This window comes from Suncus etruscus, chromosome 12 (genome assembly GCF_024139225.1).
Source record: "Suncus etruscus isolate mSunEtr1 chromosome 12, mSunEtr1.pri.cur, whole genome shotgun sequence".
NCBI classification, from domain to species: domain Eukaryota; kingdom Metazoa; phylum Chordata; class Mammalia; order Eulipotyphla; family Soricidae; genus Suncus; species Suncus etruscus.
Genome location: NC_064859.1, coordinates 91,204,936 through 91,271,570, shown reverse-complemented (window position 1 = coordinate 91,271,570; position 66,635 = coordinate 91,204,936). Strand labels below are relative to the sequence as shown.

The following is a 66,635-nucleotide window of genomic DNA, read 5'->3' as shown; positions in this document are numbered from 1 at the left end:
TAAGCCACTGTGGTTTGCAATATTGTCACTGAAGGGGCATCATGCATATCACTTTCCCTCTTTTAGCACCCAGTTCTTGTCCAGAGTGATCTTTTCCAACTATCATTGTCAGAGTGGTTCCTTCTCTGAACTCACTGCATTTCCCTCCATCCCAAATTTGTGGAAAGCTTCTTACCATGAAACAGGCCTATCCCTTGGCTCTATTGTTGTTGGGTATTATTCTCATACTATATATATTTTTTAATATCCTGCAGATGAGTTTGATCATTCTGTTTGTCTCTTTCTCTCTGAATCATTTTCTTCCTTCCTTCCTTCTTCCTTTCGTTCTTTCTTCCTTTGTTTTTCCTTTCTTCCTTCTTTACCTCCCTCCCTCCCTCCCTCCTTCCCTCCCTCCCTCCTCCCTCCTCCCTCCTTCCGTCCTTCCTCCTCTCCTTCCCCTCCTTCCCTCCCTCCTCCTTCCCTCCTTCCTTTCCTCCTTCTCTCTTCCTTCCCTTCCCTCCCTCCTTCCCTCCTTCCCTTCTCCTCCCTTCCTCCCTCCTCCCTCCCTCCCTCCCTCCCCTCCTTCCTTCCTTCCTTCCTTCCTTCCTTCCTTCCTTCCTTCCTTCCTTCCTTCCTTCCTTCCTTCCTTCCTTCCTTCCTTCATGCCATACTTAGAGATGCTCCTGGTTCTGCACTCAGAAATCACTCCTGGCAGGCTCAGGGAACCATATGCAATGCCAGGGATCAAACCTGAGTCTCGGATTGGTCATTTGCAAGGCAAACACCCTACTGCTGTGCTGCCGCTCTGGCCCTTTACTCTCCTTGTCTATTCAAGTATAAGCATGACTTCATTTTTCCTAATGGCTGCATAATATTCCATGAAGTAGATGTGCCACGATGTCTTTATTCATTCATCTTGGGCACTTGGGTTATTTCCAGATTCTGGCTACTGTAACTAGCGCTGCAATGAACATAGGAGTGTTTTTGGGTCCCTAGAGTTTATTCCCAGAAACAGTATTTCTGAGTCAAATGGAATTTCAGTTTCTAGTCTTTTTGAGGAATATCCATATTGTTTTCCAAAAAGACTGGACCAATCAACATTCCCATCAGCAGTGAATGAAAGTCCCTTTCTCGCTGCATTCGCACCAGTACTGGCTGTCCTTGGGTATTTTTTTTTAAATCATTGTTATTTTTATGCATTCCTGTCTCTATGGTGTGAAAGATATTGCATTGTTATTTTGATTTGCATCTCCCTGATGATGAACAAAGTGGAGCATTTTTCATGTGCCTTTTGGCTATTTGTATTTTTTCTTTTAGATAGTTTCTGTTCATCACTTCTCCAGTTTTTTGATATCTTTTTCTTGTTAAATTCTACCAGTGCATTGGGTAAATAATCTCTCCTATTCCAAGGGCAATCTTTGTACCCTGGTCATCATTTCCTTTGAGATGCGGAAGCTACTTACTTCGATGCAATGTCAGAATGTTAGCTGTCCCCTTTCTTTCTTTGGGTGAACTTATTTTGGAGAGGGCTCCCATACAGTGCCCAGGAAGTCTCTGCTAAGAAGAATGGCGGGTCCATGCAAGAGCCTGAGTGTGTGGTGACAGTCAGGCCTGTGACGCTGAGGGATGCCTGGTGCCATTCTGGTGGTGTTTGGAGACCACCAGGGCTGAACCTGAGGACCTGTGAAGTGCCAAGAATGGAATTTGGGGAGGGAGGGCGCATGCTCAGCATGTGCTCTAACTACTGAACTGTTTGTGTGACAAGAGATTGGGTAGGGGGCCTGTGTATTGTGCTCCTGAGTGGTCACCTTGAGATCCTGGGTCCAGAAGGATGTTTGCTATTCACATCCTGGGTCCAGAAGGATGTTTGCTATTCACAGGGCCCGCTCAGACCATTTGCATCCCCGGATGGGATGAGTCAGGATGGGGCCCGCCTGCCCGAAAGCAGAGATGTGATTAGCGGGTTCGCCTCCGCGCCAGATGGTGATGTAACCGTCCTCCAGAGGGCAGGGTGGCGGTCACAGTGAGTCCCCAGAGCAAGGATTCCATCAATCGAGCTGACATGATCAAACACAGTGATCAGGGGGATTGTCGGAAGCGCCCAGATCCTGCCCTCCAAACCACAGTTATGTTACAGAAGGGTCAGCCCCAACATCTGTGACCCCTCACACCTGCAGTCCTGGCCTTTCCTCCCAGGGGTCCTCAAACTACGGGCCAGATTATAGTAAAAACAAAAATTATGAACAAATTTCTATGCACACTGCATATATCTTATTTAGAAGTGAAGAAACAAAATGGGAATAAATAAAATATGTGGCCCGCGGGCCATAGTTTGAAGACCCCTGTGTCTACGCCATCACAGACTGGTCCCTATCTCAAATGTGTTCTAAGTCCAGTGACCTCCAGAATTCTGGTAGCATCTAAGTGAATTCTCAAGTCTGTGGGCTTTGTAACCACTTGGGCGCACAAGCCTCGTTGTGTAGCTTACACCCACCCCTCCCCATTCCTCTCAGCACCCAGGGACATTCTAGGCACCCATACCCTCCACCCCTGAGTATGAGTGCTTGGCCACCTGGTCCCTCATACCTTCCTCCTCTCTGTTTTTAAGTCATAAAGGTAGATTGTTTGTTCTTTCCATCCTTTGGCACCTAATGTCCTAGCCCAGGCTCTTAGCGATATCTTCAAGTCCACCTCTGACCTCTGGTCTTGCCTCCCAGAAACTTACTCAGCATCTGGATCTGTAGAGTTGGAAAGTGTCTTGTGCACCCCAGCCCCATCCAGCCCTCCTGTTGGAAGTATCCTCACCCCTCCCCAACTTCCCCACCCCCCAGTCCCTGCTTAGAACTCCCAGGATGTGGGAATCAACCTAGAAGTATTTCTAGTATCACCGACAGGCTAGTCTGCTCATATTTATGGGGTCTCCTAGAGCAGCATTAAGTCACCACATAAATACTCCTGAAAATGACTTTTAATAACCTCCTGATGAAGATACGGTTGACACATCGTACAATTCACTCCTCCAACTGGATCCCCCCCTTTTTTTTTTGCATATTCACAGAATATCGCAACCATCACTACCATCTGATTTATTTTGGAATGCTTCCCTCCAACTATTCTGCAGACCCAGGGATATCTCTTGACACCTAGGAGGTTTTCCAAAAAGAAACTCTGCAGCCATGCATGAATCCATCTCCTTGTGATTCTGTGCAGAGTCCTAGAAACTCTGGATCCCGCTGTGGTCTCCGTGATTTTGCCTGTCCTGGAACTCACTGATGTAGTAACCACACAGAAGCAGACTGGCATCTGCCTTCCTTCTCTCAGCCCTGCGTTTTAGAGACCCATCAGGTCCTCTCTGGTCTCTACTGCCAAAGAACAATAGTTCACATTGTGACGAGACAAGATCTTTTGTTTGTTTGGTTTTGTTGGGCCACATCCTTCAATGCTCAGGGGTTGCTCCTGGCTCTGCACTCAGGAATTATTTCTGGAAGTGCTTGGGGCATCATATGAGATGCCGGGAATCGAACCCAGGTTGGCCATGTGCGAGGCAAATGCTCTACCCATTGTACTGCCACTCTGGCCCCTAGCACCTCTGTAAGTATCTACTTGATGTTCTCTTTAACTGGGCTCCTATTTCTTTCCATTAAACAGCTATATTTATAAAGGAAACTCTAGAACACAGTTATAAATGGCAACTTTAACGGGCAGCTTTAATGGGCAGTGAAGTTCCCTGAGGGTGAGGGAAACCTCGGGAAGAATGTATTCCTTCTTGGCCCGAGGCGGGTACCCACAGCTGGTAGGGCAATGCCTGGCTGGCTGTCATGCTCAGTGGCGCCCATTTTCAAGTCCCCCACTGAAGAGGGATAGCAGAAAAAACAGACAGAACCATGGGTTCTGCTCCTTCCTTTTTTTTTTTTCCTTAAAGGAATCTATGCTTTGATTTCTTTGGCATTAGAAAGAAATATACAAATGAGAGATGATCTTATTAATATTATTTGTTAGAACCAGTAAAAATGAGTTCTTGGATGAAATAACTGAGCCTCAGCATGTGTGTATTTGAATATGTGTGTGAGTGTCCACTAGCATTGTGTGTATGAGTGTCTAGCAGTGTATGTGTGCATCTGTATATACATACATGTATTTGTGAGTGTATATATTTGTATGTGTATATAGAGTATGTATAAGTGAGTATTTATGTGTGGGAAGGAGAAAGGAACAATTTGCAAATCTTTTTTTTTTTTTAGGGGATGCTTTGGGATGGTGGGTAAATTCTTCCACCTTTTGTATAATCAGTTAATATTTTCTTTAAGTGGGCTCCCGTGTCTTTTTATTAACCAGCTACATGCATGAAGGAAACTCTAGATCACAGTTACAAATGGCAAACCTGCAGCATTTCCAGAATGCAAGTTACCCTAGGAACCAACAGATGAAAATCCAAGCATGATTCCATTCCAGTTAATGCTGTTGCTTTAGGGCCAAGAACAGTTCCTTTGTCTCGCTTGGACCAACACACTCCACACCTCATCACTCAGCTTTCTGAGTGTCCCTGTGCCCAGCCCACCCTCCCTGCTGCACCGCTCTTTGATGGGGGCACAGAGCTAAAGGATGCTACTATTCCGGAATGTTTGGCCCTGCTGGGGTCCTTTACCCTGCCTTGCTCCCTGTGGACCATCTGAATCAGGGGTCCTCAAACTTTTTAAACAGGGGGCCAGTTCACTGTCCCTCAGACCATTGGAGGGTCTGACTATAGTAAAAACAAAACTTATGAACTAATTCTTATGCACACTGCATGTATCTTATTTTGCAATGAAGAAACAAAACAGATACAAATACAATATGTGGCCCGCGGGCCATAGTTTGAGGACCACTGACTGAGTGATCAGCTCTGTGCTCTGAGCTTTGAGGAACTGTTCTCTTTTTTCGTCACATGTTAAAGGTGCACACTAGCCACTGCCTGGGACCACTTGAACCCCCAGGAAACTGAAGGGCCCTAAAGATATAACTAGGGAAAGCAGCCCTAGCTTCCTGGGGTGTGGACTCAAAACTCCTCTCCTGCAGTGTGGGAACCTCAAGGCTGCATTGCCCTTACCCATCTGCACTTGCATGAATGAAATAAATCCTTCCAACATCCTCCACCCCACCCCATGTTTCTGAGGACCTGTACCAATAACTAAGCACCAGGCAGATGAAGAAGCACTGGTGAGGTTGTTTCCTGATACTGGATGCGGCCAGCAGAGGGGAAGCAAGTAGCTAAGACCAATCTAAGGCACAGAGGACTCTGGGAGGGGGCACACTGCAAACTTCATATCTGGAGTCTGTCAACTCCTGGGCCAAGTGACATGGTTGACTCAATGAAATGGTTTCTTTCTCGGGGACCACTTCCTTCATGCCTCAGGGCCCTCCCAGGGAGTGAACATTGAGCCACAGACAGACTAGAGGGTGCTAGGGCTTCATACTCCCATACAGACTGGTGACTGTTTTGACCAACTGACATCACCATTCCCTGACCATCACAACTGAGCTACTGGAGAGGGACAGAAAGCTGGTGGCCCAGAGCACAGGAGGAGACGCTGGTGTTGAGAGACTGCCTGTCCTCTAGTGCCTCGCCCCCTCCAAGACTCAGCACCCTCCATGCAGGGCTCGATCACCTTTATGCTTTCAACCTAGGAAGGAGGCCATGATCACATCCATTGTACATATGAGAACATGGTGGGCCACTGTAAGGTGATACTAACTTACAGCCCTAAACAATGGTTTCCTCCTCAACTTCCTTTTCCCCTAAATATCTTCTATTGGTATGTAAAAGCCCACCTGGATTACAAGACCTTCCCCCACCCTGGAGGATTTGGTTCTGTATAATAAAGAGGAAGAAGTTCTGGCAGAGAGAGAACATGGCAAAGAGAGGCCTTGAGGCAAAAATGCCATGAGGAAAAAGCAGACTAACTCTGATTAATCTTTTGACTGGCTTAGTATTATTTCTCTGACACTATCCTTCTCCATCAGACCTGTCTGCCTCAAGGGGTTAGAAGAACTATGCCTGGGGGAGGGGGGTTGTGCCAGTTTGTGGAATTTTATTTTTATTTTACAACTGGCACCTGAACAGGGGCCTGAACCCTGGACCCTCAGATATAGCCCATGGTACCAGTGGCACGCTGGACTACAACATTAAAATGGCCACTCAAATCCCACTGCAAAGGCCAGGTCAGAGCCTTCTCTCTCCCTGACATTTTGAGCACCATATCTCCCCAGATTGTGTGTGATGTGTTGTGGATGGTGTTTGTGTGGTGTGTGTGTAGATCATCTTTTCTCCTGGCTGCATCATATTCTATGGTGGGTACCACACATAGCTTCTTTTTCCATCATCTGTTCTTGGGCACTTGGGGTTGTTTCGATTTTTTTTTTTTTGCTTCTTTGATAGTAATAGGAGGAAACATGGGCTCAGAGTGGGAGACTCAAGCTGAGGGGTTAGTGAGGGTTTCACTATCTGGGCCAGATGTGGGCTTCATGACTGGGCAGGGCCTCTGAGGCAGGAAGGCTCTGCTCTCTGCCTCCTACCATGGCTGCCTTTCAGGGTTCAGGGGCAGGGAATATTCATAGTCCTGGGAATCAAAAGACCTATTATCTTTGCCCACTAGGGCTCAGGGAGAATGTAGAGAAGGTGGAATATAGTCACCATGACAACCTACTGCCCTTGGGGTTGAGGTTCTGAAGTAGTCATGGGGCAGTGTCTGAGACACCCCATGCAATGGGATGACCTGGAAGAGTACCAGGTGGGCAGAGCAGGTGGGCAGGAGGTGTGGGTGAGTGTGGAGTCAGGAGGTGGGGCCTAGTCTGGCCACACTTGTATCCTGTGTCAAGGCTTGGCCTCCATCCTGTTTCCTGTTCAGAGTCAGAGCTCCACTCTGGCATCTCACCCCTTTCCTGGCATGTGCCCACCCTCGCCTTCTCACAGCCACCTCCTGATCTAGGGGAGGAGGGCCAGGGCACCCCAGCCAATAGTTCAGCACTAGGCCAAGGGCTACCATCATTCTCCCTGCCATTGTGTGAGTTTCAGAGTGGGGCTTAGCAGGCCGCTTAACTCTCTGCTTCCTCATAGGCACTGACTTTCCTGACCAAAAAGGAGATCCTGTGGTGAGTGAGGTTGACCCAGGGCAGGCCTCACAATGGCCTGGGGTTGGGAAGTCACAGTTCCTGGGTGGCTAGAGTTGAGTAAACATTGGAGTCAGGTTGCTATGGGGACAGAGTTCAGTCAGCACCTCAGAGGCAGACAGGCCTATTGGGATGGAGAAGAGGAAGACAGGGAAAGGAATGGACGCCATTTTGGCCCTTGGCTGACTAGAGGGAGAATCTTGGCCTTCCTCCTCTCTTGAGCCGCTCTCTTCATGGCCAACACTGGGACACTGGGTCATAGGTTACTGGTGAATGGGACACAGTCCAGTCTGGAGAGGGTCATTTCTAGTCTAGGACTCTCCACAGAAACCCTCAGACATAGCAGAGGGAAGGCTGCTCCCCACAAACCTGAAGATGAACAAGTAAGGGACCTGCTTCAGAACCTCAGACCCAGAGCCATCTCCTCATTGACTCTACTGAAGTCCCCCTCCCTCCATCAGGTACCTAGAAACCACCTCAAGCGCTTGGCCAGGACAGTGATGTTACCAAACACAGGCTACACCCCAACAACCACAGGGACTGAGAAGGTGGGAGCAGGCGACCATGGAGATGGGGAACAGTCGGGGCTGTGAGTTTCCTGTGACTATTACTCTTCACTCGCTGCTTTTCATGTTTTGACAGAAAAACATGACAAACTTCCAAATGACCTCTATCCCATTTCCCGTTTAACCCCTACTGACATTTTCTAAAAAGCAATGCAATTAAAAACTTTTAAATGTCATCTGTGAGAGGGCTGGAAAGTTCCAATAGTCTTAGAAGTTCTAAATAAAAAAATAAATGTCTCCCTCCCCTCTTTGCAGACCCGTGACAGCCACTATTCCAGTATCTTTCTTATTCAGTCTTTGGGCAAAATCTTTATCACTAGACTGACGTGAATCTTTCCCAGTTTGTAGTTCTCAGCATGGCCTTTATAACAGAGCTCACAGACTTTCAAGTCTCCACAAACTTCCTCTTGGGTTGACTTATGCCCAGAGAGATGGGCCTCTCCTCTCCCCTGCATTTTTATCACCAGGGAGTCCCCCCTCTAGAAGAATCCTCAGTTGTTTTTAGCAGACCAAAATGGACATTTAAGTGGCTTATGGCTTTAGTACTGCCATAAACATTTGCCTATAAAATTTATATTTAACAGTTGAGCCATAGAAGAAATATCTAGGTCCAAAGTGAGGGAGCTGCATTCAAACATTCAGTAGTTCCACAGACACTATCAAAATGGGTGGCACCCACTGGCCAGGTCTACATGTACTCTCTTGTCCTCTCCTGGTGATTCGATGATTTCCCCCCTATTTTCTCCAGGTTCCTCAGACACCTCACATATACTCCAAAAGTTGTCAGGGCTGAGGCAGGTGATGGTGGGGAGAGAGGGTTGGAACCCACCCCGCCATCTGCTCAGGCACTGAGGAGGAATTCCTCAGGGGGCAGCCAGGCTGAGGCAGCGCTTCCTTCTGGATGGTCTGCCCATGCCAGGAAGTGAATCCCCCCTGGGTTCTATTTCCCATCTGCTCACCCCACTTCTCCCGGGAAGGCCACGGCTGGTCTGTGCTGTGCTGGGGAGCAGGTGCCAATGAGAAGGGCAGAGGACATCTGCTTGCTTTCTCTCAGGGCCCTCCCAGGCTGTGGTCCCTTCTAATAGCCTCTGCTCCTCAAAAGGGCCGTGCTCATATCTGGGAGGAGGTTTGGGGGCTTGAAAGACCTGGTATGATTTGGGGGTACCCCACTGCACATGGAGGGTAGAGGGGTGAAGGGGTTCTGCTTGTGTCCCCCACATGGGAGGCTCAAAGACAGAGCAAGCAAACAAGAGGAAGCAGAGATGGAATGCTGTTTGCTCAAAGGGGCCAAAGACCACATCTGGGGGTCCCTGAGGGTCCAGAAACGCTAAAGAAAACTAGGATGTGCAGAAATATATTAGGGTTTGAGTTGTCACCCTAGACAGTGCTGAGAGTCAAAGACCACCGATAATACAAGGTGCAAAAGAGACTTTATTCAGTTAGCCAAGGTCCAAGTCTCATCCAACCAGTGGAGTTGACAAGGACCCCAAGTCAAACCTTCAAGTAGTTTTTATAGGAATCACAAGCATTGAACAGCACAATTATTTCATTGTATAGATGTCTTAATCAATCATTGATTTTTCTAGCTCAACTCTGGCTGTCTAGGGAAACTCTGAGATTCAAACTTTTGGTTAAGGATATTCAAACTTTAGTTGTTAAGGAAGCAGCCAGCTCACTCAACTCCTAGTTCCTTGTTCCTGGAGGCTCATTGTTTCTGAGTTAACTCTCTCCATCTTATCTCATAGTAGAAAATACCTAAATTTTCAATCTGGCTGGGGTTAAAGACCACCTTGGTCCAAGGCCCAAGGGGCTTTGGTTCTCATAAGTTTTGTTTTTTTGTTTGTTTTTGGGCCACATCTGACTGTGTTCAGGAGTTACTCCTGGCTCTGTACTCAGAAATTGCTCCTGGCAGGCTTGGGGAACCATATGGGATGCTGGAGATCAAACCTGGGTCCATCCCAGGTTGACAGAATGCAAGGCAAATGCCCTACTGCTGTGCTGTTACTCTGGTACCTTTGTGTTTTGTCTGTGTTTGTGTATGTGTGTGTCTGTGGTTATTACAAGTGAACTTGGGGAAGCAGCTGCAGGCTGGGACAGGCACTTGGCATGGAGGCCAGATGAAGAGGCTGCAGATTTGGATGTCCAGCCTGAGAGAGGTGGACTGAACTCTTTGTGGGATGGTGCCACCCTCAAGGGCCATGGTATAAAGACAGCACCGTGAGGGCAGCACTGCTGCTAGGGAAAGCACAATGCAGATGCCCAACCGCACCTGCAGTGGGTCAGAGAGCAGCAGGCATGGGGTACAGAGAGAGAGAATGTGGCCACCTCAGGCTGCCCGGGCCCAGCAGAGCAATCAAGGTCAGGATTCCATGGGGACAATCCTCCTCTTTCTCAGACATGTGCTGGCTCTTTTAACCAAAGGGACATGCATGGCCTGGGCATGACCAGTGGCACAGCTGGATGGACTCAGTGGGTTGTGAAAGGATCCCGGAGTAGGATGGCCAAGGAGCATGGAGGAGGGAGCTCTTTCTTGGCCCTCACTCACCTGCCCTTCTGTGACCTTCAGGGTCACCCAAGCCTGGCCACCAGCTCTGGAGATGACTCCAGGGGACCCAAGCAGTATGGCACATACTAGACTCCTGCAGTGGAAGCCTGGCCAACACCAGTTGGACCCACTTAAGCTTACACCTGATCTGGGGCAGGGTTCCCACTTGGGAGCTGAAGGCATTGCCTGTGCATGTCTTGGGGGCTACAAGGTCACCCCCTCTCTTAGCCTCTGAGCACTCCTTGATTTTCTGTCTTCCTGCTCTGGTCTGGTTGGCAGCTCTTGGGGCTTCTACACAGTCATAGGTAGTGGTGCCAAGCTTGCCATCCTGACACCACAGGCCCCGGGTTGCTGCTTAGCCCCTGGCTTGGCTGTGTGGGCCTGTAAGTCCCTGTAACTTTCACACAGGTGGACTATGGTCTCCAGCCCTTAACAGTGCTGGGAGCACCCAAAGCAATGGTTGTCAGAAGTCCAAGGGCCATTCTCCTGCTGTTTCCATGTCCTCTGAGCGAAGGAGGAAACATGCCAAGACAGCCCTGGTCATGGCCTTGCAGCTGGCATACAGCGGTCACAGGATGAAAAGGCAGCTTAAAGGCAACCCAATGGGAAAGACCAGTGAGGATGACCCTGGGCAGCCGAGGACAGATGGGACCCTGAGCACTGAAAATCTCACTCACATCGGGGCTCAGGCCTTCCCGGATCATGGGAACAGGGACACAGGTAGAACTCAGCAGGGTCTGGGCCTCTCCGGGCCTTGCTTGAGTATCTTCTAAATGGGGGGGGGGGGGGTATTTGATTCTTTTTTGGAGGGGGTTGGGCCACACTCAGCGCCACTCAGGGATTACTCCTGGCTCTGTGCCCAGAAATCAATCCTGGCAGGCTCGGAAGGCCATGTGGGATGCTGGGGATTGAACCCGGGTAGGCCATGTGCAAGGCAAACAGTCTACCTGCTGTGCTATCACTCCAGGCCCACACTTGATTCTCATACAGGCCATACCCTGGGATTCGAACAGTGGCAAATCATTAGAGGGAAGACTGGGACACAAGAGTGGGTGTGGCAGAGGCAGGATTCCCCCAAAGCCCGAGTATTCGAGTTAACCCCACCCCCCAGCCCCAAAACTCTGCCCCAGGCCTATAAGATCACACACAGCATCCATCCCTTGCCTGCTGGCCATGAAGGTCACCCCCACCCCTCAACCTGGAGCTGTAGGCTTCTGGCAGGCAAACAGGGTGAGCTTTGCAGCTGGCTGGGCCTGATGAGTCCATTAGCAATGAATTCCCAGCTCTGTTTAGAGCCACTGATCCATATTTAGAGGCGGAAACACTTCTTAGCAGCTGAGACGTAGACATGGTTCCCTCATAGGCAGTCAGAGGGCCCCCAGGGGCCAGCTGAGGAACCCTAACCTGTCGAGGTGCTGTCTGGGAGTGGGGTCCTTCATTTTCTCTACTCAGCCACTTGACTCAAGGCATGTCCCCTTGCTTTCCTGAGCCTCAGTTTACCCTTTGATAGACACAATCACATCAGTACATTGCTCACAGAGTGGTCGGAAGTTTGTGGGTTCCTTGTGAGTGGAGCTTGGTGAGAGGCTGAGGAGGGCAGTGATGATCTCTCCCTTTTGTACTCCTTCTCCACACCCTGCCCAGCTGGTCTCTGGGACACCCCCTCAGACCTCTAATCCTGATCTGAGGCCTTCACAGGAAGTCCCACCTACCTCAGGCCAGTGAATTGATTCCCTGAATTCAGTTTCCAGACCTGAGAATGACAAGCCGATGGCCCCTCAGAGCACAGTGCTCTACAGGTGTCCCCAAGAAGAGTCCCAGAGGGGGTGGTGGGGACAATTCCACCCACCCTGGGGCCTAACGTGGGCATCTGACTCAGGGAACTCTTAAAAACACAAGAAACTGAGGGGAAAAAAACAAGATGCCTCCTGCCACCAATTCCTGGAACAGTTTTGTAATTCCTGGAACAACGACTCAATACCCCCGTGTTCAGGCCTGGCCAGACACTTGCCTTCCCAATGCTCCACCCCCTTAGCCCAGTGGCCACTCAGACCTTCTGTGGGGACAAACCCTCCTTTCCACAGTATTTCTCTCCCTGATTTTCAGCATCCTCTCCAGCTTGTCAGATCACCTATTGCATCAGGGCTGACAGGATCTGTGGGCAGCAGAGAAGCCTGATGGGGGTGCTCTCCCCATCTCCCCACTGGACAGTCAAATGCTGGAGCTAGGTGTCCTGGTTTAGAGATGTCACATAATACATAAAATAGGGACCAGACTGAGAATGGGACTGCCCCCACTGACAGGCAGAGTCCTGCACAGACAGGGGAATCGCTCAGGGGGTCTCTATGTCCCCTGAGACTGTCGGAAATTTTCAGGCACAAGTTACATAACCTATGGTTTTCATGTGGATGTTACGGTGGGAAATAATGGGACAGGAGACACAGGACACAGTGGAGCCCCCCTGAGACCCTCACACTAACACCCTCCCATCCCCACTGTCATGTATTTTATGTTTGTTTTGTCTTGGGGTGGCACTTGCTGGCATTCTGGGGATACTTATGGCTCTATTCTTGGGGTTGACTCCCAGGGGTATCCAGAAAATGGCTACTGGCACATCTTGTCTCACACCCCCACAGGCCACGGGCCACTTTGGAGGCTTCAGTGATGTTTCTAGAATGGCCACTGGTTCCTGGTCCTTGTCTATAGGCAGGAGCGTGCATGGGCTCAGCCTGCCCTATTTCTCCCCAGCATCCACGACACCTTCCTGAAGCTCTGTCCCTCCGGCAAGTGCTATAAGGACGTGACATTGACCATGGACCAGGTCAGCTCCCTGCCAGCCCTCAGGGTGAGTCTCAATGAGGGTTTGGGAGTGGGGAGCATGGTGACTCAGAACCAAGAAGCTTCTGACCAGCAGGGGTCCAGAGGGGGACCCTGAGCTGAGAGAATGACAAGTCCTTAGATGCTGGCCCACATCAGTCCTCCAGAGATTTCAGGTCCCATAGAGTCCGCTGAGTCCCCGTATCCTCACACTGACCCTTCCTCTCATCTCTTGGGGCCCAGGCTAGGAAAGTGGGGAGGCGGATGTCCCTCAGGAGCAGGCTGGCCTTGGGGAAGCTGGTCTGACCCAACTGATGGGTCCAGGACTTCCTCTGTCCTTCTCTTCTGCCCTCTGTGAACTTGGGCCTTTCTAGAAGGACAGAATCTTCTCAGTGTTAGCCAAGAAGAAGGAACAAAGCCTGAGTCCAGGTGCTGGTGCCCCAAGGACAGGAAAGGACAGGAAGGGACAACCATCTCCCCTGGAGGTCCCTTCTCCCCCAACCCCAAACTCTCCAACCCTCCCAGACAGAGGCTGTTAGAAAAGAGGAAAAGAGGGATGAATCTGACACTCAGGTTTTGAGTTGAGGAAACCTGGGCGTTTCCTACTTACCTGGACTAGATCTCTGGACCCACATACACTCACAGCATACACACACAGGACATATGCATTTACACACCCAGATCACACACACACACCAAGTCACAAACATATATGCTGGACACACATATACCCTTATACTCATGCTCATCAAGAACACACACACATAACCTTATACATATAGACTCACACATACAAAGAGAACACATGCATATATATCCCAACACACAAAGAAGGCACATAGATATATATACCCCAGTGTGTGTGCATGCTGTTCTCTGTGCTGTGCATTCCTGTTCTCAGTCTCCCACCTGGGTAGAAGGTGACATGTGGGAATGACCAGCTGTTTTCTGTGCTCTCCAAGCCATCTCTGCCCACTCATCCTTCAAGGATGCTCTAAACCCTGCCCTGTGTGGAGAAAGCCAAGTTCTGCTCCTTCAGGGTTTGGTGGAGCCTAGAGATGCAAGTTGAATGAATCTGAGCACCCTGAAATTTTGAATTAAAATGTGCACAGTTTCAGCCTAGTAAATCATGGCTACGTCAGTCTAGGCAGAGGTTCCTCTGGATATAAATAATGGTTTAAATTTGACACTGTGTAATGTGACTCCATTATAGTGTGTCTGGAAGGAAAGGGGGTCAGGAATTGGGGGAAGGGTGCAGGTGCTACACTGTCCTGCAGAGGTACACGGGGGGGGGGGGCATGTTTAGCAAAGATGCCAAAAAAAAATGACAGCCTTGTTACAGACCTCAAAGCTGGGGGTGGTAAAGGGAATTGGGGCAGCAGGATCTAGCTGCAATGAAAGAAGGATGTGGGGGTCTGAGGTCCTAGAGAGAAAAAGCAAGGGGCTCTCAGAGGTCAGTTCAGGTGCTGGGGAGATGGTTCTGAGGACTAGGCACAGGCTTTGCATGTGGGAAGAGGGGTCATTCCACCATCTTCCAATCCCTGAGCCTCTGGAAGCAACCAGAAATTTCCAGACACCTTAGTCTACTTACTTTGAAATGCTCCAGCCTTTATCCTTAGGAAAAGAAAGGTCCAAGGAGGGCAGGGACTGGCTAAGGTTCTGGATAGGAGGCAGGACCTTCTAACCAGGCCTGGCTCATGGCTCACCACCAAGTACCCAGGTCTGCAAGGTGCCCTAGGGGTTGAGATTCTGGCTAAGACACCCCTGAAAGATTGGCAAGAAGGTTTTCAGCATTGGTTGGTTCGACTGTCTATGCTGACCCAGCACATGCTCTCTGTTCTGAGCCCAGAGGAACAAATGTGCCTGGAGAGGAGCAGGCAGAAGGGTCTGGCCCTGCTCCATCACGCCCCAGGATGACACAGCTCCCCTCTGCGCATCACTTTCCTCCCCATGAAACAATCTGTGCCCACTGTGCTGGGAACAGGTGGTGCAGGAGTGAGCCCACGTCCTCCGCATCCTGCTTTGGTTCCCCTTCCACCCGTCCCTTTCTCAGGAGAGCTGAGCCAGGTGTACAAGAGAGAGAGGAAGGCAGAGTTCCAGACAGCACCCTGGCAACAACCCCTGGGACAGGGCGAGCAGGGTTGTGGGCTCGCTCTTGGGAAGTGGACAATGGACGGACAGATGGACGAATGGATGGATGGAAAATGGATGGATGGGTGGGAGATGGATAGATGGATGGATGGATGGATGGATGGATGGATGGAAGATGGATGGATGGATGGATGGAAGATGGATGGATGGATGGAAGATGGATGGATGAATGGATGGATGGATGGATGGACTGAAGGATGCAGCAGGAACTGTCACTGCGGTAGTGAGGATAGAATTGGTCCAGGGTCTGAGGCAGGCCACTCCCACATCCGCAGCAGGCCACGCCCCATGTCAGAGGCAGACCATGCCCAGGGATCAAGCGGTCCACACCTACAAGTATGGTGGGGTTGGGGGGGGTATTTCAGTTTCTCTACGAGCTCCAGAACCCCCAAGACCTTATTCACAGGACAGTACTGGTTGGGAACTGAAATGAGTCTTAAGAGGAGGCAAAAAAAAAAAATCTTACTTCTCTTTTCAATGGTCATCATTTAAAATTAGCATACAAGAAAAAAACCCAAATTATTGTAGAAAAACTAGAAATAAGAAAAGCAAAAAAAAAAAAAAAAAAAAAAAAAAAAGGACAAAAACATCTACTTTAAAGGCTGGCTGCTGTCTTCCATGTTCTCTTCTGGGATTTTGTTCTTTTTCCACCTATGCAGCTAGAGAAATTTGTATAGCGACTACATTGATTGAGGGAGGCATATTGTCATATATTTTCTGTTTCTTCTTGTATTTCCAAATATTTCTGACAGAGTCAGAACTATTTCATAGGTTGAGGGTGCCTAGGTGTGGCTATATCTAAAGGACTAGGTGGCCAGGAGAGGGAGAACCAGGTTTAAATTTATTTTTTAGAGCTAGATTTGAATTTATTTGTTAGCTAAGTGGTTTTAGACCAGTTGCTTGTGAAAGGAATGGCTGGTGTTAGGCAGAACAAATAAAGCCCCATCAAAGAAGACAGGGTAGCCGGGGAGGGTGTGTTTTTTGGGGGGAGCTAAAGGGCTCTGCTTGGTTAATGAGAAACCGGCTAGGAGCCCAGAGGGACTTGCCTTGCACACGGCATACCAGGTTCAATCCCGTTTCCACATACAGTTACCTGACCCCTGTCAGGAGAGATCCCTGAGCACAAAACCAATAGTAAGCTCAGAGCAATACCAGACCCCAAATAAAAAAAATTGAATAAAACCAGGCACCAGATGCCAAGGTGGTGGACATCAGAGTACAAGTAACCAAGTTCAAGTAACTAAAAAATTCTACACCGAAGGATAGAGCTTTTATCAGTGAAAGGAATGGCCTTGTCACATTTAGCTAGAATGTTCTAGAAAACACTTAACCATCAAAGACAGATTGGCATTGGTCCCCACCCTGACCTCTGAGTTCTTCTGTATTATCTACCACACAATGTTCCAGACTTTGGACTTTCCTACTCCAATAAAATTTCCCCAAAACATATTTTTGGAGGAGAGAGTAGAGATGCCAACCTTTTCAATTTTGCCAAGTAAGGACACAAAAACATATGTCATCTGTAATTACCATCATTTTGTTGATGGTTGGTTTTTTTTTTTATTTAACTTTATTTTGGAATACGTATTAGAAAGAGAGAGTCCTAGGGATGAGAATATTTCTTTCCCTATGTACCTCTTTGTGATCCAATTTTCCTGCCTTGTTCCTGTGGTCAGAAACTTGATCACTGACTGCCACTGATCTTCAGATTGGTATTGGGGGAATTTGTGCTCAAGCGTGTCTTTCCGATCTTGGTCCCACCTAAGGCTTCCCCGAATCAGCAGGGAGAGAGACTGGCTGCAAGGCAGGGACCCCAGTGTTCCTGTGTCCTCTGCGCCCCAAGGTCATTGCTGCTTGAATCACACTGCCCAGAACCCAACTTTGGAAAGTCTTTGAGAATGGGACTCCAGGGAGTGCTGGGTTCTCTGCTGACTTGGCTCAGGGGCTTAAGTGGTCTGGGAAGAAAGTTCTGCTTCCTTAACTTGGATTCACTCATGGAAAAAGTAGGTTGGTTAACACTGAAAAGGGTCTGGGCAGTCACGGGCCATGGCGGGGGAGACAAGGGTGATGAAGAGAATGCCCTGCCTTGCCCAAACATAGCACCCCCTTTCCACTCAAACTTTTCTGGGTTTGTTTGGAATAATTCTTTGGTTTACTGCTCTGTTTTGGTATATATGAATGTGAATGAGTTCAATGTTTCTGTTCTTGTAAAAATTTTGTAAATAATGATGTTGCTTTCTGCAAACACAGATAAGTGTGTGAGAGAGAGAGGGAGAGAGAGGGAGAGAGAGAGGGAGAGAGAGGGAGAGAGAGGGAGAGAGAGACAGAGAGAGAGACAGAGAGAGAGAGAGAGAGACCCCAGGATCAGGTAGCTTCCTGCAGGAGATGGTCATTTCACAGTGTAGCCAACATTCAGTGTCACTTCTGAAAAGTCTAGAGTCTCAGGACCCTGTACAGAGTGTGTGAAACCCAGGAGTAGGTCCCCAGGTCTCAGTGGGATCTGGATTTTTCATCTGTGTCGTTTGTTGGGATCTCTCATGAGGCTGACTTCTGGGTTGGCCACTCTGGTCATAAAAGCTTGTGAAGAAGTCGGGTTTTCTGCAGCCAAGTCTTTCCCGCTTCCCGCTGCTGGAGAAACAGTGGGAGGGGATGAGCAACAGGGATGGGAGTCTTTTTTTTTTTTTTTTTTGAACATTCTAGATCAAAATGATTCATGCCAGCCTGGATTCCAGTTGCCGGATGAGTTTACCCACCGTGCTTTCCCTGGAGACAACTATTCTCAGCTCTTTGCCAATTCTGGCATTTGCATCCACGTATCTCCACAACACACGTCTTACCCCTGCTTCTAGCTCAGTTCCAGCTCAGCCTCGACTCCTTCCCTTCCCTGCCACCAAGCACCTACCACCCAACCCTTCCCACTGCCCTGCCCACCTTTCTGGTCCCTAAAAATTCAGACCCCTAGTTGCGGGAGCAGATTTGTGTCCACCCCATATTACTCCTATCTTTCCCGGGATGCAATCACTGTTTTGGCTCTGTCCTTTGTTTACTTATAAACAGTTGACACCAGACCCCCTAGCAATCACCCTCATCTCCCCCAGGGCCTTCAGAAGTGAGGCTCGTTTTCTCTCAGCCTACTGTTCTGGTGGGGGTTTGCCTGCATTTTCTCCAAGACCTCCCCAACTCTTGTCTTCGATTCCTCCCCTCATCATCCAGAAGCTGCCAGCTTAAGCGGGGAGAGGCAAGGAGAAGTGAAGGACAAAAGCTTGGATTGGACACCTCCTATCTATAAAAATGTCTTTTGTCTCCTCATTTGACTGAGTGTTTAGAGCAAGTAGGGATTCATTTTTCTCTTTTCTTATTTTTAAAAATAATTTAGTTAAGTACCATGGTTACAAACATGTTTGTAATTGGGTTTCAGTCATAAAATGCGCAACCTCCTTCACCAGTGCAACTTTCCTGCCACCGATGCCCCCATTTTCCTCATTTGACTTTGGAACTTAGGAATCACTGCTCCGGGGTGTTTTTGCCTCTACCTGATTATAACGTCCTTCTGCTGCCTGGTTTTTGGTCTGTGATGATGCTGTTGGCTGCCTTTCTGGAAATTTGATGGTTCTTCTTTGTGACTCCAGTATTGTGCACTTTCCTGGTTCTTGGGGTCCTGGTCCCCAGAGCTAGGCAGGCCCATGGGGGACTTGTTCCATCTGGGTTCCCTCATTCTGCTGTTTCTGTGCTTTCTTGTCCTCACCACTGTTCTCCCTTCTATTTCCTTCCATCTCTTTCTGGAACTCAGTGGCCCGACACTGGTTGGCTCGCGTCAGTCCCTCATTTTTCTCTCATTTTAGTTCCTTCTTTTTGCTTTGTTTTCAGAATTGCCTTCAGTTCCAGTTCTGGAAACATTTCTGAGGGCTCCTCCAGGAGCATTCCCCCATGTGCTTGGTTGTTGGTCCTTTGGATCAACACCTCAGACAGCATGGGGTGGGGTGCGGAAGAGCTTGCCAAGCAGGAACCAGATGGGATGTGTGTCCCTATGGGGACATTTGGAAACCTAGAGAACAGACAGGAGTTAAATGTTAGCCAGGGGCTTTCTGGAGTGAAGTTGGAAATGAGGTCTAGAGGGTCTCACAGTGCAGCCTGGATCTCCTGTTTTCTCAATAATGGCTTACCATCCTCAAATCAGAAAACCTTGGATCTTTTCTCCCGAAACATTCCTCCAGCCTTCTGTAGAGCCTGGCAGAGGCGACCACCCCACAGTGTAAGTGTGGTTGTTCTGGGAAGCTCCCAGAACCCCAACTGCTTGTCAATACTTTTGATCTCCTTTGGACAACTTCTGTTCCCTGTGGGAGTGGGGGTTTCCTTCAGAGGACTTTGGGGGTGCCCACCAGGTGCTGAATACCCAATCAACAGCCTCGTGCTCCCTGTAGACTCGAGGTCCTGCTCTACTGGCTTAAGTTAACCCACTTAACTTGGGTTTAGTGGCTGTCAGGTAAGAGAAAACTGTTCAAGTTGTTGTGCTGACTCAGAAGATCACCTATAAACCTGACCAGGAAACATTTTGAAGTGTCCCCGTGTCCATGCTGTGTCTCACACTCACATATACATGACTGTCCATGCTCATATCTACACTTCTGTTCATGCATGTTCATACTGGGTTGACATTTGCATCTATGCTGGCGTGTCTATCTCATGCTCATGTGTTCATGATCCTGTGTGTCTATGCTTATCTACACTGTCCTGTACACATATCTACATCTCCACATGTGTGTCTTATCCTGCATGTGCGCTTATGCTCAGGTCTACATGTGTGTCCTGGCTCATGTCTACACGTGTATCTGTGCTTGTATACACATGTTCATCAATGCTTGTATGTGTACATACATGTCATGATCACGTGTATGTAGTTCTATGCTTGTGTCATGTATTCATGTATGCGCTTATGTGTGTCCCTATTGATATGGATGTGTGATTGTATACATGCCTACATGTATGTTTATTCTTAGTCTACATGTGTTTTCATGCACATGTAGGGCAGGAGGGGGGACAGGAAGCAAATTCTGGCCTGGATCCTGGGTGATTTGCTGAATGGCCTTTCCCGTCTCAGACTGAGGCACCCTCCATAGCCGGCGGGAGTTGGGGGAGCCAGTCTCTCAGGCTGCTGCCTGGGAATTGTCTGATTCCTGGGTCCCCAAGCCAGGCGCCGACCCCATGGCCAGGACTTGGAGTGGGAAAGGGGAGAGGCCGAGCACCCCAGCCCAGCCTCCCAGGCTCCCACCTCCAGACTCCTCCTCAAGGGCCAGGGGTCACCGGAGCCTTTCCTGTGTCAGGGAGAGGCACACAGACTGTCCAGCACCCCCACAAGAGAAATGCAAGAGCTAAAGGCCCAGTGCTACAGCAAATGGGGCTGGGGGCCTCCATTCGCACCCCTGGACTACAGGCTAGCCAACCACCCTGAACACCCCTCCCCATTGGACTTGAGTCTGCCCTGCACTGGGCTCAGGGCTCCCTCAGCTTCCCAAGTAACCACATAAGGGAGGTCAGGATTCTCATTTACAGTCGGAACGAAGGACCAAAGGGGTGGAGGGAGGCGCTCTTCCCAGCCTCACAGCCCAGAAAGGCAAAAGGGGACCTTGGTACACCACCCCCACTCAGGGTCCCCCCCCCATTCCCTGATGCAGAGTCAGTGCTGGGAGGACAATTTGGCAGCTGGCTTACACCCTGCATTTTCAAGCATCATTAGATCTTTTTCTGACAACTTCATCAGTTAGCAGGGCCTGGAATTGGCAAAAATCCTTATTTAGACATTCAGCCAAAGAATTAAGAAGAGGTTGGTTTCAGAAAAAGCTCAGTGATGTAGGACACAGCAGCGGCTGGGGTGATGGCAGTATCAGCAGACCCGAGGAGTGGGGGCCTGGATGAAGACCCCTTCCTGCTCCAGCTTCAGTTTCCTCATCTCCTAAATAGGGGGGAAGGGGGTCCTGGTTAGGAGCCAGGTCTGGCCTCTCATCTCTGCCTTTCCCCCATGCTGGTTGGCCTGAGCTAATATCTTCCTCCTCATTCCCCTGGCCTCAACTTTGTCTCTAGACCCCCAATCAAGGCCTAGGTGGTCGTAGGCTCTACCTTGAGGGTGATGGGATCTTCAGGACAGAGAAGGGCACCCCTCCCACACACACAAGATATCTTGGTGGGAGTCTCAGGAGAACCTGTGTGTGGCCTTTCCAGAAAGGGCTGATGGTAGAACTCCCACTATCATCCAATGTGCAGTTTGCTCAGCCCCCCTTTCTGTTAGCCCCTCAGTTCAGCTCTCCTGGCTTCCCCCCTCCTCTGCCTGTTCTCATCCTATCAGACACGCAGCCTTGACTCAGTTGCAGCCGTGATTCGTGACTTCTCTTTCTCCATAGTCCCTTCGAGACAGGATGAGTCTTGAGTCTTACTTCCTGCACGGTCCTTCAGCTTTCGGGGCTGGGGTGTTTCTACTTTACAAATGGGCATGACAGACCCCCCCCCCAAAAGGATTTTGAGAGCCTGTGTGACTGGCTCCCATGGGCACACATGGCAATGCAGCACTGCTCCATGGGAGGCCAGGCAGGAGGGACCAGGCCCCTGAAGGGCAGAGGATACAGAGCTGGGAGGTGGGTGTGTGACCCCCTGTCTTCAGTGAGAAGCAAATTCACACTGCCTTCCCAAGTGGCTCTTCCCCCCTCCCCCATGGGCTCATTCTCAACTGTCTTGGCCTTGTTCTCCCCAATTCCCCAGGGGCAGGCAGGGAACAGGCTGCCCAGGGCTGGGGGACATGTTCCCCCGCACCCTGGCCCCAGTCCTCTGTGCTCAGATCACAAGATAAACAAACCCCATCTCAGATTTTCAGGCCTTTGCTCCCAGGGGGCCCAGCCTGGCTGCTGGCTTGGGGCTTTATTCCACTGTTTCTTTGCTGATAACTTTATTTGTGCCCCCAGAGACCTCAGATGGGATTAAAAATAGAAAAACAAACAACATTTTTCCCTGAGTTGCCCCCTTTCTTGCTGGGGCCCCAGAGAGGTGCTGGCCCTCCAGCCCCCTGCTCTGTCTCCAGGATTTGCAACCCCTATAAAACCTGCCTCTGAGGGAATGCCCCACCCCATCCAAGCCTGAATTTTGAGAAGACACCCTGCCATTTGTATGAGCCAGCTGGCATCCAATTCCACAAACTGGGATGCAGAGCAAAGACACCTCTATCCAGGCCCAAAGAAAAGGGCCGACCACAGTTGTGGTATAGTATTGGGGGGATCAGACCTTTTGCATGCCCAGTTCTGGAGGAGGCCTTGGCGATGGCACACCACGTCTCCCAGGCCCACCAGACTTGACAATGTCAAGTCCATTGTTTGGGCATGACCTCAGTTTTCCTCAAGGAGAAATGGGCCCTGTTACAGCAGCCCTGAAGGGGCCAGGAAGGCTGATAAGAAAGTACTGAACCAGGCCCCTTTGGTGGAGGGACCACACCGGTGTGTGTTAAGCCTCATGCAGGGAGTCAGAGGGAAGAGGGCCAGGCAGATGGCAGGACCCCACACCACTGCAGTGGGACAGTGGCTCAGAAAGTGAGGTATATGGGATGTGTTCTAGGTTCCTCTAAAGTGAGACTTGGGGGGCATAGAAGCTGAGTCCTTCCTCTGTGGGTGGGAGGAGAGGAATTAGATTTGACTTGAGTCAGCAGCAGTGCTAAAGGGTAATAGGCAATCAATCATATTTTATTTGTTTGTTTGTTTGGGGCTGGGGCCACACCTGGAGATGCTATAAATTTGCCAAAAAAGACCCAGGAATTTATCCTCTCAGCCAGCTATGCCCATCTTGGCTCTGATTCAGGAATCACTCCCGGTGGGGTTCAGGGGACCAGATGGAGTACCAGATCAAACTAGGTCAGCCGAGTGCCAGGCAAGCACCCTTCCCGCTGTCCTGTCACTTCAGCTCTCTTTTATTTTTTTGTTTTTGGTCTGGTTTGGTTTTGAGGACACATACAGTGGTGCTCAGATCTTACTCCCTGCTCTGTACTCAGGGATCCCTTCTGCAGGACTCAGGATCCAAATGGAGTACCAATTAAGCCTAGGTTGGCTGCACGAAAGACCAGCAACTTACCTGCTGCTGTATTCTCCGCAATTAGGCAAACATACCTGAACCCAGAGCCTCGGTCCCTAAAAGCAAACTTCCTGTCTGAGGGTCAGAGTTTACCCAGGTCAGGGAGGGTGGCACTTGCCTGTCAGAGGCCAGGCAGAGCCTCAAAGCAGAGCTGTCGTTTCCCCCTTGTCCCTAGCATCAGCCCAACTTCCTGGGAGGACTCAGCCCTCTTCTCTCTGCCTGTCAAATGCCAGAGCAGGTGGCTGGCAGCTCACAAGAGCCCTGAGCATCTAGTGGGCCTGAACAGCACTCACCTCTCAGGATTCAGCAGAGTGGTCCAGGAGAAGAGCTGGCAAGGCTATACCTGGTCAGCTGCTTTGTTTCATCTATCCGGGCCACACAGCATCCAGGGCCAGGAGCAGGTAGCTGTGACAGCACCACTTTTTGCCTTCATCACTTGTGCTGAGCCAGTGGGATCAGAACTGGAGCAGGAACCAGAACAGGGGCCCTAGAGCCAGGGAGCCCAGCCCAGTACTTTCCAGAGCCTGCAGTTGCATGAGAGAATTAGAGAGGAGCCCAGATGCTCTGAACTCTCAGGAGCATAGCCGAGGTGTTGAGAGGCACAAAGCTTGCTAGTGATGGAATTGGAGGTGGGTGCTCCAGGGTTTGAAGGAAGAGGAGGTGCTATTTGAACCCAAGTCCCACCTCAGGTTCCAGCTGTGGGGTGCTAATAGAATATACATAGAGAATGAGATGGTTGAGGCAAAGCAAAGTGAGTTTATTGAAAGAGAATGTGTTGGTCAGATGAACAAAACAGAGGCTCCAAAGAGACCTGTGAGCATTGTCTTGGGGATGTCTTTTACCATCTTTGTGCTGCCTTTTGGGGGAAAGTTTTGCTTTCTATAATGAGTCTATTCTGGGAAGTGGTGAACTGGAGACATGCAGCCAGTCCTGGGGCCTCTGTGTGTTTGCTTGTTTGGGGGTGACACCTGGCAGTGCTCAGGACAGTCTCCTGAATCTCAGGGATCATATCTAGAGGTCTTTGGGGGATCATATGGGATGACAGGGATAGAGCCTGGATTGGACACATGCAAGGCAAGAGCCTGACTGATTCCCTGTGCTATGGCTCTGGCTCTGATTCTGGGGCCTCTGGGGTCTCCTGGATATGGCTAATGGTGTGAACAGGAAGAGCACAGCTGAATGTGCAGGCAATGATGGGCTCACATGAGCCCATGGAGCATATGGGAATTCAATGCAGCTGTTTTTTGGGGGGGCTTGTGCAAGACTGTGAAGTGGACTGAACACCTAAGGTACCATCTCCTGCATATGCCCAAGGAGTATTTCCTTGGGGAGGCCAGGAGGCCCTTTAGCAGCCCCCCCCCCCCATGGGTGCTGCAAGGCAGCCTTATCAGAGAGAAGAAAGCAGAGAAGACAAGACAAAGCTCCCACTTCCCGCCTCCTGGGGAGGACCGTCAAATGGCTGAGTAAACTCTTTGTAGCTCTTTTTCCCTTTTCAACTCTCCTTCTAGCCACTGTGAAATGAACGTGTCAGAGTTGAAATACTCTTTCTAAAAACTCATTTCTGGCACTCCCGCCTCCCAACCTAAACATTCCTTTTCTCTTCTCCTTTGCCACCTTCTCCCCATGGGCTCACTTCACTGTAGACACCCAGAAGCTGGCTTTTCCCCAGCAGGTTTAAAGTGTTTCTCCACATTGCTCCATGGTCTGTGTAATTAGCATTTTCAAGGTCGCATAATTGCAGTGAGTTCTGATTTACCGAATCCTCCCTTTGGGTGTGGTATTATGTCCACCTTGGGGTTCCTTGTTGTTGTTATCTTTTTCTGTACCTAATCGGCATTTTGCAATGATTAGTTTGCACATATTAGTTTTTTCATTAAAAAAAAAAAAAGTTTGCTCTCTGTAGATGCCTTAGGTCCACCTCAGAGATGTTAGCCAGCGGGGCTGGCTATGTAGGAATCTGAACTATGCAACCATTAAAATGATTATTATTTGGGCAATGTGGCCACAGAGAAAAGCACTGCTGCCTTCTAAGAGAGAAAAAGCATACATTTGAAAAATTGAACTCTTAAATACCTGGAACCCCAGTCACTGAAGGGGAAGCTGTCCCGACCTCCTCTCCGGAGATACCCAGGTACACCAGTGAGAAAGTTGGTTGCCATGCATGTAGCCAGCCTGGGTTCCATCTCCTCCACCCCTTTTGGTCCTCTGATCACTGCCAAGAATAATCCCTGAGTATAGAGCCAGGACTAAGCTCTGAGCACCATTTAGGTGTGGCTTTAAATGGAAAAAAAAAATAATAAAGGAACCAGGGTCAGAGACATAATGCGTATGGGGACTGGAACTGCACACAGCAAACCCCAGTTCAATTCCCCAGTCCTTGAGCACTAACAGGAGTGACCCCTGAGCACAATGCATCACTCACCCTGTTCTCTGTAAAGGGAAGAACAGATGCTGGACAGCTTTCCTGGGTATTGGGTTTCATAGGCCAGGTGTGAGGAAACACCACACACACACACACACACACACACACACACACACACACACACATACACACACACGCACACACGCACACACGCACACACACACACACACACACACACACACACACACACGCAATAATGCTGTACCTGTACCCTGAAATAGTGTGAACAGAGAACAGAGCTGCTGCAGGGCTGAGGGCTCCTTCTTCACTTGGATGCAATTCCCCCCAAATGGAAATGTGGTAGCTATGAACCACCTTTCCTCCCAGTCTCTGATCTATCCTGGTCTTGTTGTTTTGTTTTGGAGCCACACCCAGCCATGCTCAAGGGTTACTCCTGGCTCTGCACTCAGGAATCACTTCTGACGGTGCTCAGGGAACCATATGGGATGCTGGGAATTGAACCCGGGTTAGCCACATGCAAGGCTGACCTACCTGTTTCCTACCTGTTCCAACCTGCTGTATTCTCTCTCTCTCTCTCTCTCTCTCTCTCTCTCTCTCTCTCTCTCTCTCTCTCTCTCTCTCTTCCTCTATTCTTGTCTTTTTGGGGGTAATTAGAAGGGTTGTAAGGACAGAGTGGGAACATCTTCTGATTCTCTGTGGCATTTAGCTAAAACTTCTTGTCTACAACCCACCCTGAGAGTTGCTGATACTTGACCAGGTCAAAGGCTGGGGTGTAAGAAAGGGTCTCTGGAAGGGTAAGGCCTCTTCCCTATTATCTCTCCCAGCTAAGGTCCCCACTTGTGCATCAGTTTGTGGGCTGAGAATCCCTCTCTCCAGCCAGGCCTCCAGAGGAATCTTCCCACTCATGGGGTAGCCCCTCCCAGGTTGGTAGCTTTTTTGTCCTGATCATTTCCATCCAATAGTAAAAGCCGGGGAAGGTTAAACCTGGGCATAGTGACATCCCTTTCCTAAAGAAACGAGGTGGAACAGCTTTGTCAGCATCTTCAGCACCCCAAGGAGAGCCTCTGCTGTTTCCCATAACAGCTGTGTCCAAAGAGCGAAACTATTCACTGAAGAACTATCCCCAGGGGGAGGGGGTCGAGGGGGCATAGAACAGGGGGCCAGCACCCTCTTCGAGCAGTGCCAGAAAGTGCTAGAATGTGACATAGTTCAGAAACACAGCTTCTCGCACATTGGAGACAAGACTTCGGCTAAGGAAGCCATCGCCCCCCGTACCCCTACGAGCTGCACATGGCCAACATCAGCATGAAGGCAACAGGAGAAAGAAAAACAGCTACTGAATCGCATGAGGGTGACATCAGACCCACTTGCAAACACCGGGTCGAGTTTGAAGCATTTGGACTGGTCACCAAGTGTGACCTTGTGCAAGACAAGAGCTGGAATTCCTAGCTGCACATGTGAATTAGAACAAGCCCTTCATGTATTGCAACTCTGGGACATTCTCACTCCTGTTCGCTCAATCTCTCAGGAATGGTGGATCTTAACTTACCTTATTCATTCAGACCCCCTTTTCCTTTCCTCTCCTGCCAGATTTCCTATTCTCCTATATCTGTTCCCATTCAAGTTCTGTGCTCCCGCCTGCTACTGAACAAAGGAAGTGTTGGGGGACTGTCCCCCTGCCTCCTGATTTCCATGAGGGTTGGCTTTGGGCATAGCTGGTTGAGAGGATCAATTCCTGGGTGTTTTTGGCAAATTTATAGCATTGATTGGATCACATTTTCCTTTCCGGTGACATAAATGGTTTTACAACTTTAGAAAGAAAGAAGGAAAGAAGAAAGAAAAGAAGAAAGAAAGAAAGAAAGAAAGAAAGAAAGAAAGAAAGAAAGAAAAAAAGAAAGAAAGAAAGAAAGAAAAAAGGAAGGAAGGAAGGAAGGAAGGAAAGAAAGAAAGAAAGAAAGAAAGAAAGAGAAAGAATGAAAAAGAAGAAAGAAAGAAAGAAGGAAGACAGAAAGAAGAAAGAAAGAAAGAAAGAAGAAAGAAAGACAGAAAGAGAGAAAGAGAAAGAAAGAGAAAAAGAGAAAGAAAGAAGAAAGACAGACAGAAAGAAAGAAAGAAGAAAGAAAGAAAGAAAGAAAGAAAAAGAAAGAAAGAGAAAGAAAGAAAGAAAGAAAGAGAGAGAGAGAAAGAGAAAGAGAGAAAGAAAATAAAGGATGGAAGGAAGGAAGAGGAAGAAGGTGAAAGGAGAAGAGAGGTCTAGAGTTGGGTGGGTGGAAGGAACCTTGGCTCTAGAAGTTAAATTCAGAGCTGGGGAGTTACTTCCCTGCCCTTCCCCACCAGTGCTAAGTCTGCTCTTGGGGGTTGTGGGGTGTGGGGGACTTCTCCACAGAAACTTGACCACTGGAAACTTTGGCCTCTCAGCCTTTGTCTTGTGATGGCCTCTTGGCAATTGCCACATCCTGACTGAACAAGGAAAGAAAAACAAAATGCATTTGAACTCTGAGGTCCTGACCAGAGGCAGGAAGCATCGGAGGCGTGAGGGTGCGAGCAGAGAGATAACAATTTGACCAAGACAGGCTGTCGAGGGGTCCCGCCAGCTCACCAGAGTCTCAGCCAGCGGCTGGCTGAGTGGGGTATCCAGCTCTTCAAGAGCTGACTTTACAAAGACCTCTGGCCAGAGCCTGCTCCACAGAGAGACCAGGAAGGACCAAGCAGAGGGAGAAAAAGGGTTGGCCAGCCATGGGCTGAGGGTACAGAACTGGTGGCAGGGAAGACAGAGAGGAGATGGGTGCCTATGGAAAAAAATTCTGTGAGGGAAAACAGGAATCTTCAGTGGAGTGTTGCCTTGGGATAAGTTGGAGAGGGGGTTGTGTCAGATGTTCCCTCTACCCATCAGTGACTGCGACATGTCACAGAGCACCCCTGGGGTGCACTTTTCAGGGACCTAAATGTGAATTTGGATTGTGATGATGGAGGGCCTGTCTTCCCTTCCTTGTCTTCTTTTTTGAGGGCCCTGGAGGACTCATGCGATCACATAGTCTGTCTGCAGCTGGCAGCTCACCCCTAGGCCATCCAGGCCACCAGTACCCACAGGCCCCACACCTGACATGGAGTGGCTGTCTCTAGTTTGGCCAACATGCTGTGGTGGTCTGGTGAGGCAGCCAGAGCAGTTGTGACCCGTTTCCCAGCTGGGCAAATGGTGCACCTGGCGGTCTTCTCAGCTCTCATTGTTTGTGTCATTTTCTGGTTGCCCAGGGAACACCATCTTATTCCCTGGGTCCAAAAACATGGTAGGGTTGAGCTCAGGCTGTTAAAAATGGCACAGTTGCCAGGGTAGACTTGGGAAATGTCAAAGCCCAGCAAAGACCATTGGCTGTGGTGGAAAACAGGTAGATTTAGTGGTCTAGAGCTGAGGTAATTAAGTACAGCAAATCCAGAAGAGTCAATATTATTATAAGCAGTTGACTCAAACTATCAGTTAATTAGAAAACAATACGTTTGCTAAGGGGGTGCATGGGGAGAAGTGGGGAAACTTGGATCACTGGTGAAGGGATGCTGACAGGGGACTTGGGTTTGATGTCGGCAGAGCATTGAATGCCCTGAAATTTTTCATTAACATGGTTGTAAGTCTCAGTGCTACATAAAAAGAAGAAAATTAAGATGAGAATAGCAACCTCACCAGTTGCAAGCTTGTGGCTGTCCAAGGAAAACTTTGCCCTCCAAGACCTTCATTTCCCTGTTCTCTTCCCACAGCACAATGCCCAGCCTCTGGGTCACCCTGAAAACCAAAGCCTACAGTTCCTAAGCTTCTCTGTGCTGGCAGGAAACCCTTCTGGAAGGTTCCCGGGCACATTGGCAGGTCCCTGTGGAGCTAGAATCTGGGAAGAGACAGGCCTGGTGGCTCTGAGCCAGAATCAGGCCACGTGCTGCAGGGGATGTTTAATAACATTGAACATTTTTACGGCCTTCCCTCTCTATTTGTTCCATTAGCAACCTGAGGGACACATTGGCGGCCTCGCTGCCAACCCATCTGTCACCGGCAGACAGTTCCCACAAGGGCCCCCGCTGCTGGGGGTATCAGGGAGATGTCACCCAAAACGCAGAGACCATGCCTTGTTCTATTAAGAGCTGCTATGAAGGATGCCCCTGGGGCTGGGTCCACAGAAGGGCATTTCACTCAAAGGCACGTCTCATTTTTTTAGTTCAGGTCCTGCCCCCCAACGTCCAGCTCTTTAGCTACCGAGGGAAATGCAAGCAGCACTGAGGGTGTAAAGAAGGGAAGAGGGGCAGCTTGTGAGCTTATTTTCTAGTCCTCAGGACTGCAGACTCTTCCCAATATAGGCTTCTTGGGGAATCTGCCTCGAGGGTCTGGATTTGTTCCTGTTTCTCCTCAGTCTTCTGGCTGGTTTCTCCACCCCATCATCTGGGGTGCTTCCCTTTCAGCAATGCTTACTCAGCCATGGCTCTTGTTATTTCATCTTGTTTGAGCTGGATCCAGATACCTGTCTTTCCCAACCTCTTCTGGAAGTGCCCCATCCAGTCCTGTGCAGGGGAGAATTAGTGATGGTGTCACTTTGGAGCCCATGGACCACTTCCGTGCCTGAGAGTGCAGACACCCTCAGACCTCTGAGTGCGCAGGAAAAGTCATTTTTCAAAAGGACAATTTTGTTGTCATCGAGGTGGTGGGGCCAACTTTCATGGTACTAGGGCAGGTGACATGGGCATGAGGTGGCAGGAATTGAAGCTAGGATTCATTACTTTTTTTATTTTACATACTTTATTTCTTGAGCCACATATATAACCCCAGAAATGTCATTTTTAGATACTTTCGGATTTTTGTTTTTGTTTTTATTTTTGGGCCACACCTGGCATCTCAGGGGTTACTCCTGGCTCTACACTCAGAAATCACTCCTGATGGGCTCTGGAATATGGAATAAAACCCAGGTAGGCTGCATGCAAGGCAAACATCCTACTCACTGTTCTACAGCTCCTTTCCCAACTTTAAGTTTTTTAAAAAATATATTCCCATGAAGCCAGAATACACATTGACAATACATTGAAATAAATGTTTAAATATTTCTCCTCTAGGTTTTAGCTTCTCTTTCTCCTCTTCCTTGTCCTCCTCTGCCTCCTCCTTTTCCTCTTCCTCCTTTTCCTCCTCCCTCTTCTTCGACAACTAGCTCCAGCTGTGCTTAGGGCTTACTCCTAGCTCTGTGCTCAGGGATCACTTGTGAGGACCATGTGCCATGCCAGGAATTCTATCTCTCCAAGCCTGGTTTCCTCTTTTTATAAAATAGCAGAACTATATGACCTGCCCTGTTGCAGACATGTACCTTGCCCACAGTTGACGCTCACTCCCTTTGAGAGTGTGAAATGAGTGATAGATTCCAGCTCAACACTGCCACCTCTTGGTAGAGGACTCGAGAGTTAAGGGTGGATCAGATCTTGGACTTCTGAGGATGGAGGAGTCTTCCATAAAGGGGCAACCTGCTAGTTGGCCTCTGGTCAGCCCAGATACTCCAACCTCCTGTGGCTTCTAAGTCACTAGGAAATTCCTGATGGTAATTTTTTCATGCCCTTAGAGGCTTCCACTTCCCAGGTATGAATAGCTCAGGTGCACAGAATTAGAAGCTCCATCCCATAAACCTCCCCTTCCTGACCCTTCTCTATTTCCTTTCTCCCACCATAACAAAGGAAAGACCTTTAATTTTCATTTAACTAAACATTTCTTGTCTTTCTCTTCTATAATAAACACTTAATGTGTGTAATTACCTAACGCACATTGCTCTCATGGAACACTGCAAATTTTGCTATGTTGTGGTTCCATTTTCACTTAGTTCAAATGATTTTCTAATTTCCCTTGTGATTTCTTTATGGATTTTAAGCATCCTTTGTTGTTGATTTCTAATTGAATCTTGTTGTGATCAGAGGGTCTATTTTTGTATGATTTTAATCTTCTAAATTTTTTGAGAAGTGCTTTATACCCAGAATACTGTCTGTTGTGAAACTGTTCTAAGTGTTCTGGAAGATAATGTGGATACCACTGTATGGAATGGAATACCAAGTAGGTCAAATTGATTTGTAGTCTTTTCAAAAATCTTTTTATCCTGATGACTGACTTGGGGAAGATTTGTCTTCCCTATATGTCCATATGGTCTATACTGGTATGTCGGTCTTTCTCACTTAGATGATATATTTTCAGGTTTCTACATTGTAAAATGATTTAGTGAACAGAGATAAAAATACATAGGTTTGAGATGTGTTTTTTTTTTAATCTTGGACCACACCAGGCAGTGTTGAGGGATTATTCCTGGCTCTGCACAAAGAAATCACTCCTGGCAACCTTGAGATATGAGATGCCGAGGATCGAACCAGGGTTGATCGCTTGCAAGGGAAATGTCCAACCCATTGTACTATCTCTCTAACTCAATAAGCTTGAGAATTTAAGTCTTAATATCTATTTATTACACACCAGTATAGTTATGTATTCGTCTTCTTATATATTGAAAACCACAAGTTCATATTGATATCTCTAATCAGACACTACATCTAACCTCCACTTGTTCATTTATAAATGTGTGTGTGTGAGAGAGAGAGAGAGAGAGAGAGAGAGAAAGAGAGAGCTGAGAAACATACTATTTCTATCTGCTCTTGATTTGTTTGTTTCATCCAGTATCTATGTTGTTTCCAAGTTGCCAAGCGATGCCCCTGTGAGAAAGGTGTTTGCCAGAGAGAGGACAAAGTTCACTTATGGATGAATGAACTCTTGGACTTTAGACTTACAATATCCCATCAAAATCCGACTTTAACATCACTTGGCCTGCTTCTTTTTCTCAACTCCTTTCAATGAAATTGTGCTACCCTTTTGAAATATAGTTATTTTTACGATCTGCATGATCTGCATTTCATCCTGGATTCACTAGCCTGCTGTTTTTAAAGTTTTCATTTGCATGCAGTAAAATTCTCTCCTAGTGGTTTATGTTTCTGTGGGTTCAAACAAAAGTACTAAGACATACCACAGAAGTACTGCACTGTCAGATTACTCCTTAAGAGCTGGAGAAAGCTGCAAGGGTCTGATGGACTGTGGCAGCGGGATATTGGTAGGCATGATCTCAATCAAAATCAAAAACAGATCAATAAGAACCCTGATTTGTTTCTCTGTGATGCTTCTTTGGAGGCTGTTTCTTCAACAACTGTCAACCCCAATCTATTTTCTGTCGCTAGAATTGTGCCAGTTTCGGGGTACCATGCAAACTGGTACCTCCCCTCTGTAGACTGTCATCTTTAGGACCTGACTTCTTCTTCTTTTCTTTTTGGTTTTTGGGCCACACCCGGCAATGCTCAGGGGTTACTCCTGGCTGTCTGCTCAGAAATAGCTCCTGGCCAGCACGGGGGACCATATGGGACACCGGGAATCGAACCAACCACCTTAGGTCCTGGATCGGCTGCCTACAAGGCAAACACCACTGTGCTATCTCTTTGGCCCCCTGGCTTCTTTTTCTTGGTGAAATAAGTTGAAGCATCACCAAGTTGTGTGAGTGAACAGTTTGCTCCTTGGGAGGACTGGGAAGTATTCCATTGTCTAGACCTGCAGTGTTTATTGAGTCACTGTTGAAATTTGTATTGGTAAGTGTTATTTGCCTTTTCTCTCTTACTGAGACATGTATTTTGTTTTTGTTTGTTTGTTTGTTTGTTTTTTGGGTTTTGGGGTCACACCCAGCAGCACTCAGGGGTTACTCCTGGCTCTACACTCAGAAATCACTCCTGACAGGCTCGAAGGATCATATGGGATGCCGGGATTCAAACCACCATCCTTCTGCATGCATGGCAAATGCCTTACCTCCATGCTACTCTCTGGACCCTTACTGAGAATTTTGAATAACAAATGTATAATTGGGGAGGTTGGTTTTGGGGTCATATCTGGCAGTACTCAGGTGTTAGGTCACACCTTATTTAATTTTAATACAAAGACTTCTAGACTTGTTCCCTCTGCCTTTCACCCAATGTGTTTGCAATGTAAAAACCCACCTAGATGGCCTTAGCTACAAATAGGTACTTAGTATGTTACTGGACTTTCCCCAAGCCTGGAGTGGATTGCATGGAATAAAAGTTGTTAATTTTGGTGGGCTTACTACCAGGTAGCTGAAGCCCCACCACACACACACACACACACACACACACACACACACACACACACACACATGCTTTTTACACTTATGCTTGGCTTGACTTATTTTGTGTGGCAACCCTGCTCTAGACCTGTTCTCCTGGGGATGGATTGCAGTGAGTGGATTCTTACACTCAGGGGTTATTCCTTTATCTAAATTCAGCAATCACTCCTATTGGTGCCCAGGGGACCATACAGGATAACTCAAGCACCTTAACCACTGTACTATCCCACAAATGTATAATTTTAATAGTCCAATTTATAAAATGCCTGTCACTCTTGGTTTTTCCATATTGTTCTTTGTACATTGCTAATGAATCTTTGACCCATGGTTATGAAGATGCCCGCTTATGCTTATTCCTAGAAGTTTTCTTATTAGTGGTCAACTTGAAATTTGCGGCCAGTCTGGAATTGATTGTCATGTGTAGTGTGAAGTTGGAATTGAGACTCATTTTTCCCCACTTGGATGCTGCTGCTCTAAATCTAATACCACATACTGGAAAGACCCTCTTGCCCCTTATGTTACTGTTTGGTCCGGACCAGTAGAAGAGGGTCAGCATAAGACAGCAGGTGTTGGGAGTTTGTTAAATAGTTTCTCCATCAATTGGGCAGCTACCATTCAGCAGGAGCAATCCTACAGGGGTGGTGGCAGCAGTCTCCAAGTCCCCTCAGCACTTCACTGGGTAGAGGGTGGCTTTATATACCCTGAGGATAAACTGTCATTCTACAGCAGTTATAAGGGGAGGGCTTCTGGTAACCTACATCTTCACCCTTACAGGGAAAGTAGCACTTAGGGCTGACCAGGGGCCATAAAAGTCTTTGTTTCCTTATATCCTTAGCCCCTTACAATATCATCTTGGTCATAAACCATGCCCCTAATATATGTGTGTGTGTGTTTCTAGAATTTCTACATGGCCATTATTTAGTACCACACACCCAGAATTGATAAAAAAAAATGTTTCACATAGATACAGTTGCATGAAAACCTTACATTTGTTTCTCTTTTTTGGATAACCTTGCTATTCTTGGCCCTCTGCATTTGCATGGAATTAAAATCAATCAATCAATTGATTTCCAAAACAACAACTAAAAGACTAAAACTAGAATGTCCTAAACTCTGCAGATCGTCTGGGGAAGAGTTACTGTCTTGAGAATATTGAGTTTTCCCAACAACAAATATGGTAATATCTGAAGGAAGATCTCCGATTTGGTCTGGTTTGGTTTTGTAGTGCTGAGGATTGAACTCAGGGTCTCTCTGTCTCTTTGTCTCTGTCTCTGTCTCTGTCTCTGTCTCTGTCTCTCTCTCTCTCTCTCTCTCTCTCTCTCTCTCTCTCAGACACACACACACACACACACACACCATTCCCAGTCCCTGTAGGATGCTATTAATGAAATTGAATCTTAACTCTTGCCTGCCTGCATCCAGGACTCTCAACAATTTTTTGTTTGGTGGAGACCTTTCAAGCAGTACTTCTTCAGTGAGAATTTCTTCAGAGCTCTCAGGTCTTTGTTCAAGATCTAGGAAGGGCTGGTTCTTACCTAACCCACCCCCATAGACACCTCTAGCTGCTCTATTCCTGGACAGGCATTTCACATCTGTTCAAACATTTACAAATGTAAACATCCATCCTAACATCTTAGTAAGGAAGAGATGGGAGCAGACAAAATGAGCCCAAAACAGAACCTTATTCAGGAATAAATGTTAAAAGGGACAAAAGTTGAATTAGTAATGACTATTTTAAAGTAAAATACTATTTGATCTTAAAGAGAGGGAGGGAAGGGAAGAGAGCAGAGAGAGAGAGAGAGAGAGAGAGAGAGAGAGAGAGAGAGAGAGAGAAAGAGAGAGAGAGAAAAATCTTTAAAATCAAAGCACACTCATGATGTCAGTATGAATCGCTCGTGTATTTTGGTGCGAATTTTTTCCAGCAACTGTAAAAAGCTCTTTTTGACTGCACTCGCCCGAGAAATGGAGAGGAGATATTTTTAAGCCCAGTCCAAATATTTTCCCTCTGACTTTCTTCAAATCAAATCTCTTGTTCAATAACTGAGATCTTTTTTTCCTCTCTCTTTTTTTTTAACTCATTCTCGTTCTTTCATTTTTTGACAGGGACAGCAATCTTTTTAGTCAACAGTAGCATTTCCGTGCTCCCACTCTGTCCCATCCCCACAAAGTCCATGACATCTGGGGCTTCTTTTCACCTCCTTTCGGTTGCTTAGCTTCACAGTGCATAAGCAGAATCGGGCCTGGTAAGGCTACCCTTGGAGTTACCTGTGTAAACGTCCATGCTGACATGTTTACCAGCTTCTGTTCCAGTGCCTTCCTTCCAGGATAACAGCTATTCCTGACTGGAAAGCGCTGTTCTCAATTGTCACCTTCTTCCCCCTCAAAGGACCCTTCTAAATGACTGTGAAATTTAATGCAGACTGTAACTCTCTGGATGGGTCCCAAAAGGCCTTGGCAAAGACTGCAGGTTGTTAAAAGACACCACCAAAGTCTGGAAGATAGGCCACAGGGGGGGCCAGAGCAGGCTCAGCTCTCTGGCTACTGCCTTTGGTTTCATCTGCCTGGCAGTGGGACTGGGCAAGAGGGCAGCAGTCTGGCAGGCACTTATCTTGGGCACAGAGCAGGGAAATAGCCCCTCTGATCCCTCTGCACATAGCTGCCCATGTTCCAAGGACACTAGTCATAGCAGAACTTGGTTCTGCTTAACAGGAAGTTGTGAGGTAGGGGACCCCGGTGGAGGGCTGCTGCTCATGCTGGAGCAGAAAGGTCAGATTCTATGCCCACATAGTGCCCCATGGCCCAACCTCTACACTGACCTCTGCCCTGTCTCTCTGATCCTCTATTCCCATGCCTGATGACTCGTCCCCTCCTCCTCAAGGACCCCTTGTGCTTATAGTGACTGTCACCAAGGACCAGACATGGAGCTGGCAGAGTTCCAGGCCGCTCCTCACTCTTGGGTCTAGGGTCTGTCTGGTGTCCTTTGTATCAAATAAGACCCATTTCTCTTTCCAATCAGGTAGACTTTTAAGAGGGTTCCACTTTCTGATTATTTTATTTAATGATTCTCCTAAGTTCTGCCCAGAAGACACAAGACCCCCTTTGGGTGATTCTCATTCAACTGGGTCTGTAGTCCAATGTCATCTCAAAGCCCTGCTATGGGCAGCTGGGCAGGTGAATCTGGGTTACACCTGGCAGTGCTGACAACCTCCAACAACACACCTGACAATGCCCAGGGAACTCTATGGTGCCAGAGATCCAACTAGGGTTGGCCACATGCAAAGTACAGGCCTATCCCTAGGGTTATCTCTCTGGCCCTCATTTGTATATTTTAATGGCTCCGGGGTTGGGGCTGTCCTTTGACACAGGGCACCTGAGTGGGAAGGGGGCAGGCAGACCCAGGATATCTGGTCCAAGGCTGGGCCTGCTCCCTACTTGCTGGTTCCTCCTGGGCACACTCTATTCTCCCCCCAGGCTTCACACCCACATCTGTGAATGAGGAATCAACCTCCCTCAGCCACCCCAGCCCTTTTGCATCAGGTACTCCTCACAATGAGAAAATGGTTCATATGCCTGGAATGCTCATATATTCATTTACAAACCGTGCGCCTTGATTCCAATCCTACCGTATTGCAAAATACACACAAAAAGTGAAAAACCCTTAGAGCTTAAGCCTACATAAAATATTTAAAAGCCCATTTCTCTTTATATTACATGGCCGCATGTCTTCATTGCATTTCTGACAGTTCATAACGGTGGTCGGTAAAGAGCAGACGATGCGGTCGGGCCTGCCTGCGTTAACACTTGAAGATGAAGTCAGTCAGAAGGTCTGGTTCAAGTGGGTTTATTTTTAACAGCTGTTAGAGCTGATGCAAAGAAGAAAAAGGAACCATCAGCTGTGTGTATTAAATTAAGAGACTCATTTTCAGCCCCATCTACCAATTATAGGCTTTTTGTTGAAATTAAGAAGTAAATGTCCATCTTCCCTTCTGTCAATCAGTGACTCTCTGAAGCTAATTGGAAAGCGTTGCCATTGTGTATTTTCAGCAAATGGACTCAGAAGCCAGGTCACTCTTCATCTGGATGATTTTCAAACCAATCCGAGTCATCTCTGTCGTAGCTTCAGGCGTGATTTTATAAGGGAGACCATATTGTCAACAACAAAGCACTTCCTTTCTGAGTTCTTTTCTTCAAAGCATGGTTTCTCTGAAAAAGCACAGGCTTTCTCACTTGTCAAGATGACTCACTGTCGCCTAGAGGAGTGGTCAGAATTCGAGTCTGGTTTTGGTGGCTGACTGCAAGTAAATCACCAACTGGCCATCACCAGGAGCTCAGCAAATTGGATAAATCCATCTCTGTACAAAAACCTCCTTGAATTCTCTTTTAGTTTGATGGCTATTGGAAGCGCTCTGTTGAGATAACCAGAAATCCTGTGACAGATTCAAAAGATTTGCCATCATTTTTTTTTGTTTTGGGGCTACACCCAACAGTGCTCAAGACATACTCCTGACTCTGAAGTCAGGAGTCACTCTTAGTGGTGTTCGGAGGACCACTGGGGTGCTAGAGATTGAACCTAGCCTTGTGCAAGCATGCACCCAATTTGTACTATTGTTCTGAACAAGTCTTTCACATTTTTATATTTTATAAGTAATATATACACACATATATATATATATACATATAGACAGACAGACACTTTGGTTGGTTGGTGTTTGGTTTAGGAAATGTATTGGGCAGTGCTCAGTGGTGTTCAGGGTTACTCATGACTCTACACTCAGGACTATAACCCTGGCAGTGTTCAGGGCACCATATGGGATGCCAGGAATTGAACCCCAGTATACCACATACAAGTCAAGTACTCTATCCACTGTGTTATCCCTCCACCCATCAAATGATGTTTTAAGGCAATACTGTAAGGCCCAGGGCCATTTTGCCCCTGACTTTTGTAGCAAATCGTAATGTCCTGCTTTGTCTTTCTTTACCTCTTCAACAATATTTCCACTTCCTCTTGCACTCAGAGTGCTGTGGGTAAGACACTTGCCTTATACCTCATGTAATCCAGGTTAGTCCCTGGCACCCATATTGTTATTGGAATTAACATGTTCAACATGTTCAATAACTATATGGTCCCCTGAGCCCTGCCAGAAATGACCCCTGGGCATATCCAGAAATGGCCCCCCAACAAAACAAAGTAAAACACAAATACTCACTGCCTCTCCCCACATTGTCTGCACTCATCATGTTGTGTTTCACAAATAATTCTTGTCACCACCAGCAACCAACTACCCCCTTCTTCATAAGAGACCAGGCAGATAGCAATCACATGACATGGATCTAAAGAAGTGTGGGTGCAATTCTGACAGTTATCTCCTTCCCAAATCACTATTAGCAAAGCCCTTAGGGAACCCCCCAGAGAAGGGGAAATTGGTGTTTCATTCCCTGGGGGACTCTGCTTCCTGATTGCCTGTTAAAATTCCTCCAGTAGAGGAAGTTATCTTCTAAAGCATTTCCTGTTTCTTTGCTTTTGCATTATAAGCATTCTCTTCAATGGTAGTTTGCTAGCAGTTTATCTATCTAATTGTAAGAATTAACAGATTTAAATTTTGGCAAAGAACTCTTAAAACCACTTAGTAAGGGCTGGTGATTCAGAACCTTGCCCACAGATGCAGCCATGGAAGCTGTTAACATACATTTTGGGGTGAGTGGGGAGGATGGAGAAGCAGGATTGTTTTGAGAAACCGGTAACAGCAAGGCAATTTGGATTGTCCTGAACCACATACATGTCCATGTGTGATTTTAGAATGTGTCTAAAGTCATTCGCTACCGAATTGCAGAACCAGTGCTTAAATCCAGATCTGTCTTCCCCTCAATATGGGAGGGTGGGTCGCTGCAGATATGCATTACATCCGGTTTTTATCCCACTCTTCGTGTTCTTATTCTATTCTTTGCACTTTGGGGAGTTATTTTCCAAGTTTTAGTCATAGAGAAAAATGGGGAGCCATAAAAATAATAACACCCCCAATGATTCTTTGCCAGGCCAATACAGGAGGAGATGCAAGCAGAGAGAAGGTGGTGAATGTGCTTTCTTCAGAGTCCCCAACTCATCACCCTATTACTGAGTCCAATAAAATAGACTCAATTTTGTTCATCTTTTCACCTGAAATCCAAGACACAGCTTTGGAAAGAAAGAGGCAGGCACCTGGCATTGATGGATTCTTTCCCTCCTTACTCCTCCTCTCTTCATCCACAGGTCAACCCTTTCAGAGACCGTATCTGCAAGGTTTTCTCCCACAATGGCCTGTTCTCCTTTGAGGATGTGCTGGGCATGGCGTCTGTGTTCAGTGAGCAGGCCTGCCCCAGCCTGAAGATCGAGTATGCCTTTCGCATCTATGGTAGGTGCTGGGAGAGAAGGTTGGCCCCACACTGGAATCCACCCACATCCAAGCCATAGTGAGATGGCAGTTGTTGGGGATGGCTTGGCTTGAGATGGGTTTGTGTCATGCTTCTCAACTGCCACAGATTGGGGGGGGGGCAGAATCAGGAAGGGCTTGATTCTGGTTGATGGAGACTCATCATTGCTGTGAAGGCAAATGGAGACAATGGTGTGGTGCACAGAGACAGAGGAAAGCAGGTGGCATGTATCAGGGAGTTGATTCTGTTTCACAGACCATCCATACATCCGGCCTCTGACTTGAGGGCCATGCTGGATGGACCAACCCTCAGCACCAAGGAAAGTCAGGACCAGGGAAAGAGCCTGAGTTTGATGGATTTGTCACCTTCAACTCTCCACTTATCTTCTTCCTTCTTCTCAAGTATTTCCTGGAGGTTCATGAAGCTTCCAGTGTACTCAAGGGATCCCAGCCCATAAGTTGCCACTGGTTGCTACCAGCCCTGCTGGGTGGAGGATGCCAATCCAAGATGGTGCTTGTGTCCAAGCCAAGAGGTTTCAGGTCGCAAGGAACAGACCTTGGGCAGGAGCCACAGTGCCTCCATCCTCCATTGTTATGTACTAAATTGCCACTAGTTTGATGAAATTTTGGTTCAGGACCACACCCAGCAGTACTCAGGGATTACTGCTGGCTCTGTGCTCAAGGAGCACTCCTGGTGGGACTCAGGGAACTATAGCGATGGTGCCAGAGATAGAAATACAGAATCAGTTGCATGCAAGTAAATAAGTTCCTTACCTACTGTTGTTCTCTCCAGCCCCAGGTTGGGACTGTAGATGGCTTCACAGATCTTGGGGATTAGGACTCCAAGTACAACTTAATTGATCCCCTTCTTTGGTTTTCACGAGGATACACTTGAAGGTTCTGATCTTGCCAGGAAGAATCCTTTGACAAACTCACTCAGATGCGCTCACATTCTCACATGTGAGCCTGACATCTTGCTGGCTTTCCATAGGGGCTTCCTGATGTGCTTGCCCATGTGGATCACCAACAGGCCACTTGCTTCTCCATAGATGGCCAGGAAGGGCCTCCTGGAATGGTCTGCTGGAGAGAAGATGAAAGCAGAAGTGACAGCTCATCCTTGTTGTTAAATTCTATCGGCTAGAAATGAATCACTGTTCCCATCACAGTAAAGAAGGTGTGGATTGCACTGCTGCTTGGTCACCAAGAAGAACAGATAGAGTTAGGGGTCACTGGACGAGCCCACCATAAGAAGTACAGTAGCAGAACTCAACCAAGCTTTCTGAGGGCTGGGATTTGGCTGGTCAAAGGTCAGGGGTGGAGTCGGTCCTTCTCTCTTTTACTCTCAACCCTCTCCTCTGAGCCTTCTCTTTCTGTGGATCTGAGTTGGTCTCTGTGCCTGCGGGCCCAAGAGGACTACCACAGCCTCCACATAGCCTTCTGGCTTCTCTCCGATTGATCATCCTCAGAAATCTCTTTCTTCTCATTTCATTGGTGAGTGTATGAGTTATCCAATGAGAGAGCAGCCCCTGGGTCAAGTGACTGCCTTGTCCAATTAGATGCAGGCAGGAGGAAGCCTCACACAAAACATGGCCTTGAGGCCTAAGTTAGGAGTGGGGCTGCTAGTCAGGGATGGATAAGTGAAGGCTTTGCAGTTGTCCCAAAACACACCTGCTTCTGCAGCCCGTGGTTTCCTGAGCTAAACCTTTCAGGGAGTTAGAAAAGAGCAGCAGGATCTCTTTAGGCTTTAAGGCACTGGAGCAAAATTGTGATCCTTCAAGAGAACTGCCTTCCCTTTCAAAAAGGTCAGACTGGGGGGCAGTGAGGTGGCACTAGAGGTAAGGTGTCTGCCTTGCAAGTGCTAGCCAAGGAAGGACCTCGGTTCGATCCCCCGGCGTCCCATATAGTCCCCCCAAGCCAGGGGCAATTTCTGAGCGCTTAGGCAGGAGTAACCCCTGAGCATTAAACGGGTGTGGCCCGAAAAACCAAAAAAAAAAAAAAAAAAAAAAAGGTCAGACTGTGGGGCCAGAGTTGTGGCGCAGTGGTAGGGTATTTTGCCTTGCACATGGCTGACCTAGGACAGACCTGGGTTGAATCCCTGGTGTCCCCTATGGTCCCCCAAGCCAGGAGTGATTTCTGAGTGCATAGCCAGGAGTAACCCTTAAGCGTCACAGGGTGTGCCTGCCCCATAAAAAAGAGGTCAGACCATGGTATCTGAGTTCAAACAAAGGACCTGCGAGCCTTGTCTCCAATTGTCCTTGTGACCCAACCCTCCACCCCATCCCTGCCACTTCCAGCAGATTCTGTCCATCATGAGCTCAAGCACAAAATTAAAACTCGCAAAGCCTGTGTGAAATCAGCTTCGTGATGCACATCTGGGGACTCCTAAACTCCATGACTCCCTCAGATGGACCCAGACAAATCCGAATTCTCTTTGGACTTCAAAGTCTTGTGATGTTCCAGGGCTGTCAGAAAGATTAGAACCAACCGTGTCTTTCTCTGAGCCTAGAGCCTGGCCTGAAAAGCTGCTAAGTAAAGCCTGACAGTGTGAAGAAAGATAGGAGAAAGAAGGAAAAGAAGGCAAGGAAAATAAGGGCAGAGCTCCATGCTCTGACCCATAACCACTCCAGGCAGGGCCTATGCACCAGCATTTATTGCTTTTTTTCTTTCTTTCTTTCTTTCTTTCTTTCTTTCTTTCTTTCTTTCTTTCTTTCTTTCTTTCTTTCTTTCTTTCTTTCTTTCTTTCTTTCTTTCTTTCTTTCTTTCTTTCTTTCTGTCTTTCTTTCTTTCTTTCTCTCTTCTTTCTCTCTCTCTTTCTTCTTTCTTTCTTTCTTTCTTCCTTCCTTTCTCTTTCTCTCTCTCTTTCTCTTTCTTTCTTTCTTCTTTCTTTCTTTCTTTCTTTCTTCCTTCCTTTCTCTCTCTTTCTTCCTTTCGTCCGTCCTTCCTTCCTTCCTTCCTTCCTTCCTTCCTTCCTTCCTTCCTCCTTCCTTCCTTCCTTCCTTCCTTTCTTTCTTTCTTTCTTTCTTTCTTTCTTTCTTTCTTTCTTTCTTTCTTTCTCTCTCTCTCTTTCTTCTTTCTTTCTTCCTTCCTTCCTTTCTCTCTCTTTCTCTCTCTTTCTCTTTCTTTCTTTCTCCTTTCTTTCTTTCTTTCTTTCTTTCTTTCTTTCTTTCTTTCTTTCTTTCTTTCTTTCTTTCTTTCTTTCTTTCTTTCTTTCTTTCTTTCTTTCTTTCTTTCTTCCTTCCTTCCTTTCTTCCTTCCTTCCTTCCTTTCTCTCTCTCTTTCTTCCTTCCTTCCTTTCTTTCTTTCTTTCTTTCTTTCTTTCTTTCTTTCTTTCTTTCTTTCTTTCTTTCTTTCTTTCTTTCTTTCTTTCTTTCTTTCTTTCTTTCTTTCTTTCTTTCTTTCTTTTTCTTTCTTCCTTCCTTCCTTCCTTCCTTCCTTTCTCTCCCTCTTTCTCTCTTCGTTCTTTCTCTTTCTTTCTTTCTTTCTTTCTTTCTTTCTTTCTTTCTTTCTTTCTTTCTTTCTTTCTTTCTTTCTTTCTTTCTTTCTTTCTTTCTTTCTTTCTTTCTCCCTTCCTTCCTTCCTTTCTCTCTCTTTCTCTCTTCGTTCTTTCTTTCTTTCTTTCTTTTTCTTTCTTCCTTCCTTCCTTCCTTCCTTTCTCTCCCTCTTTCTCTCTTCGTTCTTTCTCTTTCTTTCTTTCTTTCTTTCTTTCTTTCTCTCTTCCTTCCTTCCTTCCTTCCTTCCTTTCTCTCTCTTTCTCTCTTCGTTCTTTCTTTCTTTCTTTCTTTCTTTCTCTCTTCCTTCCTTCCTTCCTTTCTCTCTCTTTCTCTCTTCTTTCTTTCTTTCTTTCTTTCTTTCTTTCTTTCTTTCTTTCTTTCTTTCTTTCTTTCTTTCTTTCTTTCTTTCTTTCTTTCTTTCTTTCTTTCTCTCTTTCTTCTTCCTTTCTTCCTTTCTTTCTTTCTCTTCTCTTTACCTGGCAGCGCTCAAGGGTTACTCCTGACTCTACTCAGAAATCGCTCTTGGCAAGCTTAGGGGATCATATGAGATACCAGGAATTAAACCCTGTTCCTCAGCATGCAAGGAAAGCCCTACCCACTATGCTATTGCTCCAGCCCCTGCACCAGCATTTCTTGCCAGTATATCAATCTATCCTGCCAGGAGACTCTTGAGAAAAGCAGAATTTCAGCCCTCACGCCTCACCCAATCAGAATCCGTACATGGACAGGAGTCATAGGTGTCTCCTTGGTAACTTAAATTTCAGAAGCACCCATGGTTTTCGGGAATAAATGGAAAGTTTCTAAGGATCAGGAATGCTTGGGGCCCCACTGCAGAGATTTGATTCCATGATGTCAGGGAGCCACTACCAGGCATCCACCCCTCCTGGAATGGAATATTCAGATGGGCACGCAAATGAGCATCTACCACTGGAAACACCCACCAGGAAGGAAGCAACAAGGAGGCAACATCCTGCAACTGGTTCTCACTAGGCCCCCAAAGCAGCGCATAGAGTCAAGCCCCTTACTTTGCATGCAAGACCTCAAGGTTCAATTCCAGGCACCAAATGATCCCCAGCCTGGCTGAGGGAGCCCCAGGCATGGAACTGGGAGTAGTCTGTGCACCATGGATGTGGCCCTAAAAAACCCCACACCGGAATCTGTCCTGAATAAGTGAGTACACTGTAGGCAAAAACTCTGGACCAGATGACACTTGGGCACAGCCAGACTGATTGGATCTGTGAAACCAAGCAGCTGTTTTACTTCCAAGCCCAGCTCCAGGGAATGAGGAAAAGCAGGTTCCCATGGAAGGCCTGGACCTGCATCTCTAGTTGACCCAGCACCTTCTAGTAAAATCCCTCACCTTGAATCATATGAGTCTCTTCCCATAAGTCTCTTGAGTGACACATATAAGCCCATCTTTGGGATATGGGAGTGTCCTCAAGGATTGATGGTCTTGGTCTGATCTGTTTGGAAGGTTATTATAAAGATAACACACACACACACACACACACACACACACACACACACACACACACACACACACCGGTAATTCTAAAGTGCTCCTGTTAGGTCTGACCCACAGAGAAACAGAGACATCAGAGATAGACAGTCAAAGATGAGAGTTTATTAGAACTCAGTGCTGAGGACCTGTGGATCAAAGAAACGCCAAGATTCCAGAGCTGTCTGTTAGTGGACATTATATTTTTTCCTTACACAAAGGCTGGAGGAGACAAGGTCACATTCCCACCTCATTTGACACAAGGTATTGGGGGTTACAGAAACAGAAAACAAGGTTAGAGGACCCAAGACATCCTGGCCTGCTTTTGACACTAATCTAATTTATGAGTTTGCCTCCCTTCTTCTCATTGTCTTGAGGGCTACCAGTCTTATAGGAGAGCCCCTTTCCCCTTCTTTTCTCAGGATTATTGCACTTTGTGTGTTTCTTTATCTCTTGTTTATAACTGGGAAGTGTCCCTTTCAGGTTAAATCTTTGTTGCTTTTCTGTGGAAGGGCTGCCTCACAATACCAATTCTTTTCTCTAAGACGTTCCCTTTAAACTCCAAATAAGGAAGATATGGTAGTTAGGATATCCCGACAACTGGTAACATATATCAGGTTTAAATTAGGTTTGGGTGGTTCTAATTTTGGCCCCTATCCAGGAATTGAAGACTCATTCTAAATTTGAGGGGCTATATTGTTTCACACCCCGAGTTTGAAAACCACTGCTAAAAACCTGCCATATCAGCACAGATCAATTCTGAGCAAGTATGCTTATTTGTTTGCTTGGTTGTTCAGGGTTTGGGGACAACAAGTGGCCATCCCTGGGATCTCCTTCCTGCTCTGTGCCCATGCTCTGGGGACTATGCATTGATGAGGATGGAACTCAGACCTACTGCCTGCAAAGCTTGTGCTCCAGTTCTTGAAACATTGCCCTGGCCCAACAACCCAACTGGAGTCAGTAATCTGGAGCTGGGCTGGGCTCCAGGGAGGAACCTAAGGACCCAGTTCCTTCAATCCTCTTTGCTATGGGATTATTGTCCTCTAAAGTGTTTGTGTCTGCAACCATCACCTCAGCATTCCAGCAGGAAGAAAAAGGATGGAGGAAGGCTCAGGACACCCTATGCATGTCTGTTCATAGAAGATTTTCTTGGAAGTCTCACCAGCAGCCTTATCCCTCACATGGCCTCACATACATGCCTAGATGCAGAGGAGCCTGGGAAAACTGGGCTTTGAAGCCAAACACCGCCGTCACCTCGCACAAGAATTAGAGTTCTGTGAGAGAGAAGAAGGCAAATTGGCTGTCAGCCAAGAATACTGTGGGGTCGGCAGCTTCAACCCCAGATGCGCCAAGTGGGCTCCAGTTTCTGCCCAAAGGGACAGACATACACTCAAGGCCTCCAAGGTGTCCATCCCGGCCCGCACAAACTCAGCAGAGACTGTCCCCCCTTTCAGAGACCAATCTGAAATCCTGCTCTCCAACTCCTTCAATAAGCCCCTCAGGCAGGCAGGCACCCCCAGACAGACTGCAATAATGGGGCACCAGGGGCCGGAGAGATATCATGGAGGTAACGCGTTTGCCTTGCATGCAGAAGGTGGGTGGTTCAAATCCTGGCATTCCATATGGTCCCCTGAGCCTGCCAAGAGTGATTTCTGAGCATAGAACCAGGAGTAACCCCTGGGCACTACTGGGTGAAACTCAAAAAAACAAACAAATATAATGGGGACATCAGCTTGGGAGTTTTGGGATCTGGCCTACCTCACTCATCCAGTGAGCTGAATTCTGTGGCAGTGAAAAGACTGTGACAGAGATGTGGGTGTGATGGTGAAAAGTGTTTGGAGGAGTCTGAAGACTAAGCCCGACTTCTGTGGGCTCTCTTCTCTCCCCATCATTGGGAAAGAGCAAAAGAAGCTTGAGCTGCATCCCCTGAGAGCTCTGAGGCCTCTAGACTTGGGGGGGGGCAGCACCCCAGACCCCAGCCCTTTCCCAGGCTGCTCTGACCTTACACCCCTAAAGGTGACAAACAGCCCAGGACCTCATTTCACTCCAGCACATCCTTCTGTTTCCAGATGGCTTGTGCCCAAAGTCGTGTCACTTTGCTGCAGTCTCCGCATGTGGGAGCGGGGCCAGCAGGATGCCTGGGGATACTGCAGGGTCTCTGGGAGTCTGCAGAATATCTTTCCAACACTGTCCCTGCCCCCACCACTGCCTGCAGTGCCTCTGAGCAGAGCTATCAGGGTTAGGGCTCAGGGGGGCTCAGAGGGTCAGTCTCAGGTTTAGCCTCCAGTCCAGGGGTGCTGAGAAACATTTGGCTGGGAGAGAAGTACCTTCTAAGGACCCACTGTACTCCCTGCTTGGGTTCTGCAACATTCAAATTCATCCCTCCCCTTCAGGCCCAGACATGCCCAGCCCTCATTCTTCAAGCACTGCTGACATTTCTTAGGCTTCCACCCGGTGGCTCCCTGGAAGTGCTGAGAATGGAGCCTCTCCGTTCAAAGCCTGTGCTCGCTCTAAGAGCTACTCCATGGCCCAACATCTCAGGAATAATGGGCCCAGAAGGGCCACGTGAGCTGGAAGGTTAAGTGCTCAGATCCAATCAAGTGATATAGATCTAGGAGTTTGCATTTTTGGCATTTAGCAATCACCAAGTGTTCTTTCTTCTTTCTTCTTTTTTCTTTCTTTCTCCGTTCTTTCTTTCTCCTTTCTTTCTTTTCTTCCTCCTCCTCCTCCTTTTTTTCTTTTTTCTTTTTCTTTCTTTCTTTCTTTTTTTTTTTTTTATTATTTTTGGGCCACATTCAGCAGTGCTCAGGGCTTACTTCTGTCTCTGTACTCAGGGATCCCTCCTGGCGGGGCTCTAGGAACTATATAGCTGTAAGTCCTTCCTTGCTCATATACATCATGAGGCTGGGGGTATGTGAGTTTCTACAGATGTTGGGCTTGATGAAGAGCCAAGCGAAGTTGGGAACAAAGTTCTGTTCTCTGCACATGGTTCAGGAACTGTCTGGAAAAGAGTTCTGAGTCTCCTCATTACCAAAAGTTGGTGATGCCAGGCACAAGTACAGGGTCCCTAAGGCCTCTTGCCTCCAGCCACATGAAGCCATCATTTGTTTCTTCTGACATTTCACCAGGACACCTCCCAACATCAAAGGGGAGACTCACCAGGAAACTGCTGGGGGGCCTTCAAGAGACCTAATGGGGGAAGGAATAGGGAAACAGGGCAGTGGAGGGGAAAAGCCCCAAGTCCCTTAGGATGCAGCTGACTAGTCTGTATTTTTAGCTTGTTGGATGAGGTAAACAGATGGCAAGGGTGTTTAAGCCTATTGGTCCAGCCTCTAAAGCAGAGGTCCCAAAATTATTTGTCCTACAACCCCTTATTAAGAAAATAAATCACTCAGCCCCCACCCCTCCCAGCTTGGGGTTCTGTGTTAGGAGAGTTAGATGCGGGCAAACATCAAACACTCAGACCATGGTCTGTTGTGATGGTTTTTCTTATCTGGTTTATTCCATGCATCTCAGCTGGCTAGTGGTCAGCCCAGGGAGTGTGTTGGGTGCTCAGGGGGCTGCCCAGAGGTGCCCACATGGTCTCACATGGCAGTTCAGGCTTGCTGAAGCCCAGCCTCCCTTTCTGGCTTAAGCTCCAACTCCCAGACCTTCTTCCAAGTTTCTCTCTGCCTTACACTGACTGATCTGTGGGCCCTGTTTCTTCTCCGTGACGGTGACATAGGTCCTCTTGCCACTGCCATCTTGGAAGGTCCAAGCCCTTTACTTTTCCTCCCATGCCTCCTCCTCCTCCAAGAAGTCTTCTGCACTCCCACCACAGTGCTTCGGAATGACGGCCGCTGGGTGCTCAAGTATCTCTCCTGCTGGTGCTCAGGATGGAACAGGGCCCACACAGCCTTGCTGCTGAGCCATGTTCTACCCTGCAGATCTCAATGAGAATGGCTTCATTGACGAGGAGGACCTGCGGGGGATCATCCTCCGGCTGCTCAACAGCGAGGATGTGTCCGAGGACCTGCTCTCCGGCATCACCAGCCACGTGGGTGCCCGCACCTGTGTGAGTGTGCCTGTTGCATGTCTGTGTATCTGTGTACACATCTGTGCGTTCATGTCTGTGTGTCTGTGATCATGTGGCTTGCATTTGTGGGTGTGTGTGCATATCTGTGTCTGCATCTATGTGTAAGCACGCCTATGCCTGTACAACTGTGCGTACATGTGTGCTCCTTCCCTGTTTGCATGCATTTGTATTTATGTCTGTGTCTATGTACATGTGTCTGTATCAGACATGTGTTTCCACACATGTGTGCCATTGTATAATTGCACACGTGAAATTTCCATGTGTGTACATGGACCGTGTCTGCGTGTCCATTTATGTGTGTGCATACTTGGCACTCAGGGCTATGGGGTGGTGGCTGGCAGGTTTCTATCCCTCAGTTTTCCCAGCATCACGACTTCCTTAGAGGCACTCCAGATCAGCAGGCCTGAGCCAGCCCACACCCAGGTCCCTGCACCACTCCCAGCAGAAGCATATCATGAGACCTCTGGTCCATGCCTTATCCCAGAGTTCCAAGGTGAAGGTCTGGGGACCTAACACCCAATTAAAGACAGCAGGGGACAGGACCAATCCTGGAGGGACCATGGTTCCATTTGTCTTCAGACCCCTAGACCCTTCCAGTGCTTTGGGGCTTTTTGAAGCTAGAAAAGATCAAGCCATGAGGCTTGGTACTGTCCCCTGAACTCCCTTGATGCCAGGCTGTGACTTAGTTTTGGAGCAGGTGGGGGGGGGGCACAGTTGGCACCCACACCCATTCTCAAGGCCCCCACCCAGCCTCAGTCCCTTTCTGTTCCCCAGGTCCTGAGTGAGTGTGTCCTGGATGAGGAAGACAAGTTGTCATTCTCTGAGTTCGAACTCGCCATGGCCAAGTCTCCAGACTTTCTGAGGTGAGCTGTGGGCAGGGCTAGGGGGGCAGGAGAAGCTCCCCAGAATCCCCAGTCAATGGCTCCTGCTTCCCCAAGGGGTCACAAGCTGCTTTTAGAATCAACCAGGCTATAACTTCTGGGAAACAAGAAATCAAAGGGAAGGTGGGCACCAGGCCTGGTGAGGACATGGGGTTCAGAGTGGCCCCGAGTAACATCCCATCCAGGCTCTCCCTCCTCAACTCCAGGTGTGGGGAAGAGGGTTGTGGACACTCTAGAGTCCTGGGGATTTCCAATATGTTTTGGGCACAAACCAGCCTTCAGGGACCCAGTCGAGCCCCTGGAAAAGATGGACTAACAGACAGATGAACAGTCTCCAGATCCTTGCCTTGCATCTGTGATATCTCACTTATCCTACTTCCCACTCTCCTTCCTCTTCTTCCCTCCTGTATTCCTCCTTTCCTCTCTCCCTATCTCCTTTCTCCCTCCCTCTCTCATCTCTCCCTCTCTCCTTCCTCTCTTCTCTCTCTCCTTCCCATCCTGAGTTCCACCTCCTATCATTAACACGCCCACCCCCTCCCTAGTTTCAAAGTTAAGGGGATCCCTATCTAGTGGCTGCTAGAGGCTGGGCCATAGCTGACCCACACAAGATGGTGTCCCTAGTCTCAGCTTGGGGGTCACATTCTTTCTGACAGACAGGTACATAGTGAAGTCGACCTCTCTTCCTTGGGGTCCCCCAGCTTTCTTCCCCACAGCCTCAGACATCCCCTGGCTCCTCGAAGCTGCTGAAAGATGTTGATTTGGGTTGTAGATCCACAGACCCAGCCCCTTATCACAAGGGCCCTGGGTGCTGATGTGGGGGGTAGAGGAGGTGGAACAGGCTTGCAGGGCAGCACCAAGGCTGTCAATTCTCTTCCAGATCCTTTCGGATCCACTTTTGGGGTTACTGATGAGGTCTGTTGGAAGTCCCCAGAACTTGGAATTCAACCCCTCAGCTCAAGGACTGTGTCCCTGCCCCCCACTTCTAGACTATTGTTTATTAATAAAACAAAAAAGGAACCTGGAGTGGTAGTGCAACAAATAGGGTGTTGGCCTTGCACATGACCAACCCAGGTTTGGCCCCCAGCATCAATATAGTCCCCCAAGCATGCGAAGATAATTCCTGAGTGCAGAGTCAGGAACCTCTGAGCACTGCTAGATGTGGCCCCAAAACCATTAAAGGAAAAGAAAAGCCCTGTCCATTCTGCCTGGTGCAAGTGAGGGGAGGCCAAGGCTTCAGGCAGGGACAGATCCGGGGTCTCAAGGTTCTTCCTTCCCTCCCTCCCAGCCTGACTTCTGGACTGTCCAGACCTTAAAAGGGTGTGTGGGGGTCCCAGGGGCCCCATCTTCATGGAAGGAAGCACCTCTCACAGTCCAGATATTCTGCCCCCCAAAAGTGAGCTGCCTGACAACCATTGGTTGTGCTCACTTTGCTTCTCAGCCAGATCTGAAATAAAGGCCAAACTCGGGTGCAGCTTAGTTCCTGGAAACCAGAAGAAACTTCTTCTGAGGACTCTGAGGGATGCTGGGTCCAGGCCTTGTCTTATTTACTCAAACTAGGGCCATTTCCCCTACCTGGACTGGCCCTGAGGGGCTCTGTAACTCAGCCCTGATCAGTCCAGTCAGGGCCAAGGAGGGCCTTTGGATGACAGAGGAGACCCCAATAATACCCAGAAGTTTCTGGAAAGTTGGAGAACTCCTAAGGAGCTTGCCCTGAGGTGCCCGGTCCTGACACTGCCTATATGATCTGGGGTGTGGGCTAGAGCAGACACCCCAGTTTTGAAGGCTCCTGAAACAGAGTTATTCTGTCCTGGATCCCACCTGGTCTTCTTCCAGAAATAGACCCTGGGCCAAGGACAAGTTGCCTGTCCATACAACCCAAAATGGCTGCTCTCTATGGCTTCCTCCCTCACCCCGGATTCTGTGGGGACCCTAAGACCTGTGTCCTCTCAACCCCTCAGTCTTCACACAGTCCTAAGAAAGGGTATCAGGGACAGAGCAGCCACATGCAGAACCTGGCACTGGCCCACTGTGTGAGCCTGGGTGCCTCCCTCCACCTCTCTGAGCCTCAGTGATGCTCTTGGGTTAGAGACACATGCCCCCAGATCCCCCAGTGTTGAGCCAGCCCCACATGGCTGTGGAAGCAGGAGGAGGGAGGTCTTTTCCCCCAATTCTTAGCCCAGCAGAGACTTGACACTTCGTCCTGGGCCAGGACTCCAGGAGCTGTGTTCCAGGCCCTTCTCCCCGAAGCCTCAGTAGAGCAGGGAACGTCTGGGCCAGATTTTATTCCCCAAGTCCAGGGCCTTGGGGAGCCTCCACGTCATGCTCGGAACTCAAAGTAGAGGTTTCTCCTCTGCCTTTCCTGGGAGGACACTCTCTTCCCCGACGGAAATGTCTGGTAGGTTCGCAGGTTCTCAGGAGACACATTTAAAAGATGCCACTTCTGCTTCGGGGTCAGGGAAGGCCTGTGGAAGAAGGCAGAGCAAGCATGATGCTGGGTGAGCAGCCATCATGGTCTTGGGGCCCCACCGCCAGCTCCTACTTCCCAATCCGCTGGCTGCCCATTGGCTTAATAGCCAGATCCAGACTGTGTCTATGTCATGGTCCATGAACAAGAACAGGTGCTGGTCACAAATGGTGCACTCCAGCCCAGTCCCTACTAAGATAAAATGGAGGGATGTTGGGTTGGTGACAGCCCCAGAAGCTTTATTTTAAAGAATCAGTCACAGATTTAACCTAATGCTGACCTAGCAGATAGGGACCCATGTGATAGCACAGCAGTAGGGTGTTTGCCTTGCACTCGGCCAACCCAAGATGGACCCTGTTTCAATTCCCCATATCCCATGTGGTCCTCTAAGCCGCCTGCCAGGAGCAATTTCTGAGTGCAGAGTCAGGAGTAACCCCTTAGCACCACCAGGTATGAGCCCTCCCCCCCCAAAAAAAAAAAAAAAAACAAGTGCAAGAGATGTGGATGGTGAAGAGTGCAGGTGAGAGATGAATAACAATGGTCATGATAGAAATGGCAACAATAATCAGGGCCATGATGGTGTGATGGTGACAGGGACTGACCATTAGGTGATGATAGCAAGGAGGACTCTGATGTGAGGATCATGGTGGTGATGGAAATGGGGGTGATGCTGATATTGGGGATGAGGGTGAGCAGGGTTGATGGTGGTTTTTTGTTGTTGTTGTTGTTGTTTTGCTTTGTTTTTGGTGCTCAGGGGTTACTCCTGGCTATGTGCTCAGAAATAGCTCCTGGCAGGCATGGGGGACCACATGGGATGCCAGAATTCGAACCAACCACCTTAGGTTCTGGGTCGACTGCTTGCAAGGCAAACGCCGCTGTGCTAGTCTCTCTGGCCCCTGATGGTGGTTTTGATGGCGGTGGCGTAGATGACGCAGATGCTGAAGCAGTGATAGTGACAGAGTTTAGTGAGGGGTAGGGGATTTCCTCAGGCTGCAGAGGGATGATGGGGAGGACTACACATGAGCACTGAGCCCTCACTACCGCCACCTGGCCAGTCCTCTGCACTGGTGTGGGACTGTGAGCAGCAGTGTGGACTGCCAGGTGACTTAGAAGTACAGAACTGAGCAGGCTGGCCCAGTGCAGAGCAGTCCCTGCCCGGAGCAATCTCAGAGGACACATGTCCTCAGGAAAGGTACCATGTAACTCCAGGGACACCCTAGTGAAGCCAGACCTACAGCTGGCTTCAGGGCACTTGAGTTCTGCCCAGTTTCAGCCTCCAACCATACTAAGCTGCTCCACCCCAACCTTACCCACTCCAAAATCTCAGTGTCACTGAGTTTCTGTTTCTTTTCATCTTTATTTTTTCTTTTGGTTTTTGGGCCACACCCGGCGGTGCTCAGGGGTGACTCCTGGCTGTCAGCTCAGAAATAGCTCCTGGCAGGCACGGGGGACCATATGGGACACTGGGATTCGAACCAACCACCTTTGGTCCTGGATTGGCTGCTTGCAAGGCAAACACCGCTGTGCTATCTCTCCGGGCCCTTCTTTTCATCTCTTTTTTTTTTTTTGGTTTTGGGCCACACCGTTTGACGCTCAGGGGTTACTCCTGGCTATGTGCTCAGAAATCACCCCTGGCTTGGGGGAACCATATGGGATGCCGGGGAATCGAACCGCTGTTCGTCCTACGAACAAGGCTTGCAAGGCAGACACCCTACCTCTAGCGCTACCTTCCCGGCCCCTTCTTTTCATCTCTGAAATGCATCTCTGTAAAAGCATTTAAGCCATTTCCTTTAAAAGCCATTCCAGGCTCCATACAACGATTGCTTCCTTATCAATAACAAAAATAGAGGGCCAGAGTGGTACTGCGGTGGTAGGGTGCTTGCCTTGCACGCAGCTGACCCAGGATGGATCAAGGTTCAATCTCTCAGTGACCCCCATAAGGTCCCCCAAGCCAGGAGTGATTTCTGAGCACATAGTCAGGAGTAACCCCTGAGCATCACCGGGTGTGGCTCAAAAACCAAAACCAAAACAAACAAAAAACAAGGACAGAGAGTCTTAGTGCTCTTAGAAAACAGTTTGCATGGATCAGCAAACCCAGTATTTGAAGCTCTGGCCTCCTTCCACCCTATTGACTGGGTTTCAGGAGGAAGGGATGGGAACCCCAAACCCAGATGAGCGAGGCTTCCTTGGGAAAAGGACCTGTTTGCAAATGCAAGCAGCAGGGCCAGGAGACAAGGGTGAGAGACAGAGAACATTGAGGCCATTCCTGTCCCTTTTCTGAGTCTCAGCTTCAGCCTGTGCAGCGCCCACAGTGTCCACGAGAGGGCAGCGCTTGCCTTCAACTAGGACAGCAGCAGGCAGTGGGGCCTCCCGCAGGCCTAGATGATGGGGTGCGGCCCCACCCCAAGCCTCAGGCTGAAAAACACTTCCTAGTTCCCCTCACCAGGTTCCCTGGCATCCTTCTAAAGCTTGTCTTCCCCTGGGGACTATGTGACGAGCATCCTTGAGCACTGCAGGGAATGTCGTGGGGTCCATTTCCAAATCTGGATGCCCTGGATGCCTGACCACAAGGATGTGTTTGTGGGGTGCAAGGCTGAATAGAGCAGGCACTCACAGGTCAGAGGTGATGGGGTACCGATCCGCCTCCTTCACAGGCAGCACAAAATAAGGGACACGGTTCACGGTGCCAGACCGGTCCAGGTATTGTGTCCGATGTTGCTGAACTTGCTGCAGTGGGATCAGAGGCCTGTGGTCAAACCCCTCGTGTCCCTTCCCATCTCCCTGAAGTCACCCATACCTCAAAGAGACAGAGAAAGGGGTGCCTTCCTGGTGGTGGAACAGGGCTGGGTGCTAAGTGAGACCCAAGATGGGGACACAGGGACCCCCCTCAAACAGCCCCCTACTCCTCTCCCAACCTGACAGTGTCTCCCGGACCCTGCATCCTGGGAACTGGGTATCCACAGGGCAGTGAAGACTCATCCCAGGAATGAGAGTGTGTGGGCTGCTAGAAATAGCATCCAGCCAAATCTTGGGGTGCAGAAGGGAATGCAGAGGATCCACCACCAGGCACCCATTCTGCTTACAGTGAGGAGAGCTTGGGGGATGGAGTCTTGAGGGCACACCTCATTAAGGTCTCAGCTGCCAGGGCCCCCAGTTTACCTGGTAGAAGCTTGTAAAGTGTGCTGCGCGGCCCACATCCAAGTTGAAACGCGTGCTGGGATGGTCTGGGTAGCTCAGCAGCAGTGCAGGGGCAGCGGCTGGCAGAGAGGGCAGAAAGTTCGGGGACCCACGGTGACCCTTTGCCATGGCCTTGTTGCGCTGGTCCTGGAAGTGCTTGAAGGTGGTGGAGCCATACGGGGAGCCAAAGGAGAAGGCCATCCCGGGCATATGACCCTGGTACCTGCAAGAGGTGAGCAGAGGGGCGCTGAAGGCTCCTGGCTAGTCTCTGAGACCTCCATTTCAGCGAGGGCGCCCCCCAATTTTATGGGGTCAGAGGTGGCATCGCTCAGGTCTGTGGGCAGACACATGGAAGCCCACTGGGATGCTGAACACCCTGGCTGGAGGCTTCCAGGGAGGCTGGAACCCCTTTGTTTTACCAGGAGCCTCTCACCTGTTTGTGCTCCAAAGCAGTCCCCTCACAGCCAAGTTCTCTGCCACCTCCATCCACCAGTCCAGCACTCGGTCCCCTGGGACCCTCAGGGGGGTCCCCATATTAGCAATATAAACCCAGGTTTGGGCAGGGCTGAAAATCTGATGGGCTGAATCTTCACATGCAGTTTTTTATTCAGACACATGAGGGGTGCCACAGGCCAAGAGCCCAGTACATGGAACACACAGCATATATAAAGCTCTCTCTCACATAGGCAGACATGTGCACACATATTGTATTGAGTCTTTTCATTGTTTGTTGGTTGTTTTGGTTTTGGGGTCACACTGCGGCAGTACTCCTGGCTCTGCACTCAGGAATCACTCCTGGTGGCTCTGGGGACCTTATGGGATGTCAGGTATTGAACCCTGGTCAGTCCTGTGCAAGGCAAACACCCTTTCCACTGTGCTATCACTCCCGCTCAGTTGTGTTGAGTCTTTCAGCCCAGCTCCTGACCCTGTCAACTCCTACGGAAGCTTTTAGAAGAAGTACAGGGGAGCCTTTGAGGTCAGAGTCTTACTCTCTTTGGCGGGGACTGGGGCGGCCTCAGTCTACCCACCAGCCAGAGGGGCTAGAATTCCAGAACTCTGTGTAGTTTCATTGCAGATGAAATGCAAGGTTTTCCTCCCTCGGCCTCTGCCCCTGATCTGTCTGTCCACCTCTCTCTCTCATGTTCCGGAATCTTTCCTACATTTGCCTCTTTGGGGCTCTCTGTGGCCAGTGCCCAGAGTTCCACCTCCTGTTCGAAGCTTGGTAGGGCCACCATGCCACAATGGGACAGAGCCCTGCCCTGCCCTGCTACTCCCTCCTGGCATGAGCCCTGCTCCAGTCAGATCCCAAGCCTTCTTTCTAATGGCTCCGCATTCACCCCCACCTACCCTTGTGGGCACTAACTTCTTCCTTTGCCACTTCCTCCTGGTTCCCAAATGTTGGTGTTTCCCAGGTCATTGGGACCATAGTTCTGAGTTTCTCAGAGGAATTGTGAGCACCTCATTTCTTCAATCGGCTTCTTTGGTCTCCCTCAGGCTGACCTCCGAGAGCCTCAATTTTTCAATAGGGTCCAAAAAGTAATCCCTTAGACACACACACACACACACACACACACACACACACACACACACACACACACACACACCAATGACCCACGTTCTTGCCCCATGTCTGTACTCGCCACAGCAGGAGAAGCCCCTGGGAAGAAGCTTGGCCAAGACCAGGGACATGGGGAGGCAGTTTGGGGCATGTCTGGTGAAAAATGAGGTTTAGGGGCCACATGGCAGGAGCATCAGTTTTACTTCATGAATGAGGCCCTGGACTCCAGCCATCTACCCCACCCCAGCACTGCTGGGCCCAAGCCCTGATCCATCAGGGCCCCTCGGAGAATCAAACAACACCATTGCTGAGAGGTAAAATGCAGGGGGGGGCCCTGCTTCATTGAGGAGAGAGCTAGAAAGATGTATTAAGTAAATTGAACATTAGTCCCAGAGCTTTGCCCTCCAAACCAGCGAGTCCTTTCATGCAGTGGGCACTCCCGAGAAGTGCCTGAACCCCCTCCTATTTGCTTTTCCTTGAGAAAGGAAGGTGAAGGAACAGCTGACTGTTCTGAGGGCAAATTTAGGGTCTCTTTCCCAGTCAGCTCTTGTCCTGGGAGCCAAGCCAGACTGACCCCCTCCACAAGGTTTCAGAAAGACACCTTGATCCATCCTTCTAGAAGAAAAACTGTCCTGTTCAGCATCCTACTCCGCTGTCTCCTTCAGGGGGAGGGGCGGCATCACCCCCTTTTCCATCCCCTCTCATCTTATTTCCCTGCTGAATGATGTAAGGAATGAGAGAGACTCTGGTCACCTGGGGCTGCTGACCTAGCAGAAGGAGATGGAAGGAGAGAGAGAGAGAGAGAGAGGGAGCCAGTGCAAGGCTGTCCAGGGGGCTGTGGGCAGGGGACACTTTCCTTCTGTGTGAGCCCCAGCCGGCTCTTCTCAAAAGCAGGGTTCAGTGACAAGATCCCGCCAAATGAGAGATGATTCAAGAGAAAAATGCTCTGGGAAGTGCAGAAACTTCAAATGACTAGTGCTTCTCTCCATGCCTATTACAGTGCAGGCCTAGGAATAGCACTCCGGTGAAGGCTGGGAGCAGAACTGAACAGAAATGTTATAAAACCTGTCGAAGTCAGCACTATTTTAAGTGACAAAGATTGGAGGTGGGTGGAGGGGTGTTGGGTGGGTTCCTATTAAGAATCTCTAAGGTAGAGCCAACGCCTAGATCTAAAATTGAATCATGTCTTTCTAAAAAACACAATTTAATAACTCTTAGGAAAAAGCTTTTAGTCTTTTTCCTTCATTCCCTCTCTCCCACCTGCTTCTCTCCTCCTCCCTGGCTCCCTATCCTTTAAGCATTTCAGGGGTATCAAACTCGTGGCTCACGGGCCCTTTGTGGCCTTCGTACAACATTTTGTGGCCCTGCCCTAGAGGAATCTTTTTTTGTTTTGTTTTGTTTTAGTTGTTTGGGTCACACCCCCCAATGTTCAAGGCTTACTACTGACTTTGCACTCAAGGATCACCCTGACTTTGCTTCCTGCGGCCCCCAGGTAAATTGAGTTTGAGACCCCTGGCAGGGATCTGTTAGAAACTAATATTTCTCGTGCTTTCGTTATCCAAAGTCTATCCTTTCATTTTCCTGCAGTGTCTTTCTCTGCTGTTAAGTGCAAGAAGGTTAAATTCATGTTTTTTTAATCTTAAAGGAGCAAACATGGAATGATCCTATTTCAATAAATTCACTTCGATCCTTCTAGCCATTCATCCAAAACATAGTCATAGCTGAATACTATAGTCATTTCACCTAACGAGGACCCTAGAATGAAGTTGGCCAAGTACTAACCCTGTAATTTAGGCGGCCATCAGAATTGGTGAGAGGCCCTGACTGGCCCCCAGCCTCTGTCACCACCACCCCCCCACCAGATTCCCTCAGTCCTGCTTCCCCTCACCCCTGTGCCCTTTGCCCAAACACACCAGGTGGGCCATGCTCATGTCTCCCCTCACTTCCTGCAGATGCCCTTTGCCCCGGAAATGTTTCTAACATCTACAGCCCAAAAGGTCATCTAAGCCGTTGAGCCTTCCAGTTACTTTCTAGACCTGGCAGGCATAGTTCCTCCTGCTCTGGGGTGAGGGCTTTCCTGCTTCTAGGGGAGCCTGTCCCCACCATATTCCCCCTTAGCATTCCCCCAAAGCAGGCCCTCTTCCTTGCTCTCTTCCACACTGGATGCTTCCCTCATTGTTGGCAACTTCCCTTCCCCAGGTCTCCATGTCCCAGACTTGCCACAAGTTCTCACTTGCTCCTGGTCACCGGGGGGGAGGCTGAGGTCCAGGAACGCCGAGGAGGAGGGAGGGCTGATTTCTGGGGGTTTCCACACTGAGTGCCAGGCATAAAGCTTTCTTTCCACCCACGGGGCCTTTGTGCTCCCCGAAAAAAGGAGCAAGACACGTGATTGAGCAGTGAAAGCGCTTCCAGCTTCCCACCAGCTCTGATAAGAGGAATTAGCATCCCAATAGGAGGGATCCCTCCTCCCCAGCCACCTGGGCTCCCCTCCCTAGAGTAGTAGGTGGAAGAGGATGTGGCCTGTGGGGGGGGTGTGTACGTGTGAGTAAGCCTGTGTGTGTGTTGTGTGCATGAGGCATACACATCTATATATACATGTATGTATGAGTGGCCTACGCATGCTATATGTACATGGGAACATGCCACCGTGTGCACATAAACATCTGCATGTGTGGTACATACAATATGTAACTCGTGTGCACATGTATGTTCATGCCTGTACACGTGTGAAGACATGCAAAGCTCACTTTCATTCAGCACCAGGGCCATGCCTAGGCCTCTAGGCTTCTGTCAAGTGCTGCCATATGCAATTTTGTCCCCTGAGCCGTCCCCCTGCAGCTCCGGGGTAAGGTCCAGGTGGAGAAGGATTCAGGGGAATGGTAGTGACATTGAACAGCCCCTGTGGGGAGCCCCACCCCTCCTGCTACCCTTCTTTTTTTTTTTTTTTTTTTTTTTTTTTTTTTTTTTTTTTTTTTTTTTTTTTTTGGTTTTTGGGCCACACCCGGTAACGCTCAGGGGTTACTCCTGGCTATGTGCTCAGAAGTTGCTCCTGGCTTGGGGGACCATATGGGACACTGGGGGATCGAACCGCGGTCCATCCAAGGCTAGCGCAGGCAAGGCAGGCACCTTACCTTTAGCGCCACCGCCCGGCCCCTCTGCTACCCTTCTTGAGGGAGAGGGTTCAGTGTCCGGGACACATGGCCTGCATACATGGAGACCACAGTGGGACCCTGGAATTCATTTCCTCAGCTTCACCTTATCAGCTCACTAACTTCCTTCCTCTGGGCCAAGCTCCCCTGCTGAGAAACCCTCCAGCCTCCCACACCTCTGAGGAGGGCACAGGGCCACAGTGAGAGATCCTTCCCCCTCTCACCCACGTGGGGGGCTCTGCCTTCCTCCCCAAATGATCCTGGCATTGTGTGATAGCCATACAACCCAATCCCTTTCCTCAGAATCCCTGCATCTAGAACTCACTTCCCTACCACCCCAAATCACAACCTTCACCCTCTTCAAGGTACCTCCTCCCCACAGGGCCTGTCTTCACCCACCAATTCCCCGGAACTCCCACTGTGAGCTCTTGGTGCCTCCCCAGATCTCCTCTCTCTCTCCCCTATGGTCCACAATGGGCCTGCCATAGCTTCAGAGTCTGTGTCCCTCATGCTCAGTGACAAGCTGATGAAAGAAGAGATGGAAGGAGGCCAGAAGTCCCCAAGAGGAGGGTCCCTATGATAATCCTGGCACTGTGTTCTGAGGAGGGTCCTTGTCTGGGCTCCTGAGGTCTCCATTGCGCCTGAGGAGACACCCCCACTTCATACTCCAAGATGCACTGGTTTTCCTTAGGGGCTGCACCCTCATTCTGGGGCCTGGACAGACAAGCAGAGGTTTCAGAAATACAATTGCCAAGTCTTTTGCCACAAGAGGTGCAGTCTGGGGCTGAAGAAGCCAGAATAGCAGGCAAGGGCTGCCAGCACTGTTTGGTCTGGTTGAAAAATCTGGTGGCTGCATTTTCAAGCCTTCACAAGCTCACTGTGCTGCCACAGCAAGAAAAGCAACGCAAAAACATTTTGGAGGTGGAGGACTGGCTGAAGCAGTGTGAGGCTCTGAGCTCCAGCCAGGGCGGCCACAGGGACCAGGGCTCTAATTTAGAATTAACTGTAACCTAAATGTTGATGTTGGAATATGGTGTGCTTCTGCTTAGAGATAACATTGTTTTGACTTCTGTACTCTGCTTGCTTGAGGAAGTTAACTGCTGTAAACCGGGCTTTGCTGTGAGCTTAAGTGCCACCATGACAGGCTGCAGTTTTTAGGTAGAAAGACTAGGCCCAGAACAGCCAGTTCCTGAAACTAGACCTTAGAGGTAAATGCCAGGAAATACATTCACATAAAGCTAAACAGCTGCTGACATCCAGCATCTGGGTCTGCAGCAATGGACAGATAACAATATGACACCACACCCTGAATCTGGGGGCTGCACCCAACTGTCTGTCTAATGCTACATTTGAACTACAACCAATCCTAGCCCAACCTGGTACTAAGGATCAATAATTTTAAAAGATCAACACACAGAGGAGGGGATCCCCTAGACTGAGCCCCATGTACCCTTTAAATTTGACATTGAGCCATTCTTCAGGGTCCTTATTTCTTAGGAGATGTTGGACCCCAAATTGCTGGAATAAACTTCCTTGCATTTACATTACTGCCTGTTTCCTTGGAGGTCTTTTGGGTGACAGATCCTGAGTTCAGGACTTAACAGGTGCTCACTGAGGAAATGCAGCCAGGTTTGTAGGAGTGTCCAACCAAGGGGGCTCACCCCAGCACACCCCTGGACTAAGAAAGATAATGGGATGAGGCCCTCTATGTATGGTTGTGTGGGCATCACCAAAACTTCTAGCAAGGCCCAAGACAAAACACAGGAGAGCCGCATCCAAACCCCACAAACTACAGAGTGTCCCCCAGCAGGTAAACATGACTATACTCCAGTCAGGTGTGTGGGCAGCCCCAGTCTCAAGGACAGGAGTATACAAAGGGCAGGGAGGTCAATCCAGTGAGATCAAGCCACATTTAGAGGCATGATGGGACAAATAAATACTCAAAGCTCATGGCTTCCTAATCATCTCACACCCCTGATGGGTGTCGGTGTTGAATCTCAGGGCTTGGGTGCAGGAGGCTGCACTACCGCATTCTATGGGCCGTCCTGTGTCCGTATCAGCCTGTGTTGGCTGATGCCTTGTTATTAGCATGAAATAGCAGCCAGGGAGAATTTCCGGAAGCAGATGCTGCTACAGGGCAAGGCTGCCTTGCATGCAGAGAGCTGAAAGTGAGCACCCCAGCACCCCTCAGGAGTCTCTGTCTTGTGAAGGGGTGCTGATAAAGGGGACTCAGTGCTCCCTGCATCTGCCCTCAGGATCATGTCTGTAGCCCCGTGACAGATATGGGCATAGGGACTGCTGCAGGCTGGTAGAGAGAGGGACTGGGCACAGATGCCCTCAGCCTCACTGCAGAGAATGTGGGTACTGAAAGAGAAAGTACAACATGATGTGGGCAGAGGGCCTGGTGAGGGGGGGGGCAGAGATCAGAGAGCAAGGGTGGACGGCTCCCAGATGGGAAGAGGAGCTCAGGGAGCCTCAACTCATCCCTGAGAAACCTGAGAGTTTGAGGGATGACACTAGGGTGTACCCCCACTCCCAGTAGTGATGGAGCATCTCAACCTTGCACGCCACAACTCCCCAGTGCCACCTGCCAGATCTAATGCCAACTGCCCCTGAGGGCAAGTATGAGCAGTTCACCGAGGTGAGACTGTCAGATCCACACAGCCTCCCTCTCCTCAAGTTGTTGTGAGAGTTTGTGGGGTTTTGAGCTTGCAGGAAGCCTGGCACTGAGCCTGTCACACTGCAGGTGCTCAGCCTGGATTCACAGTGCTCATACAGGGCTCTGGGACCTGCTCTCAGCCCAGCACTGCCATCTCAGCTAAGGGTGTCAGGCCCTACCCCACCCCAAATCTCTGCAACCCCTGCTTTCTTGGAGGGAGGAAGGTCTGCTCTGAACAAATCTGATGAAAGGGGAATAAAGTGCCAACATAGACAAGGTGCATTCACCAATTTGAAAAAACAAGCATGGCCACAGCTGTAGTACAGTGGGGAAGGCTCTTGCCTTGCAGGCAGCAGACCCAGATTCAATCCCCTCAGCATTCCAGATGGTTCCCTGAGCACTACCAGAGACACTTCCTGTTGGTTCCCTGAGTACTTCCTGAGTGCAGAGCCAGGAGTCACCACTAAGCATCTCTGGTTATGGCCCAATACCTTCCCCTCACCAACTGAAAGAAAAGACACAAACAATTCTGATCCCAGCATGGTGGGGAAGCTTGAACTCTTCCATTAAGCAAACCTTGGAGTCAGCCAGAGGTCTCTTTAGAGACATAGATGGATGCATTGACTGCATCCATTTTTAAGCGTAACATCTCTGTTCTAGAAAGATCAAGCTGAGGAAATAGAAGAAACTTGCACAGCTGTGCAGATTGGCCCTGTCCCAGCCTGGAGCCTTATTCATGAATCACTCATTACAGTTTCTACATCAGTTTTAGAAACGGTCCTGCAAGGAGACTACAGAAGCAATCTTGAGGCTGCTTTTGAAACACACAGCTCCCCCAACTATGTAAAAAGGGGGACCCAGCTGAGAGTGAAGTTCCAACGGGAGATTGTAGAGACTTAAGAAAAAAAGAAAATGAAGGGGAAACAAACAAAGAAAAAGGAAAAGAGGGCTGGAGTGATAGCACAGCAGTAAGGCATTTGCCTTGCACGAAGCCAACCTGGACAGACCCTGATTCAATTACCGGTATCCCATATGGTTCCCCCGAGCCTGCCAGGAGCAATTTCTGAGTTCAGAGCCAGGAGTAACCCCTGAGTGCCACCAGGTGTGGCCCCAAAACCAAAAATAATAATAATAATAATAAGAAGAAGAAGAAGAAGAAGAAGAAGGAGGAGGAGGAGGAGGAGGAGGAGGAGGAGGAGGAGGAGAAGGAGAAGGAGAAGAAAGAAGAAGAAGAAGAAGAAGAAGAAGAAGAAGAAGAAGAAGAAGAAGAAGAAGAAGAAGAAGAAGAAGAAGAAGAAGAAGAATCAGAGCTCAGGAGATGTTTTGGGATCTGCTGGATTTGGATCCTGATATCACCATCCCTCCAGGCTTCTGGGAGTGGTCCAAGTGGATCCCAAGCAGCAAGCAAGGGGTGGTCCATGTAGTTTCCCAGCCCCCAAAGTCCTGTGCAGCACCTCGTTCTTTGAACCAACTGGCTCCATCACCAGGAACAGCCCTGGGGGAGGTCCCCAAGCCCCCCAAATCAAAGTAAACAAAGAAGCTCATAGTAATTCCCTAAAGGTGGCATAAAGGCTGCTGTCCAAAGATGCACAGACCATGGGACCTGGTTGTTCGCCCTATCACTGGTGATGCTGGGTGATGAGCTCTGGCATGCACAACCAGGAGTCCTTTTCTAACTTGAGTCTAAATTAGATTATCCTAGGAGAGCCCCAGATCTCTGCAGGGGAGACCTAGAGAAGGTCCCCCTGTGGGGCCCCAAACCATCCCATCTTCCCCCAGAGTCCTGGGTGAAATCCAGTCTGAGCCCGCAGTCTCTTCATTTGCAGGAGGATCTTGCAAGAGAGGAAGGTGCTCTAATAATCAGTGCTCAGGCCAAGTCCCTCCTGTCCTGCTGGCCTCAAACCCAGCCGCCTGCGGGGAAGAGGCAGCTGGGAAAGACAAGGAGCTCAGGAAGGGAAGGAGCAGAGCCTCATCTTAGAATTTGGGGAGTGAAAAACACCAAGGAATGGAGAGCTGCGCTCTGAATCTTCCAAGCGAACTTGGGTGTGTGGCGTCACAGTCAGAATAGATTCTGGGGGCACAAAGGGAAGAACTCAGCACAATGACTGCTAAGAACCAGGAACCACGTAGACCTGCTTAGAATCCTCCATATCCGGAGGTCGCCGACCTTGCTTCCCTTGACCTTGGGAACTACATACTATTTCGAGAGCATTCTGGGGTTGCCCAGACACAACAAGCACAGAGTCCTCTGCCTGGGGGGGTCTCCAACACCACCCTACAAGGTGTTCAAACTCAGCTCTAGCTGGGGACAGACTTTCCATCAAAGGGAAGCCCCAAGAGAGAGAGAGCGCACCGCCTGTGCGCCCTGAGTTCCAGCAAAATCACCAATGTGGGGTAGAGAGGCAGGGACAGATCTGGGCAGGCCCTGGCATCTGAGCTGGGTTTCCCCGGGAGCCTGGTGGGGACCGTGGCCTTACCCGGGCATGAGGCCGGGGGGCAGGAAAGCAGCATTGAAGTCGGTGAGCAGAGTTCCTGCGCTGCGGAAGGCCATGGTGGGGCTGCCTCAGATGGGAGAGTGAGTTGGCACCGAACCCCAGGGCGCCCCACTAGCCCCTGCTGTTTATAGTCTCCGTTACCCCGCAACCAACCGTGCGCCTGGACACGCCCCCGAGACCCCAGAGCCCCAGCTGGGAGGAGCTGTCCCCCATCTCTGCTCCCTCAATTTCACACAGCTCCAGCCCAAGCCTCCTTGTTGGGGTCCAGGAACCAGCTGTCTGTCTGCAGGCTGGCCTGGGGCAAGGTTTGGAAATTTGGGAGAAGAGGGAGGACAGTGCCCTTTGTGACTTTCTGCTCCTCCTCAGGCCCTACGGTGACCCCACGTGGCACTCGCTTATTTGGAGAGTAGGGGGCCACAGGGTCGCATCTGTTCCTTCAAGGCTGCCCAGGGTACCTCAGTTCCCCAGTGGGAATAAATGCATTACTTTTTGGACTCTCTCTCTCCCTCCCTCTCTCCCTCCCTCTCTCCCTCCCTCTCTCCGTCCCTCTCTCCCTCCCTCCCTCTCTCTCTCCCTCTCTCCCTCCCTCTCTCCCTCTCTCCTCTCCCTCCCTCCCTCTCCCTCTCTCCCTCCCTCCCTCCCTCCCTCTCCCTCTCTCTCCCTCTCTCCCTCCCTCTCTCCCTCTCTCCTTCTCTCCCTCCCTCTCTCCCTCTCTCCTTCTCTCCCTCCCTCTCCCTCTCTCCCTCCCTCTCTCTCCCTCCCTCCCTCTCCCTCCCTCCCTCTCCCTCCCTCCCTCTCTCTCTCCCTCCCTCCCTCTTCCTCCCTCCCTCCCTCTCTCTCCCTCCCTCCCTCTCTCTTCCTCCCTCCCTCCCTCTTCCTCCCTCCCTCCTTTCCTCTCCCTCTCTCCCTCCCTCCCTCCCTCC

At 49.1% G+C, this 66,635-nt stretch overlaps 2 protein-coding genes across 2 annotated transcripts; one reads left to right on the top strand and one right to left on the bottom strand.

Moving 5' to 3' along the window:
- The first annotated feature begins 6,692 nt into the window (after nucleotides 1-6,692).
- Nucleotides 6,693-51,118, top strand: CIB4 (calcium and integrin binding family member 4). The gene is made up of 7 exons (XM_049784496.1): nucleotides 6,693-6,746; nucleotides 7,073-7,107; nucleotides 12,985-13,081; nucleotides 40,106-40,247; nucleotides 49,181-49,290; nucleotides 50,104-50,192; nucleotides 51,088-51,118. The coding sequence occupies exons 1-7, from the start codon at nucleotides 6,693-6,695 to the stop codon at nucleotides 51,116-51,118; spliced, it is 558 nt and encodes a 185-aa protein (XP_049640453.1).
- A 1,328-nt stretch (nucleotides 51,119-52,446) lies between these two features.
- Nucleotides 52,447-65,768, bottom strand: FAM166C (family with sequence similarity 166 member C). Its single transcript, XM_049784495.1, has 4 exons — nucleotides 65,695-65,768; nucleotides 55,834-56,074; nucleotides 55,289-55,401; nucleotides 52,447-52,672 (listed from the first exon to the last, which is right to left on the bottom strand). The coding sequence occupies exons 1-4, from the start codon at nucleotides 65,766-65,768 to the stop codon at nucleotides 52,528-52,530; spliced, it is 573 nt and encodes a 190-aa protein (XP_049640452.1). The 3' UTR covers nucleotides 52,447-52,527.
- Nucleotides 65,769-66,635: the final 867 nt, after the last annotated feature.

Excerpts from the sequence above, each read along its gene's own strand:
- FAM166C (XM_049784495.1), bottom strand. The coding sequence starts at position 65,768 with ATGGCCTTCCGCAGCGCAGGAACTCTGCTCACCGACTTCAATGCTGCT. Across the intron at positions 55,402-55,833 it reads ACTTTACAAGCTTCTACCAG|CAAGTTCAGCAACATCGGAC; the intron begins GTAAACTGGGGG and ends ATCCCACTGCAG. Across the intron at positions 52,673-55,288 it reads TACCCCATCACCTCTGACCT|GCCTTCCCTGACCCCGAAGC; the intron begins GTGAGTGCCTGC and ends CTTCTTCCACAG.
- CIB4 (XM_049784496.1), top strand. The coding sequence starts at position 6,693 with ATGGGGCAGTGTCTGAGACACCCCATGCAATGGGATGACCTGGAAGAG. Across the intron at positions 40,248-49,180 it reads GTATGCCTTTCGCATCTATG|ATCTCAATGAGAATGGCTTC; the intron begins GTAGGTGCTGGG and ends TCTACCCTGCAG. Across the intron at positions 49,291-50,103 it reads TCTCCGGCATCACCAGCCAC|GTCCTGAGTGAGTGTGTCCT; the intron begins GTGGGTGCCCGC and ends TCTGTTCCCCAG.